This window comes from Heteronotia binoei, chromosome 15 (assembly GCF_032191835.1).
Source record: "Heteronotia binoei isolate CCM8104 ecotype False Entrance Well chromosome 15, APGP_CSIRO_Hbin_v1, whole genome shotgun sequence".
Lineage (NCBI taxonomy): Eukaryota > Metazoa > Chordata > Lepidosauria > Squamata > Gekkonidae > Heteronotia > Heteronotia binoei.
The window spans coordinates 1,998,539-2,068,158 of record NC_083237.1 but is presented as its reverse complement, the minus strand read 5'-3'; the positions used below and the strand labels follow the sequence as shown (position 1 = coordinate 2,068,158).

The 69,620-nt window shown below is 52.8% G+C and overlaps 3 protein-coding genes across 4 annotated transcripts in view; 2 read left to right on the top strand and 1 right to left on the bottom strand.

Annotated features, from left to right (window-relative positions):
- TMEM95 (transmembrane protein 95) overlaps positions 1-1,865 on the top strand; it is an 8,561-nt gene extending 6,696 nt beyond the window's left edge. For both annotated transcript variants that reach the window (XM_060255662.1, XM_060255661.1), the window contains one exon: positions 1,252-1,865. In XM_060255662.1, the coding sequence (XP_060111645.1) occupies positions 1,252-1,285 (34 nt within the window). In that variant the 3' untranslated portion in view covers positions 1,286-1,865. The remainder of the gene's footprint in view (positions 1-1,251) is intronic.
- Positions 1,866-25,448: 23,583 nt separating this feature from the next.
- Positions 25,449-47,110, top strand: TNK1 (tyrosine kinase non receptor 1). Its single transcript, XM_060256486.1, has 13 exons — positions 25,449-25,611; positions 26,042-26,140; positions 29,408-29,745; positions 31,899-32,051; positions 35,001-35,269; positions 36,606-36,732; positions 39,694-39,840; positions 40,885-40,979; positions 43,834-44,033; positions 44,886-44,981; positions 45,073-45,425; positions 46,582-46,677; positions 46,983-47,110. Exons 1-13 carry the CDS (start codon positions 25,449-25,451, stop codon positions 47,103-47,105), a joined length of 2,259 nt encoding a protein of 752 aa, XP_060112469.1. The 3' UTR covers positions 47,106-47,110.
- Positions 47,111-53,020: 5,910 nt separating this feature from the next.
- Positions 53,021-69,620, bottom strand: part of PLSCR3 (phospholipid scramblase 3) — a 16,982-nt gene continuing 382 nt past the window's right edge. Inside the window, exons 2-7 of the mRNA XM_060255520.1 lie at positions 63,213-63,487; positions 61,223-61,265; positions 59,145-59,365; positions 57,472-57,633; positions 56,768-56,929; positions 53,021-53,177 (exon numbers count right to left, since the gene is read on the bottom strand). Coding sequence (XP_060111503.1) covers positions 53,115-53,177; positions 56,768-56,929; positions 57,472-57,633; positions 59,145-59,365; positions 61,223-61,265; positions 63,213-63,487 — 926 coding nt within the window. The 3' untranslated portion in view covers positions 53,021-53,114. The remainder of the gene's footprint in view (positions 53,178-56,767; positions 56,930-57,471; positions 57,634-59,144; positions 59,366-61,222; positions 61,266-63,212; positions 63,488-69,620) is intronic.

The window sequence follows — 69,620 nt, the reverse complement described above, 5'->3', positions numbered from 1 at the left end:
GTTTTGTGGAGGGCCCCGCCTCCTGCGGCAGCCGTTTTGTGGATGGCCCTGCCTTCTGCGGCAGCCGTTTTGTGGAGGGCCCCGCCTCCTGCGGCAGCCGTTTTGTGGATGGCCCTGCCTTCTGCGGCAGCTGTGTTGTGGAGGGCCCCGCCTCCTGCGGCAGCCGTTTTGTGGATGGCCCTGCCTTCTGCGGCAGCTGTGTTATGGAGGGCCCCGCCTCCTGCGGCAGCCATTTTGTGGAGGGCCCCGCCTCCTGCAGCAGCCGTTTTGTGGAGGGCCCCGCCTCCTGCGGCAGCCATTTTGTGGATGGCCCCGCCTCCTGCAGCAGCCATTTTGTGGCTGTGCCTACCATGCTGTGCTAGAATTCCAAAGTTGCCTGCAGGCTCCTAAAAGGGTGAGGACCCCTGAGAAGATCGGAGCCACCTACTGGCTCAGACCAGGGGTCCCTCTACTCCTGCTGCCTGCTTTCCACAATGGCCCACCAGATGCTCCTGGAACGATAAAGAGGCCAAAACCTCCATCAATTTTGTTACCCACCAGCAAAAAGTAGACTGCCCCAGAACATGGAGGTTCCATTTATGAATGCCGGCCTTTGATGGACCTCTCCTCTCCATAAAGCTGTCCGAGGTGGAGGAGGGGTTGCACCTCAGGGGCTGAGAACCTGCTTGGCATGCAAAAAGTCCCAGGTTCAATCCCCAACAGCATCTCCAGTGAAAAGGTAACATGGAAGAGGGCGGGGTTGGAGGAGGGTCCTTCGCAGGGACTAAGGCAGGGCTGGCTAAACTTGCTTATCGTAAGAGCGACACAGAATAAACATCAGATGTTTGAGAACTGCAAGACAGGAAGGAAGGAAATAGATGGGGAAGGAGAGGTGGAAAGAAAGCAACTTTAACTCTAAATGCATTCTCTAAGCTGCCAGCTGGCTTGGCTTGGAGAAGTGATTCCAAGAGACAAATGCCTGCTGCAGTCCAGCTGACAGGGCAGTGGGGGCTTTGAGAGCCACACAAGATGTGTGAAAGAGCCACGTGTGGCTCCCGAGCTGCAGTTTGGCCACCTCTGGTCTAAGGCCGCAGAGTCCACCTGCCCACGGGGCGTTTTCTCCTCCTGGGGAACTGATCTGCATCGTCTGGGGATCAGCGGTCACTCCAGGAGACCTCCAGGCTGTGGCCCTGCCGATGGTGCGCAAAAATTGATTGGGATCGACCCGGGCGTGGTGATGGTGGTGGTGATGGAGGCTTTTTGTCCTTCCAGATTCCACTTCCATCCCGGGATGGCGATGGAGTGAGCTCCCAAAAGGGAGGAGGAGCATCGGGACTACCCGCCCCCAAGTGTTTCCTGCCAGGGCCGCAAGACCAGCGTTTGTGTTTGGGGGTGCAAGTGTGGAACTACAGGAGGTGCGACACAAGTGCGACAGAGGACCCTGCAATCACGTGAGCCAGAATCCAAGTGTCGAAGGGGCTGTGTGTGCATTTATGTGTGTGTGTGTGTGTGTGTGCACACGCGGCAAAGGCATTGGTCAATACAATGAGCGTGTAGAGTGTGCGCTGGGATAGCTGGAAAGCCACAGGGAGAAGACGGTGTGCATGGGCAAATCTGTGCGCAGGGGCCCTCCGAAGCCGCTCCCTGCCTGCAAGACGTCTTCCCGTTGCTGTTCTGCCGCAGGCAATGCAGAGATCTAAGCCATTGTGTTGCCCTGAAGCCCTTGGCGCGGTTGTATGGAAGCCAAACACCACAGACTCACAATGCCTCACATGTCGGCACATGAAGAAAGCCAGCCGGGGAGTGGAGCGTCCTCTGAGGTTTGCTGCGTTGCTGTTGCCCCAACCAATGAAATGCTTGGCTTGCCGATTAAAAAAGATTGATTGTGCAAAGGTCTCCAGATGCTCTTTGCTTGCTCTGGGCCTCCACACCCTTCCCTGTTTGTGCCTCCCCCCGCCCACCATGCTTTACTACCCACCCTTCTTCCTTATGAGTTCACTTAGGGTTGGCTGCCCTGGATGGGGAAATACCTGGAGATTGGGGGGGTGGAGCCAGAAGAAGAAGAAGATATTGGATTTATATCCCACCCTCCACTCAGAAGAGTCTCAGAGCGGCTCACAATCTCCTTTCCCTTCCTCCCCCACAACAGACACCCTGTGAGGTGGGTGGGGCTGAGATGGCTCTCACAGCAGCTGCCCTTTCAAGGACAACCTCTGCCAGAGCTATGGCTGACCCAAGGCCAATCTAGCAGGTGCAAGTGGAGGAGTGGGGAATCAAACCCGGTTCTCCCAGATAAGAGTCCACTCACTTAACCACTACACCAAACTGGCCAGAGGAGGGTGGGCAAACCTCATTCTCTGAAGTAACTCCAGAACCTTGTTCATTAATGATCTGGAGTTGGGAGTAAGCAGTGAAGTGGCCAAATTTGCAGATGACACTAAATTGTTCCGGGTGGTGAGAACCAGAGAGGATTGAGAGGCACGTAGGGTGGCCAGATCGTCCCGGGCTCCCGGGATTGTCCCTCCCCCGCGGCCAAAATCCCGCCTCCCGGCTTAGCTATCCCGGGACCATTAAAAGTCCCGGTTTAGCTAAAATGGATACAATGGTGAGGGCTCCAAGTTAGCTGCCAGCCTGCCCAGCCACTGGGAAGCAGTCTTGAAGTGGTCTGGGGGCGTGGCAGGCAGCTAGGGGCCCTCACCATTGGTCCGTGGGACGTGGCTGCCCACCCCCGCTGCGCTGGCCGCTCCGCCCCCTCCCGCCCCCGGCCCACTCACCTGCTCGGCGGCTGGGCCTGCAGGCCCAGTTCGCCGAGCGATCCCCGGCCGCGCGTAGCTGCGCTGGCCGCTCCGCCCCCTCCCGCCCCCGGCCCACTCACCTGCTCGGCGGCTGGGCCTGCAGGCCCAGTTCGCCGAGGGATCCCCGCCGCAGCGTAGCTGCGCTGGCCGCTCCGCCCCCTCCCGCCCCCGGCCCACTCACCTGCTCGGCGGCTGGGCCTGCAGGCCCAGTTCGCCGAGCGATTCCCCGGCCGCGCGTAGCTGCGCTGGCCGCTCCGCCCCCTCCCGCCCCCGGCCCACTCACCTGCTCGGCGGCTGGGCCTGCAGGCCCAGTTCGCCGAGGGATCCCCGGCCGCGCGTAGCTGCGCTGGCCCGCTCCGCCCCCTCCCGCCCCCGGCCCACTCACCTGCTCGGCGGCTGGGCCTGCAGGCCCAGTTCGCCGAGGGATCCCCGGCCGCGCGTAGCTGCGCTGGCCGCTCCGCCCCCTCCCGCCCCCGGCCCACTCACCTGCTCGGCGGCTGGCCCTGCAGGCCCAGTTCGCCCGAGGGATCCCCGGCCGCGCGTAGCTGCGCTGGCCGCTCCCGCCCCCTCCCGCCCCCGGCCCACTCACCTGCTCGGCGGCTGGGCCTGCAGGCCCAGTTCGCCGAGCGATCCCCGGCCGCGCGTAGCTGCGCTGGCCGCATCCGCCCCCTCCCGCCCCCGGCCCCACTCACCTGCTCGGCGGCTGGGCCTGCAGGCCCAGTTCGCCGAGCGATCCCCGGCCGCGCGTAGCTGCGCTGGCCGCTCCGCCCCCTCCCGCCCCCGGCCCACTCACCTGCTCGGCGGCTGGGCCCTGCAGGCCCCAGTTCGCCGAGCGATCCCCGGCCGCGCGTAGCTGCGCTGGCCGCTCCGCCCCCTCCCGCCCCCGGCCCACTCACCTGCTCGGCGGCTGGGCCTGCAGGCCCAGTTCGCCGAGCGATCCCCGGCCGCGCGTAGCTGCGCTGGCCGCTCCGCCCCCTCCCGCCCCCGGCCCACTCACCTGCTCGGCGGGCTGGGCCTGCAGGCCCAGTTCGCCGAGCGATCCCCGGCCGCGCGTAGCTGCGCTGGCCGCTCCGCCCCCTCCCGCCCCCCGGCCCACTCACCTTGCTCAGCGGCCTGCCGGCCCAGGCGAACGATCCTCGGCGTCGCCTGGCTGCGCTGGCCGCGCGGCCGCGCTGCCCCGCTCACCCGGCGGCTGCTGGGACCTTCATCGAGCAACACATCAAGTAGGTAAGTGTAATTATTTCATTTCCCTCTCTCCCATTTCTAGTATCCTGGCTCTAATTTTCTCTCTTCTCATTTCCTCTCTTCTTCTTCTCCCCTTCTAGTGTTCTGGCCCCATTGATAGATCTCCTGATGGCAGTGGTGCCTAGATTTTTTTTGCTTCTGTGTGGCAGAGTTTTGGACTGGATGGGCCACTGGCCTGATCCAACAGGGCTTCTCTTATGTTCTTATGTGACCAGAGAGTGGTGGACTGGAGAGGCCATTGGCCTGATCCAACAGGGCTTCTCTTATGTTCTTATGTGACCAGAGAGTGGTGGAGCTGGAGAGGCCATTGGCCTGATCCAACAGGGCTTCTCTTATGTTCTTCTGTGACACAGGAGTGTTGGACTGGAGGGGCCCTTGGCCTGATCCAACAGGGCTTCTCTTATGTTCTTATGTGACACAGAGTGCTGGACTGGAGGGGCCATTGGGCCTGATCCAACAGGGCTTCTCTTATGTTCTTATGTGACACAGAGTGTTGGACTGGAGGGGCCACTGGCCTGATCCAACAGGGCTTCTCTTATGTTCTTATGTGACCAAAGAGTGGTGGACTGGAGAGGCCATTGGCCTGATCCAACAGGGCTTCTCTTATGTTCTTATGTGACACAGAGTGTTGGACTGGATGGGCCACTGGCCTGATCCAACAGGGCTTCTCTTATGTTCTTAAGTGTGACATAGAGTGTTGGACTGGATGGGCCACTGGCCTGATCCAACAGGGCTTCTCTTATGTTCTTATGTGACGCAGAGTGTTGGACTGGATGGGCCACTGGCCTCATCCAACAGGGCTTCTCTTATGTTCTTATGTGACATAGAGTGTTGGACTGGATGGGCCACTGGCCTGATCCAACAGGGCTTCTCTTATGTTCTTATGTGACGCAGAGAGTTGGACTGGATGGGCCACTGGCCTCATCCAACAGGGCTTCTCTTATGTTCTTATGTGACATAGAGTGTTGGACTGGATGGGCCACTGGCCTGATCCAACAGGGCTTCTCTTATGTTCTTATGTGACGCAGAGTGTTGGACTGGATGGGCCACTGGCCTGATCCAACAGGGCTTCTCTTATGTGACAATACTGACTTTGGTGGACCCAAGCACTGATTCAGTGTAAGGGAGCTTTGTGTTTGTGTCTTCTAGTGCAATTTTGTTCTCAGATCCTGTATTTACTTCATCAGTATATGGGATAAGGCACTTTCTCAACTGTGCTGCATAAATCAGCCTATTTATTTTGTCCTGTTGGCTCTGTTGGCTCTATCTGCGCCACCTTCATCACTTTCGGGGTGTGGATCCCCCAGTGGAGTGGTCTCCCGACTCCCTCCGCCGGCTGTTTCTGATAGCCCTGCGCCCCCTCTTTCATTTGATATGTGTCCCGTGCGGGTGCCACCCTCCCGCCGGGAGATGCCGCAAAATGAGCCCCCTTGAGGCTTATGGCGGCAGGGCTCGGGGGAAGCGAGCTAGACTGCTGTTCTTTTGAGGGGTTATAGAGTGTTTCGAGCCCGTCCCTGTGGCATCGGTCCCATCATTGTGGGGCCCAGGGGGCCGGTGCAGCGGCACGCTGAAGCAGCCTGTCGGTCACTTCCAGGTTCCTGTCCTGCATCTCGACCTGTGTTATTAGTGACAGGCTGCTTCGGTGTGCCGCTGCGCCGGCCCCCTGGGTCCCACAACGATGGGACTGATGCCACAGGGACGGGCTCGAAACACTCTATAACCCCTCAAAAGAACAGCAGTCTAGCTCGCTTCCCCCGAGCCCTGCCGCCATAAGCCTCAAGGGGGCTCATTTTGCGGCATCTCCCGGCGGGAGGGTGGCAACCCGCACGGGACACATATCAAATGAAAGAGGGGGCGCAGGGCTATCAGAAACAGTCAGCGGAGGGAGTCGGGAGACCACCCCACTGGGGGATCCACACCCCGAAAGTGATGAAGGTGGCGCAGATAGAGCCAACAGAGCCAACAGGACAAAATAAATAGGCTGCATTATGCAGCACAGTTGAGAAAGTGCCTTATCCCATATACTGATGAAGTATATACAGGATTTGAGAACAAAATTGTTTCCGGCGGTGATATTTGGGGATTTTTGGGGACGTCACAGGAAGTGCTGTGAAGTCACTTCCTGTTTCCGGCAGGTGACGCGGGGGAAATGATGTCACAGGAAGTGATGCCACTTCCTGTTTCCGGTGGTGGCATGACATCACCGGAAGTGACGTCACCGGAAGTGACGTCACTTCCTGTTTCCGGCGGCGCGCGCTCCGCGCGCGGGCACCCCCCCCCCACCCCCCCCCACCCCCCCCCCCAGTGTCCCTGGCTGGCCTTCAGACATTATGGTCACCCTACTCCAAAGGGATCTCTTGAGGCTGGGTGAGTGGGCGTCAACGTGGCAGATGAGGTTCAATGTGGCCAAATGCAAAGTAAGGCACATTGGGGCCAAGAATCCCAGCTACAAATACAAGTTGATGGGGTGTGAACTGGCAGAGATTGACCAAGAGAGAGATCTTGGAGTCGTGGTGGAGAACTCATGAGCCTCCTGGATGCCATGACTAGTATAAACTAGGGTTGCCAACTGTGGGTTGGGAAATTCCTGGAGTTTGGGGGGTGGAGTCTGGAGAGGATGGTGTTTGAGGAGGGGAGGGGAAGGGAGGGAGCTCAGCGAGGATGTGATGTCACTCTAGGACATCCATTTCTCCTAGACTCTACGGTATCCCTTACAGTTCAGCCTTGAAAGCTGCCATTCCCTGAAGGGGAACTGATTTCTATTGTGTGGACGTTACTTGTAATTTTGGGATAGATTTTGCTTAAGCCGGTTTGGCTGTATCTTATTTTTACATCTGCAGTTTTTAATATTCTCTACCTTTTGTTCCGATACTTGGAGCAGTCCTTCCTGGGACAGGGGAGGCAAAAGCAGCAGCTTTTTTGTGGGGGGTGGGGGAATGGGGAGGCTGACTGGGGTTCTTCTTAGTTTAACTTTGCACCCATGATGGTAGGGTGTGGGGGGTTTTTTAAGGAAAAATTTGGTTTCCCAGGAAACTGAATCCTGTGCCTCTCATGGCATACTGACATGAGATTAACTTCCCTTCATGTTCAAATTACAGGGAAGATTGTGCTTAATTTGAGAAACAGAGAGATCCTGGGACTTGGGCCTTCCTTCCTTCCTTCCTTCCTTCCTTCCTTCCTCGGCAACCCTAAGAGTAGACCTTCCTAGCAGGAGACTCCTTTCTTCCCAAGTAGGTGCAGGGGGTTAAAGACTGCCAAAGAGCTGCATCCCCTGGAGGGAGGGAAGGGGGGAAGGGAAGGGAAGGGAAGGGAAGGGAAGGGAAGGGAAGGGAAGGGAAGGGAAGGGAAGGAAAGGAAAGGAAAGGAAAGGAAAGGAAAGGAAAGGAAAGGAAAGGAAAGGAAAGGAAAGGAAAGGAAAGGAAAGGAAAGGAAAGGAAAGGAAATAGATGGGGGAGGGAGGTGGAAAGAAAGCAACTTTAAATGTATTCTCCCAGCCACTGGCTGGCTTGGCTTAGAGATTTAAAGCCTTCTCCAAGTCAGGCAACATTGTGGCAGAGGCTTCAAGGGCCGCACAATATGTGTGAAAGAGCCACATGTTGCTCTCAAAGCATAGTTTGGCCGCCCCTCCGGTAGAGTTTTCCCCTGCGGCTGCCATCCCACCCACCCCTCCCCCTGGAAACTGCCTTCCTTCAGTCCCGCTATTAGACTTCTGGTTGATTTTACAACCCAAATCCTATTTTGGTGTTTTATTGACTGTCCCACCCCGTTGATCGTATTGACTCACGCTGCGTGGTCTGTCTTGAGTCCAAGTGGACTATAAAGAAAGACATGAATCCATCTGGAGATCAATTGTACTTCCGGGAGAACTCCAGACCAGACCTGGAGGCTGGCAATGCCGTCTCCTCTCCTCTGCCGTGCCCAGCCTGGTGGGCAGAAACTGTGGCAATCAGTTTGGCCAGTAATGGCTTTAATATGACTTAGCTGTGCCCTGGGAAAGGGAAGCTGCTCGGCCTGTCTGCCTTTCCTCCTACCAGGCGCGCCCAGGTGAGCTGCTGGCAGGTAGGGGAGGGAAGGCGGAGCCACACACGCCCCCACCCCCTGTGCCTGGAGCAGGATAGAGGAGGGATCCATTTCCACTTGGAGAGAAATCCAGGAAGGACCGGCACAGATTCCTCCGCACAGGTAAGTGCCAAAAGGTGTACTGGGAAAGGGCTCTTGGGCCAGAAGGAGACTGGAGGAACTCTCCTTTGGATTTCTTTCTTTCTTTCTTTCTTTCTTTCTTTCTTTCTTTCTTTCTTTCTTTCTTTCTTTCTTTCTTTCTTTCTTTCTTTCTTTCTTTCTTCCTTCCTTCCTTCCTTCCTTCCTTCCTTCCTTCCTTCCTTCCTTCCTTCCTTCCTTCCTTCCTTCCTTCCTTCCTTCCTTCCTTTCCTTCCCTTCCTTCCCTTCCTTCCTTCCTTCCTTTCTTTCCTTCCTTCCCTCCTTCCCTTCTCCCCTTCTCCCCTTCTCATGCACCGCTCTTTCTTCCTATGCCTCCCGCCACAACCTGCACACTTTCCCTTCTGCCCCTCCCCCTCCATGCTTGTGCGCCATTCTTTCATTTCCCTCCTCCTTTATTTATTCCTCTCCTTCCTGTATTTGCTTCCTGTACAATTCTGATTCTCTTGGTATTGATTTATGCAAACGCTGCTGTCTCCTTGTAGGTCAAGGTGGCTCACAGGGATAGTGAAAACATCCCAGGCTAAAACCAAAACAGTCAACCCCAGATCTCTCCTCCCTTCAACCCTCCCCCCCCCCCCCCGCCAGGCCAGGCAAACAGACAGGGCTTGCAGTGCCTCCAGGAGATTTCTCACCCCTCCAAACTTTTGTTTGTTGGTTGGTTCCTTTGTTGGGGGCTTGTGTGTGTGTGCGCGCTTCCCTTGTTCCATCATCCCCAGACGCTCATTTCCTCTACCTAGAGGAAATTCCCCCGAAGTTCCACTCGCCCCATCAGTCAGTCACTTCCCTTCCCCTGGAGGGGAAATTGCAGGTTGCTTCAGTCTGGGCACCAGCAGACTCCTCTCCTGCTCCTCCGGGCATTTCTAGCCTGGCCTCCTTTGGGGGTGACTTTGATCCCTTGGCGAGAGATTCCTTCTCAGTTGTCTTTCTGTTACTCTGCCAACTCCCCCACCCCACTCAGAGCCTTCTACAAAGCCCCCTTTAAAAATGGGGGGCCCTCGACCTTCTCGTGAGCACCCGCCGGCTTCTTCTCTTCCACGGCTTTCAGCGTTTGCTGTTTCTACGGCAGGCCTCATTCTGCTGCAGTCCTGGTCCTATCTCCATTTTGCAGGCGGTAGGAACAAGGCACTGCGCCTGACTCTCCCTTGAGACCCCATGCCAAGACCTCTTGCCAGTCTTTGCCCATGCCACCAGGGCCTGTTGGCTTCCAGGCTGGGGGGTTGGGGCCTCCCTCCTTAGAAGCCAACCCACCAGCCTCCCTGCCAGACTCCTGCCAGAGCAGGGCCTGTTTCTAGGGGAAGGGGAAGTCTGAACATGCATTCTGCCGAATCAGACCATCTGCTCACCATCTCCAGGGTCTCAGGCAGAGAAAGGTCTTTCCCCCCACCTCCTGCCTGGTCCTTCTAAGTGGAGATGCCGGGGATTGAACCTAGGACCTTCTGCATGCCAGCCAGAGGCTCTGTCACTGAGCCACAGCCCTTCTCCTTTAGTTTCCAGGGTCTCAGGCTGAGGTCTTTCCCATCACCTCCTGCCTGGTCCTTTAACTGGAAGAAGAAGATAGAAGATATTGGATTTATATCCCGCCCTCCACTCCGAATCTCAGAGTGGCTCACAATCTCCTTTATCTCCCTCCCCCACAACAGACACCCTGTGAGGTGGGTGGGGCTGAGAGGGCTCTCACAGCAGCTGCCCTTTCAAGGACAACTCCTGCCAGAGCTATGGCTGACCCAAGGCCACTCCAGCAGGTGCAAGTGGAGGAGTGGGGAATCAAACCCGGTTCTCCCAGATAAGAGTCCGCACACTTAACCACTACACCAAACTGGCTCTCAACTGGAGAACTGGAGATGGAACCTGGGACATTCTGCATGCCTGGCAGATGCTCTGCCACTGAGCCACGACCCCTCTGCTTGCAACAGAGATGTCGTGCCTGTTCTGAGGCTAAGATTTGGCATTGAGGTGGGGAAGGCAGAGGGGGCTAGATGTGAACTGATGGTGCCCCCCTCCCCCGCATGGGTCAGAGGACATGAGTGGGCTGGACAGCAGCCTTTGAAACAGAGTGACTTCTGGCTGCCTGTTATGGTCTCAGCTGCTTTACAACGGAGGCCGAGGAGGGCTGGGGCTGGCCTTGCTGATGCTGGCCTGGGAGATTCTTGAAGATTTGGGGGGCAGATCCTGGGGAGGGCAGAGTTTGGGGAGGGGAGGGGAGAGTACTCAGCAGGGATGTGATTCCATACAGCACCCCCTCTCCCCCTCCAAAGCAGCCATTTCCTCCTGGGGAACTTCTCTCTCTCATCTGGGGTCAGTTGTAATTCTAGGAGGACTCCAGGCACCACCTGGAGGATGGCAACATAGCCAGCTCAGCAGTGCCAAAGCAGAGAGCCCTTCCCCAGGGTACTGAAGAGCCTTTCCCTGGAGACGTCGAGACTCGAACCCAGGCCCTCTGGCAGGCTGGGGATGATGAGCTGATGAGTCTTCCTCCTTTGGCTGAGTCAGAGAGGATTCTCCATCTAGCTCAGTCTCGCCTCTCCCGCCTGGCAGCCGGGCTCCAGGGTCTGGGCGGAGGAAGGAGGCTGGCACGCTGGGCATGCCCCGGGCCCTCCTGCGGCCCTCCTCCAGCTGTGCCACCCAGTCAGTCGCTGGGGGCAGCCCAATGAGGAAGGCGCCTCCTAGCCAGTGGTGGATCAGGGGACGATTGGCATCTCTGCGGGGGCGCAAGCCCAGAAGGGGGCCTGCCAGGAGTCTGGAGTTAATTGGAGAAGCCAGCCAGACCTTCAGGGAACTTTCTTAAGCTCATGCAGCAGATCCAGCATTTAGTTTGGTTTCGATGAGGAATTTTGCAATGTTTGCAAATGTGTTTCCCCACCCCACCCCCCTCTCCCCAAATCTGTTTGGTGCTTCCTTGAGGCAGTCGGTGTGATGTGGCGGTTAGGCTAAGATTTGGGAGACTCAGGTTCGAATCCCTGCTCGGTCACGGAAACTTGTGAGGTGACCTAGCCAACAGGGGTGTTCTTGTGAAGATAAAAAGGCGGAGAGAATTCCGTAAGCCACCTGGGGAGAGAGAAAGGTGGAATAAATATCGAGTGAATAAATGTGGTATTGCGGGGTTATTTTTTTTTGTTTGTTCGTCGCTAAAGGAATTTGGATAGCTTGAGGCCGAAAAGCCCCCTCCCCAGAGACCCACCCACCCACTCCCAATCTTTCGCTTTAGCAGTGCCATCGCCACGAAATCCAGAGGAGGGATTAGGGAAATTTTGACTGGTGAACAAACCAAAGGCGATCTCTTTTGGAGAAAGGATGCCCCCATCTGACCCCAGACATTCCTCCAGAGGAATTTGCACATGAAGAGAGAAGGCTTTCTCATGACCAAAGGGAGGTCTGCTTATGTTTAGGCAAAGTGATCCCTTTTTTATAGGTTTTGTTGTGCTCTTTTTTTTACCCAGTCCTATTTGGAATTAGGAGCCCCTGGATGAGCCCAAAAAGACCTGATCCCCCAAAGAAAAAAGGGCCAGAGTCCACCAGCATCTGGAAGACCAACAAAATTTGTGGCAGAAGCCAGTCTGGTGTGGTGTTTAAGTGCACGGACTCTTATCTGGAAGAACCGGGTCTGATTCCCCACTCCTCCACTTGCAGCTGCTGGAATGGCCTTGGGTCAGCCAGAGCTCTCTTATCTGGGAGAACCGGGTTTGATTCCCCACTCCTCCACTTGCAGCTGCTGGAATGGCCTTGGTTCAGCCATAGCTCTCTTATCTGGGAGAACCGGGTTTGTTTCCCCACTCCCCCACTTGCACCTGCTGGAATGGCCTTGGGTCAGCCATAGCTCTCTTATCTGGGAGAACCGGGTTTGATTCCCCACTACTCCACTTGCACCTGCTGGAATGGCCTTGGGTCAGCCAGAGCTCTGTTATCTGTTAGAACAGGGTTTGATTCTCCATTCCTCCACTTGCTGCTGCTGGAATGGCCTTGGGTCAGCCAGAGCTCTCGCATGAGTTGTCCTTGAAAGGGCAGCTTCTGGGAGAGCCCTCTCAGCCCCACCCACCTCACAGGATGTCTGTTGTAGGGGAGGAAGATAAAGGAGTGGGTAGGGCTGAGAGCGCTCTCACAGCAGCTAACTTTTCAAGGACAACCTCTTCCAGAGCCATGGCTGACCCAAGGCCATTTCAGCAGGTGCAAGTGGAGGAGTGGGGAATCAAACCCGGTTCTCCCAGATAAGAGAGCTATGGCTGAACCAAGGCCATTCCAGCAGCTGCAAGTGGAGGAGTGGGGAATCAAACCCGGTTCTCCCAGATAAGAGAGCTCTGGCTGACCCAAGGCCATTCCAGCAGGTGCAAGTGGAGGAGTGGGGAATCAAACCCGGTTCTCCCAAATAAGAGTCCGTGCACTTACCCACTACACCAAACAAGCCGGGTGGCAGGTGCAAATCGAATCAGCGTAGCCCATTGCTTCACTGCCTAGCACATGTTTAGCCTGCGCTTCCTTCACGTGGTTTCCCCTTCCTCTATTTTATCCTTGCCACAACCCTGTAAGGTAGGCCAGGCTGAGAGAAAGGGGATTGGTTCACAGTCTCCCAGCGAGCATCATATCAGGGCGAGAATTTTAACGTGAACCTCCCTGATTCTCGTCTAGCACTCTTAACCATGGCACAATATGCTCTCTCTATAAAACTAACCCCAGCAGAGGATTTGGGTGCGGAACTGACACCCGTCAGGATTGTAGATTCTGGGGAGGGGTCTGTGCATGTTAGAAGAACAAAGCAATCTGGCAGGGAGGCAAGGAGGGCAGGATTCGATTCTGCCTCCACTATGACTCTTCTTGCTAGTTCCGATTGGTAGCACACTGCACCAGCCTTGGTACCCTCTAGGTCAGGGGTGTCAGGCCCTTGGAGGGCTCCTATCAGGCCCCCGAGCAACTGGCTGTCATCTGCTTCCTTCTCCCTCTCCCTTGCTTCCTTCTGCATCACAGCTTGCTTTACCAGGCTTGCTCAATCGCACAGGAGCTACAGAGCAAAGCTCCTCCCTTGGGGAGGAAGTGGGGGAAGGAGAGCTTGCTTTGCCAGGCTCTCTCAATTGCACAGCAGAGCTACTGAGCCAGGCCTCTCTTCCTTCTGTTGGCTGAGGCTCAGAAAGCTGGTGAGGTGGATTAGGCTGAGTGTGCGTGTGTTTGTGTGTGTCCTTTATAAAGTTGATATCTCCCCAACCTGCCATTACATTTTGGGCATGCATGGCCCGTCCCAAGAAGAACTCATAACAAATGAGTTCAACACTCTTGCTCTAGGTGAAGGCAGAAGCTCTCCCAGAACCAGACTTGACCCCCAGACCCCAGAGATTGGTCTCCCTGGAGAAGGCGGCTGCTCTGGAGGGAGGACTCTAGGGGGCCCCACTGTGCCCCACTGCTGGAAAAGGAAAAAAGGAAGGAAAGGTCCTCTGTGCAAGCACCAGTCTTTTCCGACTCTGGGGTGACGCTGCTTTCACGTTTTCACGGCAGACTTTTGATGGGATGGTTTGCCATTGCCTTCCCCAGTCATCTCCACTTTCCCCCCCAGCAAGCTGGGGACTCATTTGACCGACCTCGGAAGGATGGAAGGCTGAGTCAACCTTGAGCCGGCCACCTAAAAACCCAGCTTCCGCCGGGGATCGAACTCAGGTCGTGAGCAGAGCTTAGGACTGCAGCACTGCACCTTTACCACTCTGCACCACGGGGCTCTGCCCCACTGCTGAGGATCCCCCAAATCTCCAGCCGCTTCCCAACCCGGAGTTGGCAACCGTACGTTCTCTTGCCCGATTCCTTTTAAGCCTTGTAGGGCAGGCCTGTGCTGCTATCCCCATTTTGCAGAGGGGAGGAGCAGAGACTGGGAGGACTGGCTGCTGCTGTCTGAAGGCCCTCTGAGAAGCTCTCAGGGAGGAGGAGACTTCCCGGCTTGCCCTGACTCAACCCCTCTGCCCCACACATGTGAGTACACCCCCCCCCACACTCCCTCCCAAAAATGCCTGCTTTAAACACAGTGCTGTTGAGGGAGACAAATCAGCCTGTCTGACTTGGCTTCCTGACCCACAATGACCCTGAGCGGCTGCTTGTGCCGGGGCTAGTTTCCCAGCAACCTCTGCTCTCTAGCCCCTCTCCCCAGAAAGCGACTTGCCCTCTTTGGCTCCTGTTTTTCCTCTGGGGCTGCCCTCCTAACGCTGGAGAGCCCCACGGGCTAACCTTAACACTAACCCCCCTCCAGCAGCAACAATCAGAAATCTTGGGGCTCCAGAACAGCCCAGACGTTTTGATCCTTGTGTCAGTTTTCGCCGTCTCCCTCGCTCAGGTGCATTAGAAGGATTCTGTGTTCACAGACACACGCACACACACACGCACATGGAGAAAGCAGACATACACCCAGCAGGTTTGCAAGGCTATAGAATACGGTTGGTTTGGGCTGTGAGATTACGCGGCAGATGTCTGTTGCGTTTAGGACTGCTTTTGACAAACTCAGTTCTTATTTCTCGGCAATCCTGATGGCAGATTTTATTTTACGGGTTTGTATGTTTCTTCTTCTCATGGTTGTTTTATTAACCTTGCAAGCTGCCCAGAGTGCCACGCGGTACAAAGAAGACTAACAATTGTTTTTGAAATAAATTAGCAAGTCAGATGCACTAATTGGCAGTCGTGGAAAAGAAAACTGAAGGGGACCGAAAACCAGCAGTTGTGTTCGTGTTAAGACTTTGGTGTAGCCACTTTAGTGCAGTGACGAAGTGGGCGGACTCTTATCCGGAAGAACTGGGTTTGATTCCCCACACCTTCACTTGCACCTGCTGGAATGGCCTTGAGTCAGCCAGAGCTCTGGCAGAGCTGTCCTTGAAAGGGCAGCTTCTAGGAGAGCTCTCTCACCCCCACCAGAAGAGAGCCAGTTTGGTGTAGTGGTGAAGTGCGCGGACTCTTATCTGGGAGAACTGGGTTTGATTCCCCACACCTTCACTTGCACCTGCTGGAATGGCCTTGAGTCAGCCAGAGCTCTGGCAGAGCTGTCCTTGAAAGGGCAGCTTCTAGGAGAGCTCTCTCACCCCCACCAGAAGAGAGCCAGTTTGGTGTAGTGGTGAAGTGCGCGGACTCTTATCTGGGAGAACTGGGTTTGATTCCCCACTCCTCCACTTGCACCTGCTGCAATGGCCTTGGGTCAGCCATAGCTCTCCCAGAGTTGTCCTTGAAAGGGCAGCTCCTGGGAGAGCTCTCTCAGCCTCACCCACCTCACAGGGTGTCTGTTTAGATTTATAGATGACCTTTATTGGCATTAATGTAAGAATACAGTAAGGTTTAAAACCAACAGTAACACTATAAAATATAATAAAACCTTAAAAAACCAGCAAAAGTTAAATGACATAAAAATAGCTGTGGGCTATACGTAAGTAAAAGCCTCTCTGATTTGAATCGCAACCTGTAAAAAGCAAGCAACATGAGTAGTGACAAAGTTGTGTTTCCCGTGGAGTAAAAAGCGGACCTTGGCATTGTCAGAAAGGCCTTGATGGTCAGAGAGCAGTGCATCTAGGTATCTTGCTCGTGGACTGCTATAGAAAGAGCAGTCCAGAAGAACATGAGGGACCGTTTCCATGACTCCTTGGCTACAAGGGCATCGTCTAAGATTGTGGGGGATTCTGTGGTATCTTCCAAAAAGATCCAATTCTCCCCCTCCTCCTTTCCTCCCCCTCCAGTCTGGTGTAGTGCTTAAGTGTGTGGACTCTTATTTGGGAGAACTGGGTTTGATTCCCCACTCCCACACTTGCAGCTGCTGGAATGGCCACAGCTATTGCAGGAGTTGTCCTTGAAAGGGCAGCTGCTGGGAGAGCCCTCTCAGCCCCACCCACAACACAGGGTGTCTGTTGTGGCGGGGAGAAGACATAGGAGATTGTGAGCCGCTCTGAGTCTCTGTTTCAGAGAGAAGGGCGGGGTACAAATCTGCAGTCGTCTTCTTTTGAGGAAGACTAACAAAAGTAGCGCAACACAGCGCGCAATACTTTGGAGTTCTCCAGAACTTTTAACTAGTCCAATAGATTTCGGAGGGCTGCCGTGTTGTTCTGAAGCAACAGAACAAAGTTTTGAGTCCAGTGGCACCTTTAACAGCCACCAAGTTTACTTCTGGGTTGAAGCTTTTGTGTGCATCTGCAACATGGGTATCCGCTTTCAGGGGCCTGCACATAAAAGCTTCTACCCAGAATTAAACTTGGTTGGCCTTAAAGGTGCCTGTGTGTTAAGGGCAGCAGGGGTGGGGGGATCTCTGAGGCTGCTGCCTTAAAGCCACTCACCTGCCCCTCCTGGAGAGGGACTGGGCTCCTGTCTCCCTTGCTTGTGTCTGCTGTTCTTCAAGCAGAGGAACAAAAGAGTTCTCTTCTGCAGTGGTCCACCTCCAGTTGCCCTCCAGGCGTGTTGAAAGGACACCCCCCCCCCCTTCTCACGCAGCCTTCCCAGGGCCCCAGTTTCCTTGGCGTCAGAGAGACATTTGAGCCCCTCTGGGTTTCCAGTTGGGATTGCGGCTGCTGCTGCTTTCCCCTAGAAGCTCAGAGCTGCAAACTGATACAAGCCCCACAGTGCCCAATCGGATCCAAGTTTCCGGCTCGGCTTGCCAACTCGGGCAAAGGGGCTGCCAATGCTGGGTTTGGAAATACTTGGAGATGGAAGGGTGGGTTTTGGGGAGAAGAGGGACCTTGGTGGGGTCTCCTGCTCGCCAGCCCCGCTTCCCAAGCAACCGTTTTCTCCAGGAGAAGCGGTATAAATGTTTTAAATAAATAAATGATTTCTGTAAATTGGAGATCCAATTGAATTCCAGGTGATCCCCACCTGGGGCCGGCGGATGGTGTTCTGCCGCCTGGGGCAGAACCCCAACACACGCCCACCCCAAAAAACTTTCCCCATGCACGCAAAGTGCACGTGTGTGGCATAGGGTTACCTATCCCCAGGTAGGGGCAGGGGATTCCCCCAGTTTGGAGGCCCTCCCCCCTCTTCAGGGTCATCAGAAAATGGGGGGGGAGGGGAGGGAAATAGGGTTGCCAATCCCCAGGTGGGGGCAGGGGATCCCCCGGTTTGGAGGCCCTCCCCCCGCTTCAGGGTCGTCAGAAAGCGGGGGGAGGAGAGGGAAATGTCTGCTGGGAACTCTGTTATTTGGCGAGGGATGGGACCTCAGCAGGGTTTAACGCCCTGAAGTCCACTCTCCAAAGCAGCCCTTTTCTCCAGGGGAACCAAATCTCGGTTGCCTGGAGACCAGCAGGCATTCTGGGAAATTTGCAGGCCCTGCCTAGAGATTGGCAACTCCTCTGCACCAGTTTCTGCAACCCTTTGATTCCACTTGGGTCTCCACCTCCCCCTGGACTAGGGCTGCCATTTCTCTGGCTTGGGAAATTCCTGGAGAATCGGGGATGGTGCCCAAGGAGGGCACAAGAAGACTGTAGATTTAGACCCCACCCTTCTCTCTGAATCAGAGACTCAGAGCGGCTCACAATCTCCTTTATCTTCCTCCCCCACAACAGACACCTGTGAGATGGGTGGGGCTGGAGAGGGCTTTCACAACAGCTGCCCTTTCAAGGACAACCTCTGCCAGAGCTATGGCTGACCCAAGCCCATTCCAGCAGCTGCAAGTGGAGGAGTGGGGGAATCAAACCTTGTTCTCCCGGATAAGAGTCCGCGCACTTCACCCTGTGAGTTGGGTGGGGCTGAGAGGGCTCTCAGAGCAGCTGCCCTTTCAAGGACAAGAGTCTCAGAGCAGCTCACAATCTCGTCTTCCTCCCCCACAACAGACACCCTGTGAGGTAGGTGGGGCTGAGAGGGCTCTCCCAGAAGCTGCGACGATAGCTATGGCTGACGCAGAGTTTGGAGATGAGAAGGCATTTAGCAGGGATCTGATGCCGCTCTAGGATTTCCATTTATCCCAGACTCTATGATATATCACAGAGTCTACAATGTTATTTTTTGCCCAGGGGGACTGCTCTTTATAGGTTGAAGATCAGTTGGAATTGTGGAAGACTGTCAGGGCCCACCTGGAGGCGGTAACGCTCTTGGAAACTTACCTACTTTTTTGGGGTGGGGGGCAGAATTATGTCTTTTCCATCTGCCCCAAAGCATCCTGGGAGAAGCACACTCTCTTTCCCCAGGGAGAATTCCCATCTCTCTAAATTAAATCTCTAATGGGATAAAATGTAACAGTAGAAATAGAATAAAATGGAACAGTAGAGAGCCAGTTTGGTGTAGTGGTTAAGTGTGCGGACTCTTATCTGGGAGATGCTTGCACCTTTACCTTTTTTTACGTTTATTTCTATACTCCATTTGTACTCTGCCCACTTGGAGTCCGAAGTGGCTGACATAATTCTTTTCTTCTCCATTTTATCCTTACAACAACCTTGCGAGGCTCAGAGTGGTCCAAAATCATTCACAGCAAGCTTCCAGTTTGGTGTAGTGGATAAGTGCGCGGACTCTTATCTGGGAGAACCGGGTTTGATTCCCTACTCCTCCACTTGCAGCTGTTGGGATGGCCTTGGGTCAGCCATAGCTCTGGCAGAGGTTGTCCTTGAAAGGGCAACTGCTGTGAGAGTCCTCTCAGCCCCACCCACCTCACAGGGTGTCTGTTGGGGGGAAATTGAACTTTCAGGTTAGGTTGAAGCCATTTAAACCATTTTTAAAAACAGAGTTCTGGGCAGTTAAAATAAATCGGAATTCTATTACAAACACCCAAGCGGAGATCTCCCAGAATTCCAACTAATCTTCAGGGGATTGGATCAACATACGGAGCAGAGGTCTAACAGTGGCTATTAGCCACAGGGTATTGTTGGAACTCTCTTTCTTGGCCAGTGATGTTGTGTCTTTTTGGTGCTTGTGGGGGAGACAGTGGGAGGGCTTCTAGTGTCCTGGTCCCACTGATGGATCTCCTGATGGCACCAGTTTTCTTGGCCACTGTATGACACAAAATGTTGGACTGGATGGGCCACTGGCCTGATCCAACATGGCTTCTCTTAGGTTCTTATAGATGAAATTCTCTGTCTGGGGCAAGTGATGTTCTGCATTCTTGGTGCTGTGGGGGGCACAGTGGGAGGGCTTCTAGTGTCCTGGCCCCACTGGAGGACCTTCTGATGGCACTTGGGTTTGTTTTTTGGCCACTGTGTGACACAGAGTGTTGGACTGGATGGGCCATTGGCCTGATCCAACATGGCTTCTCTTATGTTCTTATATCTGGGGCAGGGATGCTCTGTATTCTTGAAGCTTGTGGGGGGCTTCTAGTGTCCTGGCCCCACTGATGGACCTCCTGATGGCACCTGGTTTTTTTGGCCACTGTGTGACACAGAGTGTTGGGCTGGATGGGCCCTTCGCCTGATCCAACATGGCTTCTCTTATGTTCTTATGTGACACAGAGTGTTGGACTGGATGGGCCTTTGGCCTGATCCAACATGGCTTCTCTTATGTTCTTATGTGACCCAGAGTGTTGGACTGGATGGGCCTTTGGCCTGATCCAACATGGCTTCCCTTATATTCTTATGTGACACAGAATGTTAGACTAGATGGGCCACTGGCCTGATCCAACAGGGCTTCTCTTATGTTCTTACGTTCAGGTGACAGAGGTCTGTTCCCCTGAAGAAAGTTGCAACTTTGGGAGTGGGGAGTGAAACTAAATGGCCTTCCCTCTCCAGACTTCACCCCTTAAATTCCAGGAACTTTCCAACCCAGAGTTGGCAACCAAGAAGAGAGTTTCCAAAAGGCTCGCTCTCTGACCTTTTCAAAACACTCAAGTGTCTTCCAGACAAAGGAGGAGCTGCTGGTTTTGAGTTCCCTCTAAGCGGCCCGTCAATATTTGCTCAGGCTCCGGACTTTGCCAGTCGAGTGCAGGGCTGGGCTGGGAGGAGGAGGGGTGTTTGGGCAACACAGGCTCTGAACAGGGAAATCCCTCTATGAAAAGGGAAGCTTTTTTTTGAGGGGGGGCCGTTGTAGAAGGGGCCCAGGAGTCTTGCTAAAGTTGCCAGCCTCCAGATGGGCCCTTAAACGCCATTAACATAACTACTCAATGTATTGCAGACCAGGTTATTAAATCTATACATGTGGACAATCAACAGAAAAACAACCTTTGATTTGTTCTTCTACGCCTACGCTTCATTCACGGATTGTTGTCTTTGTTGGATGAGTATACTGCAAACGTTGCATGTTGCATACAGAAGTAATTGTTGTTTAAACCTGGCAAACCGTGCCATGTTTTTCTTAGAAGTGTTGCTGTTAAAAAAGTGGATTGCGGTGTTTTCCCTTTAAATGCTGTGAACATAAATACTCGATATATTGCAGAGTGCGATTAAGCACGGATATAATGTTTGTGGAGAGTATGTGATTCTTGTATTAAGCAGTGTCACACGAGTTGTAATTGTTGTAATTGGAGAGCCAGTTTGGTGTAGTGGTTAAGAGTGCAGACTCTTATCTGGGAGAACTGGGTTTGATTCCCCACTCCTCCACTTGCACCTGCTGGAATGGCATTGGGTCAGCCATAGCTCTGGCAGAGTGGTCCTTGAAAGGGCAGCTGCTGTGAGAGCCCTCTCAGCCCCACCCACCTCACAGGGTGTCTGTTGTAGGGGAGGAAGGGAAAGGATATTGTGAGCCGCTCTGAGACTTTGTCCTTGAAAGGGCAGCTGCTGGGCAAGCCCTCTCCAGCCCCACCCACCTCACAGGGTGTCTGTTGTGGGGGAGGAAGGAAAGGAGATGGTGAGCCGCTCTGAGACTCTTCGGAGTGGAGGGCGGGATGCAAATCCAATATCTTCTTCTTCTTTGCCCAGTAATTTTTCACAGCCTCCTACGTTTTTCTCAACCTAGGCTGTGTTTCCCTTGTTTAGTTGCCAAGCCTCCAGGTGGGGCCTGGAGATCTCCCAGAATAGCAAATGATCTCCAACTGGCAGAGATCAGCTCCCCTGGAGAAAAGGCCGCTTTGAAGGGGGGACTCTAGGGCATGGTACTATGCCGCAGTCCTTTCCCTCCCCAAACATGACCCTCCCCAGGCTACACCCTCAAATCTCCAGGAGTTTCCTGTCCTGGAGCTGGCAACCCTATCTCACCGTCCGCCAGAGAGGACCCGGCAACCCTACATTCTGTGTAACTAGCCGCTGGAGCAAATGCAGACATTCAACTTCCCCCCGTAGGGTTGCCAGGTCCAATTCAAGAAATATCTGGGGACTTTGGGGGTGGAGCCAGGAGACTTTGGGGGTGGAGCCAGGAGACATTGGGGGCGGAGCCAGGAGCGAGGGTGTGGCACGCATAATTGAACTCCAAAGGGAGTTCTGGCCCTCACATTTAAAGGGACGGCACACCTTTTCAATGCCTTCCTTCCATACGAAATAATGAAGGATAGGGGCACCTTCTTTTGGGACTCATAGAATTGGACCCTCTGGTCCAATCGTTTTGAAACTTGGGGGATGTTTTGGGGAGAGGCACTAGATGCTGTACTGAAAATTTGGTTCTACTCATCGCATTTAAAGGGACCACACACCTTTTAAAATGCCTTCATTCCATAGGAAACAATGAAGGATCTTTTGGGCTCATAGAATTGAACCCCCTGGTCTAATCCTTTTGAAACTTGGGGGGCATTTTGGGGAGAGGCACTGAATGCGATGCTGAGAATTTGCTGCCTCTGCCTCAAAAAACAGCCCTCCCTCCAGCCCCGGATACCCGCAGATGAATTCTCCATGATATCCTATGGGAATAATAGATTTTCCAGCAGACATTTCCCTCCCCTCCCCTGCTTTCTGATGACCCTGAAGTGGGGGGAGGGCCTCCAAACCGGGGGATCCCCTGCCCCCACCTGGGGATTGGCTACCCTATCCCCCAGTTGAATTTCTGCATGCTAGGCCACTCTGGAAAACAGGAAAAGGGAAAGGATTGCAGGTTTGTTGTGTGTGTCTGCAGTGGCCTCCCCTTTTGATCTGCTGCCCCCCTCCCCCCTGTCTTGCTCGAGGCCTTTGGGCCCACCCGCCTTCTCATTCCAAGGCTTGTTTGGGGGCGTTGGCCCAGGAGAGGGACTCAGGGCCAAACTGTTTCTCCCAAACACGAGCAAAGGGGTGTGTGTGGGGAGCTCCATGCAGGTCTGGACCCGCCCCGGGAGAGCCTGGATTCCAGACCTCAGCTGTGCGCTGACTCACAGGGCACTGCCGCCCCCTTCCTGGCTGAGATCTCTGGCTCTCAGTCGCTGAGCACTGCTGCTTCCTTTCCCAGTGAGACACCCCCCCACCCGGGGGTCCGGGCTCCCGGCCAGCTGCTCCCGGCTCTCTCTTTTCCCTTCACCAACCAGAACCGGTTCTGCTGGATTTCTTCCCTGCTCGCCGCCGGCCTTGGTCCTGCCGCACACAGCTAGGGTGGCCAGCCTCCAGGTGCGGCCTGGAGATCTCGCCGAATTACAGCCGCTCTCCAAAAGAGGGAGATGGGTTCCCCTGGAGGAAATGGCTGCTCCGGAGACTGGAGCGGTACCCTTCTGACTTCCCTCCTTTCCCCAACCTCTGCCTTTCCCCCAGCTCCACCACCAGATCTCCAGGAATTTCTCAATGTGGAATTGGCAACCCCACAGCACAGGTCAGGAATAACAGCAGTGCCTCAACGTCCCCAGGCCGGAGGGCAGAGTTGCCAATCCCCAGGTGGGGGCAGGGGATCCCCCTGGTTTGGAGGCCCTCCCCCCGCTTCAGGGTCATCAGAAAGCGGAGGGGGGAGGGGAATGTCTGCTGGCCACTCCATTGTTCCCTAGGGAGGGTATAATGGAGAATTGATCCATGGGTATCTGGGGCGGGGGCTGTTTTTTGAGGTAGAGGCACCAAATTCTCAGCACAGCATCCAGTGCCTCTCCCCAAAATACCCTCCCAAGTTTCAAAAGGATTGGACCGGGGGTCCAATTCTATGAGCCCCCAAAGAAGGTGCTCCTCTCCTTCATTATTTCCAATGGTGGAAAAGCATTTAAAAGGAGAAAGTAGAGAAAGAAGTCCTTTTCTCCCTTTCTCCCAATACAAGATCTCGTGGGCATTCAATAAAATTGCTGAGCAGTCAGGTTAAAATGGATTAAAGGAAGTCCTTCTTCATCCAAAGGGTGATTCACATGTGGAATTCACTGCCACAGGAGGTGGCGGCGGCTACAAGCATAGCCAGCTTCAAGAGGGGAAAGGATAAGCATATGGAGCAGAGGTCCATCAGTGGCTATTAGCCACAGTGTGTGTGTGTGTGTGTGTATATACACACACACACATATATATGTTTGTGTGTGTGTGTATACACACACACATATATTGGCCACTGTGTGACACAGAGCGTTGGACTGCAGGGGCCTTTGGCCTGATCCAACATGGCTTCTCTTATGTTCTTATGTGACACAGAGTGTTGGACTGGATGGGCCAGTGGCCTGATCCAACATGGCTTCTCTTCTGTTCTTATGTGACACAGAGTGTTGGACTGGATGGGCCATTGCCTTGATCCAACATGGCTTCTCTTATATTCTTATGGTGTCTGGTCCCTTTAAATGTGATGGCCAGAACTCCCTTTGGAGTTCAATTATGCTTGTCCCACCTTGCTCCTGGCTCCACCCCCAAAGTCTCCTGGCCCCACCCCTAAAGTCCCCAGATATTTCTTGATTTAAACTTGGCCACCGTACCAGAGGGTCTGGCTTTCAGGGTGCTTTGAGATGCAGCCATCAGTCAGGGGGGACTTGTGGGGCAGGGGCAGCTCTGAGGGGGGTCCCAGGGAGCTGCCCTGCCCAAGAGGCCATAAACGTGGCCTTGTTCTTTCTGGCTTTTGGGGGATCCAAATCATGAACAATGAAAAGTCCCACATTGCCTTTCACTGCATCTCCATGCTGGAGAAAGTCTTACCTGTTGGATTTCTGCCTGTCAACCAGCTGTCATAGCCCTGCCAGGAAAAGGGAAATGCTCAGCCAGTGGCCAATGGCTGGGAAGGTCTGTCCCATCCACCATTCTGTTTCCCAATGTGGCATAGTGGTTCAAGTGTCAGATCTGGGGGAACCAGGTTTGAATCCTTTCTCTGCCATGGAAGAAGAAGAAGAAGATATTGGATTTATATCCTGCCCTCCACTCCAAAGAGTCTCAGAGCGGCTCACAATCTCCTTTACCTTCCTCCCCCACAACAGACACCCTGTGAGGTAGATGAAGATATTGGATTTATATCCCGCCCTCCACTCCCAAGAGTCTCAGAGCGGCTCACAATCTCCTTTACCTTCCTCCCCCACAACAGACACCCTGTGAGGTGGGTGGAGCTGAGAGGGCTCTCACAGCAGCTGCCCTTTCAAGGACAACCTCTGCCAGAACTATGGCTGACCCAAGGCCATTCCAGCAGCTGCAAGTGGAAGAGTGGGGAATCAAACCCGGTTCTCCCAGATAAGAGTCCGCGCACTTATCCACTACACCAAACTGGCAGCTTGCTGTGAATGATTTTGGACCACTCTGAGCCTCGCAAGGTTGTTGTAAGGATAAAATGGAGGGGAAAAGAATTATGTCAGCCACTTCGGACTCCAAGTGGGCAGGGTACAAATGGAGTATAGAAATAAACGTAAAAAAAGGTAAAGGTGCAAGCATCAGTTGTTTCCGACTCTGGGGTGACGCGCTTCACGACGTTTTCATGGCAGACTTTTTACGGGGTGGTTTGCCATTGCCTTCCCCAGTCATCTCCACTTTCCCCCCAGCAAGCTCATTTTACCAGCCTCAGAAGGATGGAAGGCTGAGTCGACCTGGAGCCGGCGACTTGAACCCAGCTTCCACTGGGATCGAATTCAGGTTGTGAGCAGAGAGCTTGGACTGCGGTACTGCAGCTTTACCGCTTTGCAAAATAAATGTAGCCTGCTAGAAATCCCTGAGAAGCCCACCTCAGGATGCAAAGACAACTGCCACTCCCCAGGGAGCGGTCTTCAGAGGTACGCTGCCTCTGACCCTGGCGGGGGGGGTCTGTTTCTGACATATTTGTAAGGCTGGACTGAAGACCACACAATCCAAGCCAGGCCACAAGGAGGAAGCAAGCCCACACTGGAAAAGGTGCTGGCAGATGACTTACGCAAGTGAGCCAAGCTGCGTATTTTGGGGGGAAATTTTAAATAAAATGGAATTAACATTTCCAGGACCTTGCAGGGAGGGGGTCACTAAGGCAAAGTTTGGGGCTGTCAGATCCATCTTGACATGGGCGCAAGGAACGTTTGGTCTCATCTTGTTCCCTGTTTCCCCACCGCCTCTCCTCTAGAGATGCCTCATGGCACCCGATGACGGCACTGAATGGTTGCTACAGCTGCTGACAGAGATCCAGTTGGAGCAGTTTTACAGCAAGATCCGCAATGAACTCCACGTGACGCGGCCGGGCCATTTTGATTACGTCAGACCCTCTGACCTCGACCGCATTGGCATGGGGCGCCCAGGTAGGGGTCGTGGGGGAACTGGTGGGCGGGCAGAGGGGGAGTGGCAGAGCTGAGGGTTCAGTGGACAGAGACTGAGGCACAACCAGGATTTCTACACCTCAAGAGGCCTTCATCATAGATATCCCCAGAAATTGAGCTTTTGCCTTCAAAGCCAAATTCCTAGTCCTTAGGAACCGCAGAGAGAGGAGTCTGAGAAAATGCAAACAGAGCTTGGTGTGGAATTCTAGATGCTGATTCAACAGGACTTCTTGTAGTCAAAATAGGCATTTCTTTATGTAATATTATAGTAGTTTATATCTTTTGACATGCCAATAAAGGTTGTCTGTCTGTCTATGTAATAATGATGTTTACCTCTTCTTAAAAGCTGGGGGCAAAGAATGGTGCCTTTGATGCAGCTTCACTGATGATGTGTTACCTTTTTTTCTTTTAGGACAGAGACGGTTAGAAGACGCTTTAAAGCGACGGAAACCACCCGGGCAGCGCCCCATGTCCTGGGTGTACAAGGTTGGTCTTTTATCCTCCTCCGGCTGATCCCAGGGGGCAGGCGGGTGGGGGGATATGAGAAGGCTAAGGCAGTGAGCTGGGAATGCAGGGAAAGAGTTCCCGCAGGCCGCCCACTTGCTTCCGGGTTCGGTCCCGAGTGTGGGTCCTGACTTTGAAAGCCCTTCATGCCCAAGGACCACATGTGCCAGTGGGGTGCCCCCTGCTGGAGGGTGACAGCTAAGGCCGCTTCTGCAGCCACTGCCTTTCGACAGCAGGCCCCTCTGTATGGGACTGAGTTCCTGGCAGGGGGGAGGGAAGCTTTTCAGACAGTGCCACGAGACTGTTTTTAATGCAGAATTGTAAGCTGCCTTTATGGGCATAACCATTTTGATTAAATTATAAGAACATAAGAAAAGCCATGTTGGATCAGGCCAATGGCCCATCCAGTCCAACACTCTGAGTTACATAAGAACATAAGAGAAGCCCTGTTGGATCAGGCCAATGGCCCATCCAGTCCAACACTCTGTGTCACATAAGAACAGAAGAGAAGCCCTGTTGGATCAGGCCAATGACCCATCCAGTCCAACACTCTGTGTTACCTAAGAACATAAGAGAAGCCCTGTTGGATCAGGCCAATGGCCCATCCAGTCCAACACTCTGTGTCACATAAGAACAGAAGAGAAGCCGTGTTGGATCAGGCCAATGGCCCATCCAGTCCAACACTCTGAGTTACATAAGAACATAAGAGAAGCCATGTTGGATCAGGCCAATGGCCCATCCAGTCCAACACTCTGTGCCACATAAGAACATAAGAGAAGCCCTGTTGGATCAGGCCAATGGCCCATCCAGTCCAACACTCTGTGTCACATAAGAACAGAAGAGAAGCCATGTTGGATCAGGCCAATGGCCCATCCAGTCCAACACTCTGTGTCACATAAGAACACAAGAGAAGCCCTGTTGGATCAGGCCAATGGCCCATCCAGTCCAACACTCTGTGTCACATAAGAACACAAGAGAAGCCATGTTGGATCAGGCCAATGGCCCATCCAGTCCAACACTCTGTGCCACATAAGAACATAAGAGAAACCTTGTTGGATCAGGCCAGTGGCCCCTCCAGTCCAACACTCTGTGTCACACAGTGGCCAACACACACACACACATATACATACATACATACATATACACACATATATATATATACACAGACACACACACATATGCATACACACACACACACATACTATATACTGTGGCTAATAGCCACTGATGGACCTCTGCTCCATATTTTTATTCAATCCCCTCAAAGCTGGCTATGCTTGTAGCCGCCGCCACCTCCTGTGGCAGTGAATTCCACATGTTAATCACCCTTTGGGTGAAAAAGGACTTCCTTTTAACTGTTTTAACCTGTCTGCTCAGCAATTTCATTGAATGCCCACGAGTTCTTGTATTGTGAGAAAAGGAGAAAAGGACTTCTTTCTCTACTTTCTCCATCCCACGCATTATCTTGTAAACCTCTCTCATGGCACCCCGCAGTCTACGTTTCTCCAAGCTAAAGAGCCCCAAGCGTTTCAACCTTTCTTCATAGGGAAGGTGTTCCAACCCTTTAATCATTCTAGTTGCCCTTTTCTGGACTTTTTCCAATGCTATAATATCCTTTTTGTGGTGTGGTGACCAGAATTGCACACAGTACTCCAAATGAGACCGCACCATCGATTTATACAGGGGCATTATGATACTGGCTGATTTGTTTTCAATTATTACATTTCCTCTTCCTATAATAGTATCCTGTAACACCTCCTGTCACCTCTTAAAGGGCATTTCTTGCATGAAAATCCATGAGTCTGTTTTCCCTTCCCTTCCCTTCCCCACCCTCACCAAGAAAGCTCCTTCTTTGGGTGATCTTTTGGGCTTCTGGAAGAGGAAAAATTAGAAGGGGCATTTTGCTTCATTTCCTTTGGGATTACTACAAATGGTGGCTTCCGGGAAAGATGCAGGGCCAGTTTTCCACCAAAGCCTTGGGGCAGCACAATGAGGTGGGCAGTGGTGTCCCCCAGATGTGGGGGTCCCCAATCTTTTTGAGCCTGTGGGTACCTTTGCAATTCTGGCAGAGTCTGGTGGACCCAGCCACAAAATGGCTGCCACAGCCAATGCCACAGTGAAGGTATTGTTGGAACTCTCTGTCTGGGGCAGAGAGGCTCTGTATTCTTGGTGCTAGGGGGGATAACAGTGGGAGGACTTCTAGTGTCCTGGCCCCACTGGTGGACCTCCTGATGGCATCTGGTTCTCTTTGGCCCCTGTGTGACACAGAGTGTTGGGCTGGATGGACCATTGGCCTGATCCAACATGGCTTCTCTTATGTTCTTATGTCTGGGGCAGTGATGCTCTGTATTCTTGGTGCTTGGGGGCGGGGTGCAGCAGTGGGAGGGCTTCTAGTGTCCTGGCCCCCCTGGTGGACCTCCTGATGGCACCTGGGTTTTTTGGCCACTGTGTGACACAGAGTGTTGGACTGGATGGGCCATTGGCTTGATCCAACATGCCTTCTCTTATGTTCTTATGTGACACAGAGTGTTGGGCTGGATGGGCCATTGGCCTGATCCAACATGGCTTCTCTTATGTTCTTATGCGACACAGAGTGTTGGACTGGATGGGCCATTGGCCTGATCCAACATGGCTTCTGTATTCTCTGTATTCTTGGTGCTTGGAAGGGGGGCAACCGTGAGAGGGCTTCTAGTTTCCTGGCCCCATTGGTGGACCTCCTGGTGGCACCTGAGTGTTTTTTGGCCACTGTGTGACACAGAGTATTGGACTGGATGGGACATTGGCTTGATCCAACATGGCTTCTCTCACGTTCTTATGTTCTTCAGCTGAAAGAGGGGGCAGCTGCTGCCGAAGCAAAGTTTTTAGAATATGGGCAGCCAATCAGAAGCTTGCTGGGCAAAAACTGCATCTTGCCTTGCCCATTTTCTCAAAACACTTGGTGGATGCCAGGAAAGGGGTCGGTGGGCCCCCGAGGGTCTCCTCTGGCATCATTAGGACCAGAACCAATGGGTTGAAATCAAAAGAGTTTCTGGCTCAACATTAGGAAGAACTTCCTGACCGCGAGAGCGGCTCCTCAGTGGAACAGGCTTCCTCCTTGGGAGGTGGTGGGCTCTCCTTCCTTGGAAGTTCTTAAGCAGAGGCTAGATGGCCACCTGACAGCAATGAGGATCCTGTGAATTTAGGGGGAGGGGTTTTGTGAGTTTCCTGCCTTGTGCAGGGGGTTGGACTAGATGACCCTAGATGTCCCTTCCAACTCTATGATTCTATGATTCAGTAGCAGGGAAGAGGATGGGCAGCAGTGCCATCTTGTCCCACATACACCAGGCGGGTGGGCGGAAGGGCACAGAGATGTTTGGCGAAAGTGCGTACCATAGCCAGGACTCTACCGTCATGCACTCCCCTGCCTTTTCTGTCCCTGTCAAGATGTTAACTGGAGGGAAAAATCCAGAAAACGAAGCCCCCCGCTGCCAGCCCTCCAAGCCCCCCACGGACCCTGACGTCTCCCTCAAGTGCCTGATCAGCGAGTGGGATTTAGCCCTGCAGGAGCGCCTCGGGGACGGCTGCTTTGGGGTGGTGCATCGGGCCGAATGGAACGTCCCTGGGAACGCAACGGTGAGTTTCCCCTTCGGCCTACCAGCCAACGTCTGACCCAACCTTCTTGCTGGGGGAGGGGGGCGCGCGTCTTGTCCTATTGCTTGTGTTCCTCTAGGACCGGGGGAATCTGTGGACTGACAACAGAGAGTGGGGAGCGGTGTTCCCTCTCAGCTGAGTTGGCGTGAGCTAGCTCACAGTTTTTTAGCCTCCGGCTCACACATTTTACCCTTAGGAAGGATGACCCCAGAGCAAACTAACTTATGCATAGCCAAATCACTCGCTGTGAGAGCCAGTTTGGTGTAGTGGTGAAGTGTGCGGACTCTTATCTGGGAGAACCGGGTTTGATTCCCCACTCCTCCACTTGCAGCTGCTGGAATGGCCTTGGGTCAGCCATAGCTCTGTTAGGAGTTGTCCTTGAAAAGGCAGCTTCTCTGAGAGCTCTCTCAGCCCCACCCACCTCACAGGGTGTCCGTTGTGGGGGGAGAAGACATAGGAGATTGTAAGCCTCTCTGAGACTCTGATTCAGAGAGAAGGGCAGGGTATAAATCTATGGTCTTCTTCTTCTTCTTCTTCTTCTTCTTCTTCTTCTTCTTCTTCTTCTTCTTCTTCTTCTTCTTCTTCTTCTTCTTCTTCTTCTTCTTCTTCTTCTTCTTCTTCTTCTTCTTCTTCTTCTTCTTCTTCTTCTTCTTCACAACTTTAAAGCCAGTTGCCCACAAAGTAGGATTTTTACTCACAAGACTCCAAAGGTTAGAGAGAGCATTGTGGGGAAGGATTCAGTAGACTCCTGAGCTTCTCATGTGGGTGGCACTGGCCATTGATGAATGGCTGTTACCCATGGTTGCTTAATGGAGCCTCAATGTTCAAGAGCAATATATCTCCGATTATCAGGTGCCTAGGAAACACAGGGAATACCGCCACCTCCGTGCCCTACTTCTACACTTTGTGGCTTTCAGTTTGGGTTGCCAACTCCGGGTTGGGAAATTCCTGGAGATTCGGGGTGAAGCTTGGGAAGGGTGGAGTTTGGGGGGACCTTTGCAGGGTACAGGGCTACACAGTCCCATCCACCAAAGCATCCATCTTCTCCAGGGAAACTGATTCTTGTAGTCTGGAGATCAGTTATAAGGCTGGAAAAATTCCAGGCCCCACCTGTAGTGAAGCCAAAAGGAAGTTAGGCTAAATGACTAAGAAACTTGGCTAACAAAAGGATGACTAACAGAACATGTCCAGATTACGTGAAGGGATGGCATCGCTTTACTCTGCTCTAGTTAGACCTCAGCTGGAGTCTTGTGTTCAGTTTTGGGCACCATGTTTTAAGAAGGATAGAGACAAGCTGGAACGGGTCCAGATGAGGGCGACAAAGATGGTGAGGGATCTGGGGACCAAGTCCTATGAGGAAAGGTTGAAGGAGCTGGGGATGTTTAGCCTGGAGAGGAGGCGGCTGAGAGGTGATAGGATCACCATCTTCAAGTACTTGAAGGGCTGTCCTAGAGAGGATGGTGTGGAATTGTTTTCTGTGAGCCAGAAGGTAGGACCAGAACCAATGGGCTGAAATTAAATCAAAAGAGTTTCCGGCTCAACATTAGGAAGAACTTCCTGACCGCGAGAGCAGTTCCTCAGTGGGACAGGCTTCCTCCATGGGAGGTGGTGGGCTCTCCTTCCTTGGAGGTTCTTAAGCAGAGGCTAGAGGGCCATCTGACAGCAATGATGATCCTGTGAATTTAGGGGGAGGTGTTTGTGAGTTTCCTGCATGGTGCAGGGGGTTGGACTAGATGATCCTGGAGGTCCCTTCCAACTCTAGGATTCTATGAAAAGGAAGTTAGACTAAAAGGACAGGTTTTGCCAGAGGTCAAACCTCCTTCTGTTCATAACCCTTTGTGCATCTCCTCCCTTCTCCTCACTCACAACAGAGGACCCCCCCAAAAAAGTTTGAGTGTCAGAGCGAGACATGAGAGACTCAGGTTCAAGTGCTCTCTCAGCCATGAAGCTCAGGGGGTGAGCAGGGGACAGTCTCTGCCTAGTCTACTTTGCCGGGTTGTAGTTGGGGGGTGCAAACAGAGGAAGGAGGAAAGGCACCAAGGCCATCCTGAGATCCTGGAAGGAGGGGTGGGATAAACTGTGATAAATGGCAAAATTCCCAGGATCACCTACCTGCTCCCCGGTCCCTTCTGCAGATTCCGGTGGCAGTGAAGTCTCTGCGCTCCGACGTCTCCTCCGACCCCGGTGCCCTCATCGACTTTTTGAACGAGGTCAACGCCATGTGCTTCCTGGATCACCCCAACCTCCTGCGCCTCCACGGGGTGGTGCTCACCCAACCCCTCAAGATGGTAAGGGGGACAAGGGGACAGGGAGAGGATGGCAGCTGTTGAAGACCGCTGCCTTTCCTGGTGGTCAAGACGCATCGTTCTCTTTAAGCTGTTCGAGGGCGTGCTGGTGCACAAAATATTGCTTTTTATCATTTTTATTGATTTTAACTACAAAAAGAAGAAGCATAAGCGTAGATGATGATGAAGAAGAAGATATTGGATTTATATCCCGCCCTCCACTCTGAAGAGTCTCAGAGCGGCTCACAATCTTCTTTCCCTTCCTCCCCCACAACAGACACCCTGTGAGGTAGATGAAGATATTGGATTTATATCCCACCCTCCACTCTGAAGAGTCTCAGAGTGGCCTACAATCTCCTTTCCCTTCCTCCCCCACAACAGACACCCTGTGAGGTGGGTGGGGCTCGAGAGGGCTCTCCCAGAAGCTGCCCTTTCAAGGACAACTCCTGCCAGAGCTATGGCTGACCCAAGGCCATGCTAGCAGGTGCAAGTGGAGGAGTGGGGAATCAAACCCGGTTCTCCCAGATAAGAGTCCGCACACCTCACCACTACACCAAACTGGCTCTCCATTAAAGATGGGGAAGGGTAGATACAAAGTGAGAAAACAGAAACAAAGAAAAATGCAAATATGTCAGTTACAATTCTACCTCAAAATAAAATACCCAAATCTTTCTACCTGCAAGTATGAAGTTCTCCCCTTATATTTTACCATCTTTATCTTTCATTATAGATTTTTTACTGAACTATTACTTAAAATACAAGTCTAAACAATTCTTCTTCAGCAATATAAGTATAAAAAGATCAGAGAAGTCCCAACGCAGAGCTGACTGGCTGAGCCAGTTTGGCGTAGTGGTTAAGTGTGCAGACTCTCATCTGGGAGAACCGGGTTTGATTCCCCACTCCTCCACTTGCAGCTGCTGGAATGGCCTTGGGTCAGCCATAGCTCTGGCAGAGGTTGTCCTTGAAAGGGCAGCTGCTGTGAGAGCCCTCTCAAGCCCCACCCACCTCACAGGGTGTCTGTTGTGGGGGAGGAAGGCAAAGGAGATTGTGAGCCGCTCTGAGACTCTTTGGAGTGGAGGGCGGGATATAAATCCAATATCTTCATCTACCTCACAGGGTGTCTGTTGTGGGGGAGGAAGGTAAAGGAGATTGTGAGCCGCTCTGAGACTCTTCGGAGTGGAGGGCGGGATATAAATCCAATATCTTCATCTACCTCACAGGGTGTCTGTTGTGGGGGGAGGAAGGGAAAGGAGATTGTGAGCCGCTCTGAGACTCTTCGGAGTGGAGGGCGGGATATAAATCCAATATCTTCATCTACCTCACAGGGTGTCTGTTGTGGGGGAGGAAGGGAAAGGAGATTGAGAGCCACTCTGAGACTCTTCGGAGTGGAGGGCGGGATATAAATCCAATATCATCTTCTTCTTCTTAACCATATTGAAAGCACAGACTAGCTTGTTAGTTTGACAATATCGTCATTAAAATGAGCATATGAAACAAATATCTTTATCCTTCTAACTAGCTTCATTGGTGCACAAAATATTAACGGAGCTCAGGGATTTCTGCTTCAGCCCACAAGGCATTTCCTCTCCACAGGAATCAATGGAGGATGGGAGCATCTCCTTCTGGGGCCCAAATTTGGGGAGGCTTTTGAGGAGAGGCACCATTAGCTATGATGCAGATTTGGTGCCTCTAGCTCGCAAAACAGCCCCCCAGGAGCCCCAGATATCCCCAGATCGATTCTCCATTATAGCCTATGGGACCCATTGAGTATAAGGGTCCCCATAACGTACAACGGAGCTGGGAAAAAATTGTGTGTGGGGTTTTTTTTTGCATACCCCGATTATGCTTTTCAGTATGATTTGTAAGCGGCCTTGAGTCACAAGGAAAAGTGAGCTATAAATATTTGAATAAATAAGTAGTTTGGGCAGGTTGGTAACATTTAAGCAACTTCCTGATTGTTAGGCGAGGCAGAACTCTGACAGTGGTTGTTCCTTCGACTCGACCTGTAATGCCGGTTGTCATATCTCATTTAGAAAACAAAACAGATTGCAAGAGTTTTTTCTCCCCTAAGTCCTGTTATGTTTTCTAAGGCTTAGTCTATCGATATATGGAAACGGGTGGGTGAGATTTGACTTGATTCTATTTTCTCTTATGATCTTTAAATTATTCTTACAATACAGTTTACATGTAATTTAAAAGAATTCATTCTGAGATTTTTACAAGGTTAAGGAAGCAGGGGTGGAATTCCAGCAGGAGCTCCTTTGCATATTAGGCCACACACCCCTGACGCAGCCAATCCTCCAAGAGCTTACAAAAAAGAGCCTTGTAAGCTCTTGGAGGATTGGCTACATCAGGGGTGTGTGGCCTAATATGCAAAGGAGCTCCTGCTGGAATTCCACCCCTGTATGGAAGTAATCTTCCAAAAACGAATTGCTGTGAAAGTCGAATATAGACTCGCTCACAACGCTGTGGAGCTCAGAGGGAACGCTGGTTAGGAGGGCTACAGCTAGAAGGAGACTGAGCACTTGGCCGTCTGGGTCCTTGGGAGAAGTTGCAGGAGGGTCGCAGGACCTCCGGGGAGGGCCTGAGACATTGCGCTGCCCTGGTGTCAAACCTGAAGGCAACCCTGGGTTCGAATCCCAGCTTCTACCTTGGGTCACCTTCAGCCTGTCACGAGCTCTTGCCTGGCCTGCCTCACAAGGTCGCTGTGTTGTGCAAAAGCAGAGGAGGGGAGAAGTGGGTTCTCTGAGTCCCAGCTGTGGGAAGAAAAGCGGGAGATAAATTAGCTCACACAAATGCACCCTCCCTTCCTGCTCTCAGCCGTGGGGAAGTTCTCCTGCCCAACCCTGCTGAAAGGAAGAGGAGATGCAAGCCCCCGCATTCCTTTGGAACAGGAGGGGCTCTGGGATCGGACACCCCAAAATTGGACACCTTCTCCTCCTCCCCCTGCAGGTGACAGAGCTGGCCCCCCTGGGCTCGCTGTACGACTGCGTCCGCCCTCCCTTCCCCCTCCACCGACTCTGGAGTTACGCCTTGCAGGTGGCTCAGGGCATGGCCTACTTGGAAGCCAAACTCTTCGTCCACCGGGACCTGGCCGCCCGCAACATCCTCCTGGCCTCTGAAGAGCACGCCAAGATCGGCGATTTCGGACTCATGCGGCCGCTTGCGAGCAAGAGCGACCGCTACATCATGACTGCCCATCGGCGCATCCCGTTTGCTTGGTAAGAGCTTGAAATCCCGCCCTCCCTTGCATTGTGGCAGGGGAATCCCTCACACACATCCTCCCCAGGGCGCATTGTGTTCAGTTTTGGGCACCACATTTTAAGAAGGATCTAGACAAGCTGGAAGGGGTCCAGAGGAGGGCGTCGAAGATGGTGAGGGGTCTGGAGACCAAGTCCTATGAGGAAAGGATGAAGGAGCTGGGGATGTTTAGCCTGGAGAGGAGGCGGCTGAGAGGTGATAGGATCACCATCTTCAAGGACTTGAAGGGCTGTCCTATAGAGGAAGGCGTGGAATTGTTTTCTGTGGCCCCGGAAGGTAGGACCAGAACCAAGGGGTTGAAAATGGCTTCCTTCGCATGTGCTAGCTCTCCTTCCCCCCCTCTCTTTCTTGACCCCCAAATGTGGCCTCTCAAACCTTGGCTGACCACAGAGGCATCCCCAAACCCCACACTGCTTGACGTTAAGACCAACATGGAGGCTTAGGACGGGTTTCTCTTTGGAGAGCCAGTTTGGTGCAGTGGTTAAGTGTGCGGACTCTTATCTGGGAGAACTGGGTTTGATTCCCCACTCCTCCACTTGCACCTGCTGGCATGGCCTTGGGTTAGCCATAGCTCTGGCAGAGGTTGTCCTTGAAAGGGCAGCTGCTGTGAGAGCCCTCTCCAGCCCCACCCACCTCACAGGGTGTCTGTCTTCTGAGAGCCAGTTTGGTGTAGTGGTTAAGTGCATGGACTCTTATCTGGGAGAACCGGGTTTGATTCCCTACTCCTCCACCTGCACCTGCTGGAATGGCCTTGGGTCAGCCATAGGTCTGGCAGAGGTTGTCCTTGAAAGGGCAGCTGCTGTGAGAGCCCTCTCCAGCCCCACCCACCTCACAGGGTGTCTGTTGTGTGGGAGGAAGGTAAAGGAGATTGTGAGCCACTCTGAGACTCTTCGGAGTGGAGGGCGGGATATAAATCCAATACCTTCTTCTTCTTCTTCTTCTTTTTGGCAGCTCAGACTTGCAGGTGACCTCTTGCAAAGCTTGTTTCGAGTAGCCGGCTAGCGGCGGAGCTTTCTCCGGCAGCTAGGTCTTGCGGAGGAGTTTATTTGGATCGGCAGTCTGGTGGGGGAAACTCTATGGTGCCATGGAGTTTTCACCATGAATCCTAGAGTGTCAGTGGCTGGAAGGATTTGACTTCGCAGCTGGGCTTTTGCACACCTCCTTCCGCAGAGGAGCTGAGGTCTTGCAGTGCGCTTGCGCTCCCCGCATCCCGAGCTTCCCCCCTGTAGGGTTCAGAGCAGAGCAGCCTGCGCTCAGCTTCAGACCTCCTGTTGTCACTCTGCCTCTCCCGCCCAGGTGTGCCCCGGAGAGCTTGCGCACGGGAGTCTTCACCAGCGCTTCGGACGTGTGGATGTTCGGGGTCACCCTCTGGGAGATGTTCTCCTACTGCGAAGAGCCGTGGATGGGCTTCTCCGGGCGACAGGTGAGGCGAGGTCAGGGCTCCCGGCGGTTGCCGCTTCCCGCTCGGTCCCTCCCCAGGCTTGTAGCCGGTGAGTCACGTATTTGGGTGAACCTTCCGGTTCCTCCAACGCTGCGACCTGCAAGTCGCTGATTCCAATCTCGGTTCGCCAGGAAGTCACTCGGCAGCCTCGGGCAAAACCTTCCAATTTGGAGATCGGGGGATAACAACACTGGCCGCCTTTACAGGGCTGCTGTAAGAATTCCTGAGCGTTGAGCGGCACTTAATTGAATTGACCTCAGCCCTGGGGATTAATATCCTCATTCAGGAGTGGCCAAACTGTGGCTTGGGATGCACTGGAAGCTCTTTCATACGCATTGTGTGGCTCTCAACCCCCCCACCCCCACCCCATCAGCATGCTTGGAGAAGGCAATTACATTTAAAGTTGCTTTCTTTCCACTTCTCCCTCTCCCCTCTGCCTTCCTTTCTTCCCTCCTTCCTGTTTGGTGTAGTGGTTAAGTTTGTGAACTCTTATCTGGGAGAATCGGGTTTGATTCCCTACTCCTCCACTTACAGCTGCTGGAATGGCCTTGGGTTAGCCATAGCTCTGGCAGAGGTTGTCCTTGAAAGGGCAGCTGCTGTGAGAGCCCTCTCAGCCCCACCCACCTCACAGGGTGTCTGTTGTGGGGGAGGAAGGGAAGGTGATTGTAAGAGAGCCTGTTTAGTGTAGTGGTTAAGTGTGCGGACTCTTATCTGGGAGAACCGGGTTTGATTCCCCCACTCCTCCACTTGCAGCTGCTGGAATGGACTTGGGTCAGCCATAGCTCTGGCAGAGGTTGTCCTTGAAAGGGCAGCTGCTGTGAGACCCCTCTCAGCCCCACCCACTTCACAGGGTGTCTGTTGTGGGGGGAGACGATATAGGAGATCGTAAGCTGCTCTGAGTCTCTGAATCAGAGAGAAGGGCGGGGTATAAATCTGTCTTCTTCCTCCCTCCCTCTCTCCGACTTCTGACATCCATGTCTTGTGGCTCTCAAACATCTGATGTTTATTCTATGTTGCTCTTACATTATGAAAGTTTGGCCACCCCTGCCCTAATTTGATTCAGATTGGACTCCATTCATGTGGTTTCCCAGAGTGTCTTTTTAATACAAAGCCCTTTTAGCAGTCCGTCTTTTACAGATATGAATCCTTCAGAAAACCTGGCCAGATAGACCGGCACTGTTATCCTCAGGATGCGGATTGGGGGCGGGGCAGAGAGAGCCAGACTGAGGTCTCCCCCTGAGAAGTTATGACAGAGGCCAGAGGCAAAGACCACTGCAAGAGAGGGAGGCCTTTGTGGGCTGAAGGGATGGAGAAAGATTTTCTCTGTTCCTTCGCATAACCACCACCACCCCCCCCCACAGCCAATGGAAGAGTGGGGCAGTCCACGACCTCTCTTTGCTGGTTGCTGCTTCCAGGGGGGTTTTCACATAGGGGTGCAGCAAGCAACCAGGTAAGATGTGGTTTTCCCTGAAACTCCCTGCCACAGGAAGTTCATCTTACTCCTTCTCTGCCAGCATTCTGCTTAAAAGCCAGGGGCTGCTTTTCAAGCACAACCTGTGTGGAATTTTTCTCCACCAGTCTCTGTTTCTTTTTAATCAGCCCTCCTCTTGGGATGTTGCAGGTTTTATCTGGGCTTAAGATGGGTGTTAAAAAAGGTAAAGGAAAAGGTCCCCTGTGCAAACACCAGTCGTTTCCGACCCTGGGGCGACGTTGCTTTCACAACGTTTTCACGGCAGACTTTTTACGGGGCGGTTTGCCATTGCCTTCCCCAGTCCTCTACACTTCCGCCCCAGCAAGCTGGGGACTCCTTTGATCGGCCTCAAAAGGATAGAAGGCTGAGTCAACCTTGAGCCGGCTACCTGAACCCAGCTTCCACCAGGATCAAAGTCAGGGTGTGAGCAGAGAGCTCGGACTGCAGTACTGCAGCTTTACCACTAGGAAAAGGAAAGGTCCCCCGTGCAAGCACCAGTCGTTTCCGACCCTGGGGCGACATTGCTTTCACGTTTCACGGCAGACTTTTTTACAGGGTGGTTTGCCATTGCCTTCCCCAGTCCTCTACACTTCCCCCCCAGCGAGCTGGGGACTCCTTTGACCGACCTTGGAAGGATGGAAGGCTGAGTCAACCTTTTTTTTAAAAATTTTTTTATAACTTTATTGAGAGTAAACAAACGATCTTAACAAAAGAGTTAAACATTCATCTGGGTAATTCTGAGTAATCCCTATGCATGAAACATAAAACAAAAAACAGAGAGTGAAAGTGGATTCAAACAACACGTTAATTATCACTTTTAAATAAAGTAGATTATTATCATAACATAAATTCCTCTTCAACCTAATTTCCCCCCCCTTCTTTCCCTTCTGTCTTCCTTTCAATCCATCTGTACAATTTCTTCCATTTATTACTTGCTACTGGTTTCGCCTGCCCTTTCAGAAGTGCTGAAAGTATATCTGCCTCAGCGGCAAAAAGCACTTTTCCCACCAATTCCTCCAAATTTGGGCAATTCCCTTTCTTCCAATATTTGGCTATTAAAATTCTAGCAGCAGTGATAGTATAAATCGCCAAACGTTCGTCTTCTTTTGGTATCTCCTTACCTATCATAGATAGTAACGTTGTCTCTGGTTCAAAATGAAAATTCATACCTAACGTTTCTTTTAAAAAAATATAAACTTTCACCCAAATTTTTTTAACAATATCACAAGTCCACCATGCATGATAAAATGAGTCAACCTTGAGCCAGCTACCTGAACCCAGCTTCCGCCGGGATCGAACTAAGGTCATGAGCAGAGAGTTCAGAATGCAGCTTGACCACTCTGTGCCACGGAGCTCTATAGATGGGTGTTGATTGACTGCGATTTGCTGATTTAGGGATAGTGTTTACAAAATCCAAAAGGTGGGCGATGCCGTTTACTTAGACACTGGCCAACACAGACCTTTATCTCCAGATCATGCTGAAGGTGGACCGAGAGGGGGGTCGGCTGGAGCGTCCAGAGGACTGCCCCCGGGGCATCTACGCCCTGGCGCTGAAGTGCTGGGCCCACAGCCCGGAGGAGCGACCCCGTTTCCGGGAGATTGTCAGCTTGCTGCAAGAGGTGAGAGTGGGAGCAGGCACTGCTGTTTCGGGGATAACTGCGGTGGTCTTGTGTTTTGCATCCGAAGGAGAATTCGATCATCTTTCCAGATCTGCATTCGGGTGCTAGCTATTCCAGAGTAAGTCAACAGAGGCCGTCTTTGGAGGCCTCTGCTCTGGGCGAGGGTTACCAGCTTTGGACAGAGAAAGGCCTAGTGATTTAGAGGTAGGGTTGCCAAATCCAATTCAAGATATATCTGGGGACTTTGGGGGTGGGGCCAGGAAACTTAGAGGGTGGGGCCAGGAGTGAGGTTGTGACAGGCATAATTGAACTCCCAAGGGAGTTCTGGCCATCACATTGAAAGGGATCGCACACCTTTTAAATGCCTTCCCTCCGTTGGAAATAATGAAGGATAGGGGCACCTTCTTTGGGGGCTCGCAGAATTGGACCCCCTAGTCCAATCTTTTTTAAACTTGGAGAGTGTTTTGAGGAGAGGCACTGGATGCTATGCTGCAATTTTGGTGCCTCTACCTCAAGTAACAGCTCCCCCAGAGCCCCAGATACCCATGGATCAATTTTCCATTATACCTTATGAGAATCGGTCTCCATAGGGAATAACGCAGTGTCCTGCAGACATTTCCCTCCCCTCCCCCCCCCCCCGCTTTCTGATGACCCTGAAGCGGGAGGAGGGCCTCCAAACTGGGGGATCCCCTGCCCCCACCTGGGGATTGGCAACCCTATTTAGAGGTGAAACTTTGGGCGGGGCTAGGCAGGGTTTGGGGAAGAAGAGGAGCCTCAGCAGGTTCTAATGCCAAAGCTTCCGCTTTCCAAAGCCGCCATTTTTTGCCTGGGGAGCTGATCTCTGTCACTGGGATAGCAGTTGTCTTTCCAGGAGATCCCCAGGTCTCACCTGGGGTTGGCAACCTGAAGTAGCGCTGGGATTTGGGGGGGAGGCGGAAGTCGTCTTCGCATCCCTCTTGTGTAATGAGGAAGTTTGGGGTGGCTGGCCCTCCTCAGCATCAACTCACTCCCTTGCCTGACCTGCTGCCCCCCTTCTTGCCCCAGCTGCGCCCCAAGGAAGTGAAGGCCGCCCAGGAGCTGAACGAGCCGGGATGGCTGCGCCTGGAGCCAAATGACACCATCACGGTGATTGATGCCAGGTGAGTCCGGAGCTGCAGAGGTTCTGAAGGGAGCGGGGCCTCATCCGTGTAGGCTCCCATGGTTCTCTGGCCAAGCGACCCACACGGAGGTGCGGGGATGGTGCCCAGGGACTCGGCCGGCTCCCGGACAGCACTGCGTTGCTGCAGGAGGTGATGGGCCGGCCTCCCCTACCCAGCGAATATGTGGATAGGAGACCACCAAGGAAGCCCAGGGTCGCCGTGCAGAGGCAGGCAGTGACATCTCTGGCCTGGAAGACCCTTCAGGGTCCCCGGAAGTCTGCCGCAACTTGACTTGCTGGGAGGCACCAAACACCAGAGTGGGGTTTTTTATAAATTTTTCAAGAAAAACTTTATTGAAAAGTTTTGTATGTGTGTATGTATGTGTATATGTATGTGTGTATGTATGTGCATGTGTATGTATATATGTGTATGTATATATGGACATCTGAAGCTGCCTTCTACTGAATCAGACCCTCAGTCCATCCAAGTCAGTCTTAGACTGGCAGCGGCTCTTTCTCCATGGTCTCAAGCGGAGGTTTTTCACACCAATTGCCTGGACCCTTTTTTGGAGATGCCGGGGATTGAACCTGGGACCTTCTGCTTACCAAGCAGATGCTCCACCACTGAGCCACTGTCCCTCCATAATGTGTGTGTGTGTGTGTGTATAGTGTATGTATATGTATGTGTATATATATATATATATGTGTGTGTGTGTGTGTATGTATGTGCGTATATATACACACACACTATATACACACACACACACACACACACACACACATTCTATCTATCTATCTATCTATCTATCTATCTATCTATCTATCTATCATCTATCTATCTATCTATCTATCTATCTATCATCGTGGTGGTTGGTGTGTGTGCGTGTGTGTGTGTGTGTGTGTATATATATATATATATATATATAGTATATATATATATATATATATATATATAAAGGTAAAGATAGTCCCCTGTGCAAGCACCAGTCATTTCTGACTCTGGGGTGACGTTGCTTTCACGTTTTCACAGCAGACTTTTTACGGGGTGGTTTGCCATTGCCTTCCCCAGCCCTCTACACTTTCCCCCCAGCAAGCTGGGGACTCATTTTACTGGCCTTGGAAGATGGAAGGCTGGGTCAACCTTGAGCTGGCTACCTGAACCAGCTTCCGCTGGGATCGAAGGTTGTGAGCAGAGGGCTCCGACTGCAGTGCTGCAGCTTTACCACTCTGCGCCACGGGGCTCTCTCTTTATATACATACACACACACTTATTTATTTGTATATTTTATTTATTTATTTTTTCTTGAAAAATTAAAAAAAAAAAACCCACTCTTGTGGTTGGGGCTTCCCACCAAGTCAAGTCACGACAGACTTATACATATAGATTTGATAGTATAAGATAATAAAATCACATTTAGGGATATATACCATACAAATACATAATAAAGTAACAATAAAGTGAATATAGAACATATCTATGGAGTTACAAGAGAACGATGTAATATATTATTAGTATGATATGCTTATCAATAGAAGACAAAGTCTAAGTATTTTTGAGGTAATGAGAACGATGCATTGTTATCAGATTGAACATACTCAAAAAACCAGAACCATTTCCCCATAAAATTGTTCGGTTTCGAGGATTCTACTTGCAATAACCAGCTGCAATTTTGTCTGCACATTATGTACAAATTTTGTCTTCCATATATGAGCTATTAAAAGAAGAGAGATGAGATCCCTTTTATTGCCAGAGATATCTTTTGTAGGCCAGTCATTTAAAACCACCAGAGTTTTACTTATGGGCAGGGGGCAACCAGAGACAGGATCTTTCTAAGGTGGCCCCTCATTGTTGGCCTGTCTGCCCTGCAGAGATTCAGAAAGGACCACCCGGACTACCTTTTGGTGCCCCAGCTCTAAGAACTGGGTTTTTGTTTGTTTGGTTTTGCTTTCCCTTGAGTTGGTTTCAAACAGGCCTCACTTTGAGCTATAGCTCACAGGAGCGGATCTCCAGAACCTCTAAATTTTATTGTGCTCTTTCTTTCTTACCCCCCCCCCCCCCAAATACTTGCTTCTGGGCTCCATCGTTCAACCTCCCTGTGCGAATTTTGCTGAACTCTTAAGATTTGACAAAACTTCTAACATTCCCCCCCCCCCCGAAGAATGAGGAAATAACCAAAACAATATAAAAAAGCAGACAGATGAAAATCTTCCTCGTGCCGCTGTGGCTGCAGAGGAGAAAGTAATTTTTAAAGTATGACTGGGTAAGGTTTTATTGTGACAATTAAAATTCCTGAAGTATTTTAAGGTAGATGCTGAGCTGATGTCAGGACTGTGTGGCATTTGCAAGTGAGTTGCACTGATGAGCTTCGGCGCCTCTTTTTCTACACAATGACCCCTGGCTTCACCTACTTGGTGCTGTGTTGTTTTGCTTTGAAGTGTGACTTTTGCTTTGTGTTGCTCTTGGCAGAGATTTTTGTAACGCCTTAAAAAGCAGAATACAATTTTAAAAGTTTGTTTCCGTTGCGTCACCCATGGATGGGCACTTTAACAGAATAAAATAAGCAAGTGAGAGACAGGACGGGGCCCTGCCCCAAGGAGCCTACAGTGCAAATTTGACAGGAAGAGGTTTTGTTGTGGCCTGGGGCCTCTCTCATTTATTTGTTTGCTTCTATTTTTGCATCCTGTTTGTGAGCACAAATCTGGGCTAGATTTGTACTTCGCAAACATGGCTAACACAAGCCCATCTGCTAGCAGCTGTGGGGGGGTGACTATTCATTTTGGGGAGGCTGGGGGGGAGCAAGGTTATGCTCAGGCTCTCCCTCACACATCATCCACCCCTCTGCCTTCTTTTCCAGTCCTGATTCTTCCAGCTGGCGAGGACAGAACAAGCGGACCCTCAAAGTCGGCATCTTCCCGTCGTCTGTCGTGGTGCCGGAAGAAACAGCGCCCCCTTCTGGGAGCCCTCACATTAGCCTCCCCCTTCGCAGCTCCCTTCTGCACTTGGCTCACGGGGACGTGGAGCCCGACCGGAGCTGGGGGCCCCCGACCGAATGGAGTACGTGCAGGCGGCAGTGGGGAGGTGGGGAGAGCCCAGACCCATCTTTCCATACTGGGAGCAGGGCCAGTCGTGAAGCTGGGTGCAGGGAGAAGGGAGGCTGAAGCTCTCTAGCTTGGGTTATTCCTATACCTCAGTGGGGTATAATGCCATAGGGCCAGGCCTCCAAAGCAACCTTTTTCTCTGGGAAAATTAATCTCCGTCATTTGGAGGTCACTTGTAATTCTGGGAGATCTCCAGGCCTCACCTGGAGATTGGCAACCTCATATTTTCCCCTGGCATTAGTTGGGCAGGTGCTGGGCACCACCCGCTGGCACTGTGCTGCCACAGGCTGGATCTGGGGTGAGTCCCCGAAGGATTGGTATAGGAGGTCTGTTTAGAACCATCCAATACTATTTCATTTCTCCCTTGCCTATCTCTCAACTGGGGCCCAAGGAGGCCTCCATAATTCTCCAGGCTAGGCTAAGAGCGTAAGATTAGCCCAAGGTCACCCAGGCAAACATCCATGGCAGAGGAAGGATTTGAACCTGTGTCTCCCAGATCCTAGTCCAACACTCTAGCAAGAGGGGGAAATGTCTTCAGCCAGCCACATGCACATGAAAGGCTGCCAATGGGACGTTTCCCTGGATTGTGGCTGGCTGCCACCTAAGAGTCAGTTTTGACGTTGCTGCCTCCCAGCACGATCCTTGTGTACTTCGGCAAACGTGGCTAACACAAGCCCATCTGTGAGCAGCTAATGCGATCGGGTCGTGAAGAGGCAGGATTGTGATTGGAAGGTGATGGAGGATCGCTACAGGCTAGGAGGGCTGATTAGTGGCCACGGTGCTGGTTGCAAATGATGCCGTAACAAAGGGCTGTGTTTGCTATTTAGGAAGAAACCAAAAGCCCCAGGGGGGAACGTCGGTGGTCAGAAACGAGCCGGGGCACAGCAGCTCCTGCGCTTGACACGTGAGTACCTTCTGGGCCAGCTGCCTTGCCCAGTTCTGGTCCAGTTTTCATACAGTGGCGCTCACACTTTTACTGTCTGTTCTCCCTTTAGGCCTCTCCAAAAGTTTGGAGTCCATTTCTGAGATCAGCGTCCTGCGCATCAAACCCCGGATCACCCCCTTCAAGCCAGACAACCCCTCCGCCATCTCCCGCAGACGTTTCAGTGACCTCCCGGGCCCTTTCCCGTCAGCCCAGCCCCCCGAGCCTCGAGCCCCCAAACTGGCCACCCGGCTCCCTAACCCAGCCCTCCCCTCCTGGGCTCTGCCCAAACCCGACTGCCCTCCAGGGCCCAGGGAGAAGGAGCTACGGCCTCCCCGGACAGCCCCCAAAGGAGCCGTGGGGCTCCCTGTGGCCCCCTCTGGTGGGCAACGACCCGTTACAGAAGTCGACAAGAAAATCAAGGAGGTGAGGATGTCCATTTGCCAGGGACAGATCCAGGCACAAATGCATTAAGAAAACGTGGCTTTTCTCTTGTTGGTGATGTTCTGGAGGGAGGGGGAGGCTTCCTGGTGGGGGGGGGGCTGATTTAAGTCCAGCGGCAAACTGAAACTATTTCCCCCTCCCACCATGCAAGAGCTGAATAGAAATTTAAAATAATAAGAATGTGGCATGCTACAGCAATGTCGCTTCATTCTCAGGTTTACAGGCCTTTTTGTTGTGAAGCTATAAAGGGAAATGTGCAGCTTGCTGTAGGTTGTTATACCATTGCTGTACAATCACAATTTAGCAATTTCTGATATTCTGACAAATTAAAGCGTGTTGTTGGGTGGGGTAACGGAAATGGCACAATGTGGGCAGGACCACAGAACCATATACCTTCTCATCCATGCGGCATCCAAAGGCAATGTTCTGTCAAAGATTGTATCAAACCAGGTCTGGGAAAGAGGGACCCATACCCGTGAAGCTGTGTCCTGAGCCAGACTGTCAAGGCTAGAATTGACTACTTTGGCTGGCAGCAGCTCCCCACATCTCAAGGCAGGGGTGGCCAAACTGGGGCTCGGGAGCCACACGTGGCTCTTTCACACATATTGTGTGGCTTCTGAAGCCCTCACCACCCCATTGGCCAGCTTGGAGAAGGCATTCATCTCTTTAAATCACTTCTCCGAGCCAAGCTAGTAGGTGGCTTGGGGAATGCATTTGAAATTAAAGTTGCTTTCTTTCCACCTCTCCCCCCCATCGGTTTTCTGATGTTCATGCCTTGCGGCTCTCAAACACCTGACGTTTATTGTACGTGGCTCTTATGTTAAGCAAGTTTGGCCGCCCCACTCAAGGGGAGGCCGTCCACACCCCCTACGATCTGTTCCTTCTCCCTGGAGGTGCTGCCAGGGACTGAACTGGGGCAAAGAAACCCAACCCTGTGCGGGAGACTGAGGGCCCAGGCTCTTCTAGCAAGCACCCCTCCCCACTCTCAGCCTAACCTACCTTGCAAGGCTGTTGTGTCTCCCCCAAGGCTCCCTGGCCAGAGAGCAGGGAAGGGAGCCTCCGTTGCAGAGGAGGAGGCAGCCCCAGAAAAGGTGGGTCTAGGTTGCCAGCCCCTTCTGACCCCCCTCGCCTCCCCCAGGTCCAAGAGCGGGTTCACGGGGTCACGATGGAGGAATGCCGCGAAGCCTTGCGACTGCACAACTGGGACCTCCAGAAAGCGACCCAGATGCTGAAGGTATTGGGGCCTGGTTTGCAGCTAATCTGCCTGCAATGGGGCGGGGCCAGCCCCCTTGCTCTGCCTTCTGCGCCTAGGAAGTGACACGCCAAGAGCCGGTTTGGCGTTTCACTCCCTAAGTTATATTAGGGGAGGCGATGGAATTAGTTTGGTGGTGAACTTTTCCGCAGAGAAGTGCGAGCAGGACTGAGGCTCAGCGCTTCCCCGGAATTTCTGCACCCCCCTGCCCCAGGGGTACCGCCTCCCCACCCCCAACACTCCCCCCAGCAGCAGCCTTTGACCCCGCCCCCTTTGTCTCCGCCCAGGTGGACCAGCTATTCCACATCAGCTCCCACTCCCGGGAGGAGTGCAAAAGGATCCTGGAGCGGCATCGCTGGAACCTGGCTATGGCCTCCCGCTACGTGCTCAGCAGGGGGCTGCGGGCTTGAAGGAGAATGCGATTCTTCGGCGCAGCCTCCAGCACCGTTGGGGTGGGGGGGGGAGGCCTGCTTGGCCAGAGACTCTGCTCCTCTTGCAGGGGGCCCGGGTGTCCTGACTCCCCCCCCTTTCCGAAGATGAGTCTTGCCTCCCCATCAAAGAACTCTGGTCCCACACTTAAGGGATGCTCAGAGACCTGCAGGTTCCGCTTCCACCGTCTCCTCCTCAGGTTTGCGGGACCACTTGAGATTTCCAGCAAGCACGCAAAAGCACGGGACCCTCCTTCACGGACTGGGCCCATTTCAAGGGGCCCGGGGCAGCTGTGGCGGGCGGGGGGTTGTGCCTGCTGTGTAAATGTGCAGCTGCGTGGTGGACTCTCCTTGGCTGGCCTGCAGGTAGCAGCTTTAAAGCCAGCAACGCCCAGGGTTTTTGGCTCAGCCCTGCAACGACTGCCTTTTGTCCATCTGGGCTGCACTGCTTCTGCCTGGGGGTGGGGCTGCCTGAGAGAAGGCCCCGCTCTCCCAAGCAAGGATCCTTCAGATGGAGGTGGCACGAGGTCAGGGAAGGCCCTGCCCGAGGGAGAACTAGCCCGTTGCCCACTCACAGCACGAACGAACGCAAAGGGCAGCCGCTGTCGGGGCCCATCGACGGTAACGCTGCATTAATGTTTAAGGGAGCAGGGTTTGGGGTGGGGGGAGGCAACTGCTGTAAATACATCAGAGCTGACCAAATACACTGCCTTTCTGTAGATACCTTGCAGCTGCAGGTGTGTTCATTCGTCTGGAAAGAAAAACCTCAGTGCCTTGGGCATCTATGTGTCTACGCAACAGGGCTTTTATTTTTTGCACAGGAACGCAGTTTCGGCTGACTGGGCATCAGGGAGCGTGGCCTAATATGCAATGAACTCCTGATGGGCTTTTCCTTTAGAAGTCCTGTGTGAGACAATGGTGGTGTCAGAGGGTGTGCCCTAATATGCAAATGAGTTCCTGCTGGGCCTTTTCCTACAAAAAAGGGGCCCCTGCTAAGCACCTATTCAGCAGCTGCATGTGGAAATGCTCTTCACTGTCGGAAGCTCCTAACACACTGGCTGAGGCCTCCAGCTGACAACGTGACTGTGTGTCCACAGCAAAGGACCTGTCCATATTGAAAGGCATGAAGCCTCAGAATCCCCAGAGCCAGAAGGCAACCTCAGGCGAAGGCCTCAGCCTCTGGTGCCCGGTTGTTGGCCCTGCAGAGGAACTGGGTGTCCCCTGTGTGAGAAGGCAGGAGGCTGGATTAGATGGACCCTCCCTGGTCTGATCCAGCAGGGCTCTTCCGAGGTTCTTCTCAGGGGAAGGCCTCAGCCTCTCTGCCCTATTGCTGGCCCTGCAGAGGAACTGGTTGGCCACTGTGTGAGACGGGAGGCTGGACTAGATGGACCTTCACTGGTCTGACCCAGCAGGGCTCTTCTGATGCTCTTCTCAGGGGAAGGTCTTGGGCCTCTCTGCCCTGTTGCTGGTCCTCCAGAGGAACTAGTTGGCCACTGTGTGAGGCAGGAGGCTAGACTAGATGGACCCTCACTGGTCTGACCCAGCAGGGCTCTTCTGATGCTCTTCTCAGGGGAAGGTCTTGGGCCTCTCTGCCCTGTTGTTGGCCCTCCAGAGGAACTGGTTGGCCACTGTGTGAGGCAGGAGGCTGGACTAGATGGACCCTCCCTGGTCTTTTCTGATGTTCTCAGAAGGCCTCAGCCTCTCTGCCCTGTTGTTGGCCCTCCAGAGGAACTGGTTGGCCACTGTGTGAGGCAGGAGGCTGGACTAGATGGACCTTCCCTGGTCTTTTCTGATGTTCTCAGAAGGCCTCGGCCTCTCTGCCCTGTTGTTGGCCCTCCAGAGGAACTGGTTGGCCCCTGTGTGAGGCAGGAGGCTGGACTAGATGGACCCTCACTGGTCTGACCCAGCAGGGCTCTTCTGATGCTCTTCTCAGGGGAAGGTCTTGGGCCTCTCTGCCCTGTTGCTGGCCCTCCAGAGGAACTGGTTGGCCCCTGTGTGAGGCAGGAGACTGGGCCAGGCGGACTCTTGTTCTGATCCAGCAGGCTTTTCTTGTGTTTATAAAGCAATACACAAGCCAAAGAGGTGGGAGTCCCTTTGGTGGCAGGGCCTATTCTGATCAAGCAGTGGCGCGCACACACACACTCCCTCCTGCTGTTCTTGTTTCCTTTCATTGTCTTCTGTTTTGGGTTTTCCTGTTCTACAAAGCAGCCGCTACAGGCTCTGCTTCACCAAGGCCCATCCCCAAATGGGTCTCGTTTTGGGAAATTCCCTCCAGGGAGGGAACCGAGAGAGTGAGCAAAGCCGTGACAAATCAGGAAAGGGAGTGCCAAGACAAAATTTTAGCTACATTTATTCTTTGGTATGCCTCAGAGGAACAGAGCTCTTGTTCTTCTCCCGCACCCCCATCATCCCTTTGTCCTGACCCACCCCTGGCTTGCCGGATGACAGGTCCTGTCTGCTCCAAAAGGCCAATTCTGGTTGACCAACGTGGCTCCTCTTCTGGCCGTCTGGATCAGCCCCTTCCACGCCAACTGCCCATCGCGGAGCTGGCCATGCTGTGGCATTCCCAAGCCGCTTCCGTTGCACCGGAGGGGTGTGTGTGTGTTTCTGTTCCACTTGCCATCCTCCATCACATCCTGCCCCATTCAGCTGAGGCCAGCTTTTGTCCAGATAGTCCTAAGGGCCAGTTTGGTGTAGTGGTGAAGTATGCGGATTCTTATCTGGGAGAACTGGGTTTGATTCCCTTCTCCTCCACTTGCAGCTGCTGGAATGGCCTTGGGTCAGCCACAGCTATGGCAAAGGTTGTCCTTGTAAGGGCAGCAGCTGTGAGAGCCCTCTCAGCCCCACCCACCTCACAGGGTGTCTCTTGTAGGGGAGGAAGGGAAAGTAGATTGTAAGCCACTCTAAGACTGTCCTTGAAAGGGCAGCTGCTGGGAGAGCTCTCTCAGCCCCACCCACCTCACAGGGTGTCTGTTGTGGGAGGAGGAAGGGAAAGGAGATTGTAGGCCGCTCTGAGACTCTGTCCTTGAAAGGGCAGCTGCTGGGAGAGCTCTCTCAGCCCCACCCACCTCACAGGGTGTCTGTTGTGGGGGAGGAAGGGAAAGGAGATTGTAGGCCGCTGAGACTCTGTCCTTGAAAGGGCAGCTGCTGGGAGAGCTCTCTCATCCCCACCCACCTCACAGGGTGTCTGTTGTGGGAGGAGGAAGGGAAAGGAGATTGTGAGCCACTCTGAGACTTCGGAGTGGAGGGCAGGATATAAATCCAGTATCTTCATCTACCTCACAGGGTGTCTGTTGTGGGGGAGGAAGGCAGAGGAGATTGTAGGCCGCTCCGAAACTCTTCGGAGTGGAAGGCGGGATATAAATCCAATATCTTCATCTACCTCACAGGGTGTCTGTTGTGGGGGAGGAAGGGAAAGGAGATTGTGAGCTACTCTGAGACTCTTCGGAGTGGAGGGCGGGATATAAATCCAATATCTTCATCTACCTCACAGGGTGTCTGTTGTGGGGGGGGGGAGGAAGGGAAAGGAGATTGCGAGCCGCTCTGAGACTTTGGAGTGGAGGGCAGGCTATAAATCCAATTTCTTCTTCTTCTAAAATCTTCCTGTCACGTTCCAACTTCTCCCTGGCTGGGGAGACTCTAAAAGACCCCCTTCTCCAGCTCTGGCTCCTCCCTTTGAGGACAGGCGTAAGACTTAAATATATAAAACATACAGAACGTAATAATTATGCAAGCATCGAGTTGCCTTGGTGGTTGGGGGGGGGGCAGCCTGCCCTGCTGCAAAACACGCCCTCCCCTGCACCAGACCTGGTACGAGAAACCCCCCTCCCCCCCAGCTCCCTCAAGGATACAGAACATGCCCAGGTTCAGTGGTTAAGGCAATGCGGCACGGAGAAGCCCTACCGAGACGCACAAGACATAAGACAGGCTGAGCCCCAAGTTCAGAGGGCGCCACCACACACACACACACACCCACTCACACATTAATCCCACAAAGCATCTGTGGATTCAGAAAACTGAAGCAGCAGAGAGGAGATGGAGATCTGGAGCCAGGGGGATGGACTGCTTGTCCCAGGCCACAGGAGGAAGAGGGTCACATGCTGGAATAGCACCCCTGATTAAAAAATACTCCCTGCAAGCAGGAAACCAGTGCAGAGTGACAGCGGACCCTCTCCACCTGTGAGGCTAGTTTTCCTGTTGCGGGGAGCTCAGCACGCAAAGGGCTTTTTAAAGCCAGGATCTGACTCCGGAGTCTCCAGCAGTGCCATCTGCTCCGCTTCCACCACTCACAGCCAAATCACCTCCTTGCTTGGGCGAGCCGCCACAGGTCAACGGAATGCTCTCCCCTTTGGCTTGACGTTCGGTCAGCCTCCAACGCGCTCAGCTCTCCCGCCGTTAGGTGCCAAGAAATCTTTATGGGGCGCTTTGAGATCCTGGCTGCGTCTCTGCCCTGGGAGCTAATGATGCTCGAGGTCCAAGCCCAGCCCCACGGCGCTCATGGCTGTGTTCCCGGAAAAACCCCTGGCCCTTTCCTCTGAGGCCTCAGCGCAACCAACAGCCCACAGGACTTCTTCTCTGGCTAAGTCACCGTAGCGGCTGCTTCGGGTGAGACAGAGAGGTGGGCACAGAGGAACCTGAAGGTCTCCCCAATTTCCTGGCCACGGATGGTGCATGGGGCAGCCATCCCCTCTGGAACCCTCACTGTGGCCAAGCTGAGCTCAGCACTGCTGCCACAGGGGCTGGGCCTGGAGCCACCCAGGGGTGGCAAGGGGAACACCAAAGGCCATGTGTCCCCTGCCCATCCAGCCAGAAGCTGCTTGAAGGAAGAGCCCCATGCGCCTGGGAATTTCGCTGCCTCTCTTGGACGGCTGTGACCTCCACATGCAGTGACTTCCCATGCCGTCCCAGTTTAGGCATGAAGCCCGAGAGAACCCCATAGCCACCCCCCCACATCACTGAAGGCTGGAGGGCTCTCTCCATGGGCTCCAACAAGTGCACCCCTCAGGCTCTGCCTGCCCACTTCCCCCGCAGTGCACACCAGGGAAAGGACAGCGCAATGAGAGGCTGGTCAGCATTCATCAGACGCCATGCGCAGATGTGGGCAAGGCCACGCTTTGCCTGCCAGATCCACTCCCTCCCAGGACACAGAAGGCGGCAGGTTCCCCGCACCCACGGCCCCGCTCTGCATTACTGAGTAACCCGGGTTCGAATCCCCGCTCTGCCGTGGCAGCTGGATAGGTGACCCTGGGCCAGTCACACAAACTCTGCTTTGCCTACTTCACAAGGTTGTTGTGAGGATAAAACCAAGACGAGGAGAAAGGCTTTCAACTGCTCTGGGTCCCTATCCAGAACTGACAGAGATTCAGGAGGAACGGTGGCTCAGTGGTAGAGCATCTGCTTGGGAAGCAGAAGGTCCCAGGTTCAATCCCTGGCATCTCCAAAAAAAGGGTCCAGGCAAATAGGTGTGAAAATCCTCAGCTTGAGACCTTGGAGAGCCACTGCCAGTCTGAGAAGACAATACTGACTTTGATGGACCAGGCGTGTGATTCAGTATAAGGCAGCTTCATATGTTCATATATATGTTCAGGTGGGGGGGAAACTGCAGAACTTTCTGGTGGATCGGGGCCTGCAATAATTAGTGTTGGTTGGCTGGCACCAGCCTGGGCATCTTTCCTTGCTTGTTCCCTGGCTTCCTCCAATGTGGCAACGATTCAAAGCCAAGCAGCTCTTGAATGGCCCCGTGGCAGGTTTTCAAGTAGACCTCTCGCTCTCCGAGTTATGCTCCTTTGAATTCGTACACAGAAAGCCCAGTGGGAGACACGCACACAGAGAGACACGCTCACACGCAGACCCAGAATTATGTACACAAACATACAAGGTGTCACTCGCGCGCGAATAAAGGCCACCGTGCTCACACCACCCCCTCTTTTAAGAACTGGAATGCGGTTCGTCAGGGTGGGGGGTGGGGAGAGAGCTGGATCCGGCCCCCTTCTAGCTTGTGATCACTGAGCTCCGCTGCCCGACTTCACCGGTCTTTTCGAAGAACATGAAATCCTACAGGGGGAGAGAGAAAAAAACAGATGTCCCAGAAGTCACAGCCTCCAGTCTCCAGTCTCGGAGAACCAGTTTGGTGTAGTGGTTAAGTGTGCGGATTCTTATCTGGGAGAACCGGGTTTGATTCCCCCACTCCTCCACTTGCACCTGCTAGCATGGCCTTGGGTCAGCCATAGCTCTGGCAGAGGTTGTCCTTGAAAGGGCAGCTGCTGTGAGAGCCCTCTCAGCCCCACCCACCTCACAGGGTGTCTGTTGTGGGGGAGGAAGGGAAAGGAGATTGTGAGCCGCTCTGAGACTCTTCGGAGTGGAGGGCGGGATATAAATCCAATATCTTCATCTACCTCACAAGATGTCTGTTGGGGGGGGGGGGAGTTAAAGGAGATTGCGAGCCGCTCTGAAACTCTTCGGAATGGAGGGCGGGATATAAATCCAATATCTTCATCTACCTCACAGGGTGTCTGTTGTGGGGGAGGAAGGGAAAGGAGATTGTGAGCTGCTCTGAGACTCTCCGGAGTGGAGGGCGGGATATAAATCCAATATCTTTATCTACCTCACAGGGTGTCTGTTGTGGGGGGGGGGGGGAGGTAAAGGAGATTGTGAGCCGCTCTGAGACTCTTCGGAGTGGAGGGCGGGATATAAATCCAATGTCTTCATCTACCTCACAGGGTGTCTGTTGGGGGGGAGGAAGGGAAAGGAGATTGTGAGCCGCTCTGAGACTCTTCGGAATGGAGGGCGGGATATAAATCCAATATCTTCATCTACCTCACAGGGTGTCTGTTGTGGGGGAGGAAGGGAAAGGAGATTGTGAGCCGCTCTGAGACTCTTTGGAGTGGAGGGCGGGATATAAATCCAATATCTTCATCTACCTCACAGGGTGTCTGTGGTGGGGGAGGAAGGGAAAGGAGATTGTGAGCCGCTCTGAGACTCTTCGGAGTGGAGGGCGGGATATAAATCCAATATCTTCATCTACCTCACAGGGTGTCTGTTGTGGGAGAGGAAGGGAAAGGAGATTGTGAGCCGCTCTGAGACTCTTCGGAGTGGAGGGCGGGATATAAATCCAATATCTTCATCTACCTCACAGGGTGTCTATTGTAGGGGGGGGGGAAGGTAAAGGAGATTGTGAGCCGCTCTGAGACTCTTCGGAGTGGAGGGCGGGATATAAATCCAATATCTTCATCTACCTCACAGGGTGTCTGTTGTGGGGGGGGGGGAGGGAAAGGAGATTGTGAGCCGCTCTGAGACTCTTCGGAGTGGAGGGCGGGATATAAATACAATATCTTCATCTACCTCACGGGATGTCTGTTGTGGGGGAGGAAGGGAAAGGAGATTGTGAGCCGCTCTGAGACTCTTCGGAGTGGAGGGCGGGATATAAATACAATATCTTCATCTACCTCACAGGGTGTCTGTTGTGGGGGGGGGAAGGGAAAGGAGATTGTGAGCCGCTCTGAGACTCTTCGGAGTGGAGGGCGGGATATAAATACAATATCTTCATCTACCTCACGGGATGTCTGTTGTGGGGGAGGAAGGGAAAGGAGACTGTGAGCCGCTCTGAGACTCTTTGGAGTGGAGGGCGGGATATATATCCAATATCATCTTCTTCTTCCCTCGTGTGAGAGGGGCTCGAGAGCTAGTGTGGTTCTGTGGCTCAAGGGTCAGACTTGGAACCGGGAAACCTGGGTTCGAATCCCCACTCTGCCGTGGCAGCTGGCTAGGTGACCCTGGCCAGTCACACGTGCTCTGCCTTGCCTACCTTGCAGGGTTGTTGTGAGGATAAAACCAAGATGAGGAGAAGGCTTTCAACTGCTTTGGGTCCCTATCCGGAAAAAGGGGAGGGGTGGAAATGAATTAAATAATTCTAGGCAGGACTGTCCAATGACAGGAGAAAGGGCCTGAAAAGCAATACAGCGTTGGACAGGTGGGGGGAGAGGTGAGCTGGGGGTTGGGTGCCCTATGGATGCTTCCTCAGTGGGCCTTGGAGGGTCACTCAGCACTCCAGGTTCAATTCTCAGCATCTCCGGAGGAAGGCTACCTGGCAGAAGATAACACTTTCCGGCTGCCCAAAGAAGAATACAGTCCGAAGCTAAAGGGACGAAGGCTATGACTTGGCATAAGGCACTTTCCCACTGGAAAGGGGAAAAAAGGAAAGGTCCCCTGTGCAAGCACCAGTCGTTTCCGACTCTGGGGTGACGCTGCTTTCACGTTTTCACGGCAGACTTTTTACGGGGTGGTTTGCCCTTGCCTTCCCCAGTCATCTCCACTTCCCCCTGCAGCAAGCTGGGGACTCATTTGACCGACCTCGGAAGGATGGAAGGCTGAGTCAACCTCGAGCCGGCTGCCTGAAAACCCATCTTCCGCTGGGGATCGAACTCAGGTTGTGAGCAGAGTTTAGGACTGCAGCTTTAACCCTCTGCGCCACAGGGCTCACATGGGAATCCAGACCCTTTGCCATGGGACAGGCTGGGCTGTTTCCTGGAACCAGTGGATGGGACCACCTCTACAGGAAGGGCTGCCAACCTCCTGGAAGAGCCTGGAGATCTTGCACAATTTACAACGGATCTCCGGATTACAGAGATCTGTTCCCCTGGAGGAAATGGCTGCTGCGGAGGGCAGACACTACAGCATTCAGCCTCGCTGAGGCCGCTTCCCTCTCCAAACCCTTCCCTCCCAAGGCTCCAACTCAAAGTCTCCAGGGATTTCCCAACCTGGAGTTGACAACCCGACCTGGAAGAAGATGAAGATACTGGATTTATATCCCGGCCTCTACTCTGAATCTCAGAGTGGTCACAATCTCCTTTTACCTCCCATGCCGCCACAACAGACACCCTGTGAGGTGGGTGGGGCTGAGAGAGCTCTGCCAAAAGGTGCCCTTTCAAGGACAACTCCTAGGAGAGCTCTGGCTGACCCAAGGCCATTCCAGCAGCTGCAAGTGGAGGAGTGGGGAATCAAACCCGGTTCTCCCAGATAAGAGTCCGCGCACTTAACCACTACACTGAACAGGCACTCTTACAATCACCTTCCCTTTCTCCCCCACAACAGACACCCTGTGAGGTGGGTGGGGCTGAAAGGGCTCTCACAGCAGCTGCCCTTTCAAGGACAACTCCTAGGAGAGCTATGGCTGAACCAAGGCCATTCCAGCAGCTGCAAGTGGAGGAGTGGGGAATCAAACCCGATTCTCCCAGATAAGAGTCCGCGCACTTAACCACTACACTAAACAGGCTCTCTTACAATCACCTTCCCTTCCTCCCCAACAACAGACACCCTGTGAGGTGGGTGAACTGAGAGAGCTCTGCCAAAAGGTGCCCTTTCAAGGACAACTCTGCCAGAGCTACGGCTGACCCAAGGCCATTCCAGCAGGTGCAAGTGGAGGAGTGGGGAATCAAACCCGGTTCTCCCAGATAAGAGTCCCCGCACTTAACCACGACACCAAACTGGCTCTCTAGCGCTATTATGCAGGGAGAAGGGAACGACGGCCGCTTGGCAAGCCCAAGGCAAATTCTGCCCACCCAAATCTCCTTGCAAAAAGTGACGTTCTTTGAATTCGTCTTGACTCTCCCAGTTGCAGAAGCTGCTCCAGGCAGGACCCAACTCACAATGAGGAAGCACGCCCCCAGCAGCACCGCCTTGATCTTCACATCCAAGTCCATGGGGAACTGGATCCCAAAGTTGTCCGTGTCAGTGAAGACTTCCTTGAGGAGGCCGCTCCACTGCTTGCTGATTCGCCCCACGCCACGAGACTCATCCCGTGTTTTCACCTGCACGCCGAAAAAGGGATCGTGCCGTCAGTTACCACCCTGGGGTGCAGGAAGGAATCTCAGAGGCCAGTCCCCCACTTCAAGAGATGGCACTCCAGTGGCCTGTAGTTCCACCGATGAACTGAGAGAAGCAAGCTTCATATCAACCAGTCGCAGGAAGTGACTCTTCCAGCTCCAACCAACACAGGAAGTCAAATCACCAAAACTGGTTTGCTAAAGGCCCTTTGAAAAGTGCAGTTCTCCAAAGAAAAACCCAGGACTTTTTTTGTAGCAGGAACTCCTTTGCATCTTAGACTAAACCCCTCCTGATGTAGCCAATCCTCCAAGAGCTTACAGTAGGCCCTGCAATAAGAGCCCTGTAAACTCTTAGAGGATTGGCTACATCAGGGGTGTGTGGCCTAATATGCAAAAGAGTTTCCTGCTGCAAAAAAAAGCCCTGGAAAAACCTCCCTGCATTCTATAATTTGTGAATTTCCTGCATTGTGCAGGGGGTTGGACTAGATGACCCTGGAGGTCCCTTCCAACTCTATGACTCCAAGCACCTCAAAGTTGACATCACCACCACAGCTGAAGGCAAAGCAAGGGCCCAACACCCGCAAGACCGTCTCCTTCTCGGCGTTCTGGATGGAGAACTTGGGCGTGAAGGGATGCCACGTTTGGATCACGTACCCGATCGTGATCCCAGGAGGACACTGTACTTCCATCTGCATGGAGAAGAAAATCATTTTGCTCGTACAAAAGAACAGGCCCCACCCCCAAGTCAGGCTGAATTTCTCCACCCCACCCCCACCCCCACCCCCAGAAGCTGTTCCTCCTCATCCCAAATCCACAGCAAAACCTGAAGCGGGCATCACAGAGTCAGACCAAACCCCCTAGGGCTGTGGCACAGGCCACACCACGTGGGCCTTTCAGCAGCCTCCGTAGGATGGAGGGCAGACCTGAAGTGAAGTAGGGTCATGGAGGAACCAAGGAAAAGCCCAGCGTTTCAGGAGGGAGGCAAAGGGCAACCCTGGAAGTTGAGCAAAAGCTTCTACATAGGCAGGATCAAGACCAGGGATGTCTAACACACGGCCCACAGGCTATATCCGGCCCCTACAGGGCTCCGATCAGGCCCATGAGCAATTGCCTCTCTGCTGTTTCCTACTTTTGTGATGTTTCCAGCATCAGAGCTGGCTTTTGGCACTCTCTCCTATTTCCTGCTTCGCAGAGGAGAGAAAGAAAGCCACGCCTCCCTTCCCTCAATTTTTTGGGGGGTGTTGATGTGTTGGTATGTTTGTGGAAGAGCACCTCATTTCGTTGCTCTCATTTTCTTTTTTTGAGAACAATGACAATAAATTTATCTATCTATCTATCTATCTGAGGGCTCCTCCCCCTCCCTCCCCAGAGAAAGAGCCGGGGGTGGGGTCCTGTAGCACTTTTAAGAAAACCGACCATGTTTTATTCCAGGTATAAGCTTTTGTGTACCTGCATACTTCTGCAGCAAGAAAGGGAGGGGAGGGGGAGAGAGAGATGGAGTCCCATGGCACTTGGGAGGGGGGGAAGGAAATTTAAGAGCACAGCTTTCATTCTTTCTTAGTGGAAGACAGCAAGAGTCCAGTATTCCGTTAATGACTACAAAAAAATAATTATGGCAGGGTAGGTGCTTTCAAGAGCCGCTGCTCACTACTTCAGATAGAGCTAGAATGCGAGCCCATCTGTCCTTATATCTCGGAGACTGATTTCAGATGCCACATGATGCAGGCATTGGTAATGAGGGAAGAAACCTAGGTCTCAATTCAGTCCAGGAGGATGCCTTGTCTCGAGCTTCCTTATCAGTTGCAATTCAGCAGTCTCTCTAATTCCCCTTTGAAATTTCTTCGTAAGAGCACGGCTACTCTTAGGTCAGCAACTGAATGTCCTGAAAAGTTAAAATGTTCCTCCACTGGTTTTTGAATGCTGTGGTTTCTAACAGGCATAGAAAGAGTCAGTAGCATCTTAAGACGAACAAAATTTGTGGTAGGCTATGTGCTTTTGTGAGTCACTGCTCACTTATTCCGGCTTATTTCCATTTATTCTTTGCATCCTCCTGAACTGAATCCTCCTGGACCAAATTGAGACGTAGGTTTCCTGTCTCTTTACCAACATTGGTATCTCCATGCCTACTACCCCATGACAGGAGCCTTGCTGGTGCACCGGGTTGGGGGGGGCCGAGCTGGAGAAGCCCCCACAGACTCACCTCTTGAAGGCAGCATGGGAACCAGCAACTGACGCACTTCAGCGGGCGCACGATGCGCAAGACCTCGCGGCCCGAGGGATCCTCCACCCTGATGGAGAAACGGCGCAGGGAGCCACAGCAGTTGCGCGTGCAGCAGTCGTTCTGCTCCTCTGCGTGAAAGATCTGCTGTCCCAGGCTGTTGAGGATCTCGTACTTGTTGTTGCCCTCAAAGCTGAGGAACGCTGCCAAAGGAAGGGGGCAAAGCCGTCACCGAGGGTTCAAGCAGGCCTCCTCCTTCTCCACACGCAGGGGCAGCCCTCAGCCCCACTGGCCTGCCACAGCGCTGCCTTGGTGACCGTAAAGATCCCTCTCTGCCATCAAGGCCTACGCAGCTACATCAGCTGCATCTGCCAACAGTTACAGCAGGTCCAGGAACAACAAAAAGACAAAACCATCACGGCTGTCCCTTCGTAGCTGAGTTAGCTATCTGCTGCTGAGGTAGCTATCGGGCCAAAATCTCCTCAAGACACCTCTTTCAAGGGTGACGACTTCTGAGGATCCTCTCACAGACTCATCACATGGCTGCCGTTCATGCGTGTTCCTATTAGCACAGCCCCGGTCACCTCTACAGGTCTCACATCTATCTCAGTGGCTGATATCAGTTGTCAGAACCACGACAATTTGCTCCCCTCAGTTACACCTCTAATAGATGTTGGAAATGCCAGAAAACAATTGGTTCGTTTCATCATATGTTGTGGCAATGTGAAAGGCGAGAAGTTATTGAACTCAAATACACACCTGGCTACAAAAAATACTTAAAATAAATATAAACCACCTACCCAAATTTTATCTTTTGAGTATATGTCAAAACCTTATTTCTAAGACACAAGCTAGATTTTTGGTTCATGCAACTACGGCAGCAAGAATTATAAATGCTAGGTACTGGAAGACACCACAAATACCTAAGAAAGAAGAATTTGTGCAAAAAAGTGTTGGAAACAGCTGAAATGGACTTTCTCTCAACCAAATTGTTTGCAACAAAGTTAAATCAATGTAAAGAGGTTTGGCAGTCATGTATGATTGGTTGGACATACAGTAATAGTAGTAATAAAGGAGAGGGGTGATGGAAAAGAGGTTTTAATGGAACTGATAGATGAACTTAGAAGAACTAAATTAAAGTTCTCTTCCCCCAAAATGTGCGTTTATGTGTATTTTTCATTTATTGTTTTTGTATTGTTACATATTTATGTTATTGAACGTATGAAGCTGCCTTATACTGAATCAAACCTTTGGTCCATCAAAGTCAGTCTTGTCTTCTCAGACTGGCACCAGCTCTCCAGGGTCTCAAGCTGAGGTTTTTCACACCTATTTGCCTGGACCCTTTTTTGGAGATGCCGGGGATTGAACCTGGAACCTTCTGTTTCCCAAGCAGATGTTCTACCACTGAGCCACAGTCCCTCCCCCTTGGGGATTATTGTTATTGTGTTGTTGTTTTTATGTTGTATATTATGTAAAAAGTAAAAATATTATGAACTGACAATTTGCTCCCCTCAGTTCCTGAGGCTGCAGCCGTTTCTATAGTTACTATCATGGGCTTCCTTGAAGCTGCCATCGTTAATTGTCCTGGCACAGCTTCCTTGGGTTCAACCACTGTAATTGCCCAATTCAACACTCAGGAGAGGGGAAAGCAAAGAGGGAATTTGAGTCCTGGTAAAAATTCCCTGGAATAAGCGCTCTTCAAAAAAGGGTCCATGTGAAACCACACTGAAGGCCTGGGCCAAAGAGCACAGGAAAGAAGAAGACTGCAGATTTATACCCTGCCCTTCTCTCTGAATCAGACTCAGAGCGGCTCACAATCTCCTATGTCTTCTCCCCCCACAACAAACACCCTGTGAAGTGGGTGGGGCTGAGAAGGCTCTCACAGCAGCTGCCCTTTCAAGGACAACTCCTGCAATAGCTCTGGCTGACCCAAGGCCATTCCAGCAGCTGCAGGTGGAGGAGTGGGGAATCAAACCCAGTTCTCCCAGATAAGAGTCCGCACATTTAACCACTACACCAAACTGGCTCTCCAGTGTAAACACACACTCTCTCTCTCTCACCTTCCACAAGCTCCACCTTCTGATGTATCAAAAGCTGGTCGATCTGAGAAGAAACACAAGAACAACACCACAGTTAGAAAGAAGCCGCATTGCAAAAACACCTGAAAAATCTAAGCATCAGTAGGTTCCAAAGCAGAGGAAGCCCCAAACAGGCAAGGGCCCACAACCCCCCCCCCCAAATGGGCTGAGGAGATATGCGCCAAATCGCAGGTTCGCCCTCATGGGGGTGGGAAAGCCCCCACAACAGCGTTGACAAGTGGAATGAATCCAGGCCGTGCGCCCAAACAAACAGTTTGCACAGCCCAGATTATCCAGAAAGGCTTCAAGGCCAAAGGGAGACCTTTCCAAGACTGGCCTAAATTGCTCACCCTCCTCCTGAGAGCCCGCCCACTGAATTTGGGGGTCACCACAGGGCCCCACTGCACCTCCATCCATCCAGGCCGGTATGATCTTTGCAGCTGACCGGGATGCTTATTATTATTCTGTTTCTGCAGGAACACACCACAGGGGCAGACGCTGCTACAGAAGTCTTCGCTTTGCTGTCCTGACCAGGGTTGCCTCTAAGCTGAGTTAGTGTGAGCTGGCTCACAGTTTTTTTGCCTCCGGCTCACACCTTTTTGTCTTAGCTCAGGAAAAATGACCCCAGAGCAAACTAATTTTTGCAGGAGCTCACAACTTCAATACCAGTAGCTCATGAAGCAGAATTTCTGCTCACAAGACTCCACAGCTTGGAGGCAGCATTGCTCCTCCCCACTGATTTGTGAGTGCCTCAAGCCAGGAGGGAGAAGGGGGAGTCTGTGGCCCACCCCAAGGGTCAATGCGGGGTGGGGGGCAATTGCAGGGGCTTCTAAGATGGACCAGAACCCCTTTGCCCGGCACAGAGACGAAGCCACTTTCCAAGCCGCTGTTCTCTTTGGGTTCCGTTTGAGCCCTGGACTCACCTCTGATACTTTGCTTCCCTTCACAGAGCCATTCCAGGAAATGAACTATAGAACAACTTAGGGGGGAGCTCTCCTTCACCCCATAACCCCTCCCCACACCAGCCTCCCCCCCACCAATTCCATGACATGAACTGAAAAAGAACCTGGCTGGAGCTGACCCAAGATCATAAGAACACCAGAAGAGCCCTGTTGGATCACACCAGCGAGGGCCCATCCAGTCCAGCCTCCTGTCTCACACAGTGGCCAACCGTTGCTCTGGAGGGACAACAGGGCAGAAAGGCCGAGGCCTTCCCCTGAGAAGAACATCAGAAGAGCCCTGCTGTGTCAGACCAGTGAGGGTCCATCCAGTCCAGCCTCCTGTCTCACACAGTGGCCAGCCAGTTCCTCTGCAGGGCCAACAACAGGGCAGAGAGGCCGAGGCCTTCCCCTGAGAAGAACATCAGAAGAGCCCTGCTGGATCAGACCAGGGAGGGTCCATCTAGTCCAGCATCTCGTCTCACACAGTGGCCAACTAGTTCCTCTGGAGGGACAACAACAGGGCAGAGAGGCCGAGGCCTTCTCCTGAGGTTGCTTCCTGGCTCTGGGATTCAGAGGCCTACTGCCTTGGAATGTAGAGGTTCCCCTCAGCCACAATGGCTAGTAGCCACCGACAGAATCTCCATGAATCTGTCTAACGCCCCTTGGAAAGCTGGGGCCAGATCCCACAGGGCCGGCATCCTGCTGCCCCGAGGAGCCAACCAAAGGCAGGCCTGCAAGCGAAGCCCAGAATCCCAGAGGCCTCTCCTGCTCTGGACCTTTGGTTACTAACGTGAAGGTTCCATTTAGCCTTAATGGCTAAGAGAAGGTATACCGAGTTCAGGGAACTAAAGCGGTGCATAATATACAAATAACACATAAACGGTCCACTCAGTCCCACGCCACCCATGCAGCTCTCCTCCCCGCCCGCAAACAAACACACCCCTGCTTTCCTTTTAGCCGGACAGGCTGGGGATCGGGACCATCCGCATGCAAAGCACCCCCTCCTCCACCAGGCAGCTCTCGGCCCTCACCTGTGTGAAATACTCCAAGCCGGGAGGGATGCCTGTGCCGACGGGCATGTAAGGGGTGATGGTGGCATGGGGGTCCGGCGCTTGGTGGTGGTGCGGAGGCGCAGGGGCCTGCTCTCGATACCCCCGCGGGGGAGGCTGCGGAGGGACCCCATGCCCTGCCACAGGGGCCGGGTAGACGTTGAAGCCGGGACTGGGAGCAGGAGGGGCAGGATGCGGCTGAGCCACCGGGTAAGGGGGAGACGCAGCAGGATAACTGGGCTGAGGAACAGGGTACCCTGCATTGGCACAGAGGAGAGAGAGAGAAAGAGAGATTAGTTTCAGACTCCCCAGGGCCCTTCAGCAGGGTTGGTCCTGGTCTGTACTTGGATCCGAGGCCACCAAGGAAGTCATAAGAACAGAAGAGAGGCCATGTTGAGTCAGGCCAGTGGCCCATCCAGTCCAACACTCTGTGTCACATAAGAACATAAGAGAAGCCATGTTGGATCAGGCCAATGGCCCATCCAGTCCAACACTCTGTGTCACATAAGAACATAAGAGAAGCCAGGTTGGATCAGGCCAATGGCCCCTCCAGCCCAACACTCTGTGTCACATAAGAACATAAGAGAAGCCCTGTTTGATCAGGCCAATGGCCCCTCCAGTCCAACACTCTGTGTCACATAAGGACATAAGAGAAGCCATGTTGGATCAGGCCAATGGCCCATATAGTCCAACACTCTGTGTCACATAAGAACATAAGAGGAGCCATGTTGGATCAGGCCAAGGGCCCATCCAGTCCAACACTCTGTGTCACATAAGAACATAAGAGAAGCCCTGTTGGATCAGGCCAGTGGCCCCTCCAGTCCAACACTCTGTGTCACATAAGAACATAAGAGAAGCCCTGTTGGATAAGGCCAGTGGCCCCTCCAGTCCAACACTCTATGTCACATAAGAGAAGCCCTGTTGGATCAGGCCAATGGCCCCTCCAGTACAACACTCTGTGTCACATAAGAACAGAAGAGAAGCCATGTTGGATCAGGCCAATGGCCCCTGCAGTCCAACACTCTGTGTCACATAAGAACATAAGAGGAGCCCTGTTGGATCAGGCCAGTGGCCCCTCCAGTCCAACACTCTGTGTCACATAAGAACATAAGAGGAGCCCTGTTGGATCAGGCCAGTGGCCCCTCCAGTCCAACACTCTGTGTCACATAAGAACATAAGAGAAGCCAGCTTGGATCAGGCCAAAGGCCCATCCAGTCCAACACTCTGTGCCACAGAAGAACAGAAGAGAAGCCATGTTGGATCAGGCCAATGGCCCATCCAGTCCAACACTCTGTGTCACATAAGAACATAAGAGAAGCCAGGTTGGATCAGGCCAAAGGCCCATCCAGTCCAACACTCTGTGTCACATAAGAACATAAGAGAAGCCATGTTGGATCAGGCCAATGGCCCATCCAGTCCAACACTCTGTGTCACATAAGAACATAAGAGAAGCCCTGTTGGATAAGGCCAGTGGCCCCTCCAGTCCAACACTCTGTGTCACATAAGAGAAGCCCTGTTGGATCAGGCCAATGGCCCCTCCAGTACAACACTCTGTGTCACGTAAGAACATAAGAGGAGCCCTGTTGGATCAGGCCAGTGGCCCCGCCAGTCCAACACTCTGTGTCACATAAGGACATAAGAGAAGCCATGTTAGATCAGGTCAATGGCCCATCCAGTCCAACACTCTGTGTCACATAAGGACATAAGAGAAGCCCTGTTGGATCAGGCCAATGGCCCCTCCAGTCCAACACTCTGTGTCACATAAGAACATAAGAGGAGCCCTGTTGGATCAGGCCAGTGGCCCCTCCAGTCCAACACTCTGTGTCACATAAGGACATAAGAGAAGCCCTGTTGGATAAGGCCAGTGGCCCCTCCAGTCCAACACTCTATGTCACATAAGAGAAGCCCTGTTGGATCAGGCCAATGGCTCCTCCAGTACAACACTCTGTGTCACATAAGAACAGAAGAGAAGCCATGTTGGATCAGGCCAATGGCCCCTGCAGTCCAACACTCTGTGTCACATAAGAACATAAGAGGAGCCCTGTTGGATCAGGCCAGTGGCCCCTCCAGTCCAACACTCTGTGTCACATAAGAACACAAGAGAAGCCATGTTGGATCAGGCCAATGGCCCCACCAGTCCGACACTCTGTGTCACATAAGAACATAAGAGGAGCCATGTTGGATCAGGCCAATGGCCCATCCAGTCCAACACTCTGTGTCACATAAGAACATACGAGAAGCCATGCTGGATCAGGCCAGTGGCCCCTCCAGTCCAACACTCTGTGTCACATAAGAACATAAGAGGAGCCCTGTTGGATCAGGCCAGTGGCCCCTCCAGTCCAACACTCTGTGTCACATAAGAACATAAGAGGAGCCCTGTTGGATCAGGCCAGTGGCCCCTCCAGTCCAACACTCTGTGTCACATAAGGACATAAGATAAGCCATGTTGGATCAGGTCAATGGCCCATCCAGTCCAACACTCTGTGTCACATAAGAACATAAGAGGAGCCCTGTTGGATCAGGCCAGTGGCCCCTCCAGTCCAACACTCTGTGTCACATAAGAACATAAGAGGAGCCCTGTTGGATCAGGCCAGTGGCCCCTCCAGTCCAACACTCTGTGTCACATAAGGACATAAGATAAGCCATGTTGGATCAGGTCAATGGCCCATCCAGTCCAACACTCTGTGTCACGTAAGAACATAAGAGGAGCCCTGTTGGATCAGGCCAGTGGCCCATCCAGTCCAACACTCTGTGTCACATAAGAACATAAGAGAAGCCATGTTGGATCAGGCCAATGGCCCATCCAGTCCAACACTCTGTATCACATAAGAACATAAGAGAAGCCCTGTTGGATCAGGCCAATGGCCCCTCCAGTCCAACACTCTGTGTCACATAAGAACATAAGAGAAGCCATGTTGGATCAGGCCAATGGCCCATCCAGTCCAACACTCTGTGTCACATAAGAACATAAGAGAATCCATGTTGGATCAGGCCAATGGCCCATCCAGTCCAACACTCTGTGTCACATAAGAACATAAGAGAAGCCCTGTTGGATCAGGCCAATGGCCCCTCCAGTCCAACACTCTGTGTCACATAAGAACATAAGAGAAGCCCTGTTGGATCAGGCCAATGGCCCCTCCAGTCCAACACTCTGTGTCACATAAGAACATAAGAGAAGCCATGTTGGATCAGGCCAGTGGCCCCTCCAGTCCAACACTCTGTGTCACATAAGAATATAAGAGAAGCCCTGTTGGATCAGGCCAATGGCCCCTCCAGCCCAACACTCTGTGTCACATAAGAACATAAGAGAAGCCATGTTGGATCAGGCCAATGGCCCATCCAGTCCAACACTCTGTGTCACATAAGAACATAAGAGAATCCATGTTGGATCAGGCCAATGGCCCATCCAGTCCAACACTCTGTGTCACATAAGAACATAAGAGAAGCCTTGTTGGATCAGGCCAATGGCCCCTCCAGTCCAACACTCTGTGTCACATAAGAACATAAGAGAAGCCATGTTGGATCAGGCCAATGGCCCATCCAGTCCAACACTCTGTGTCACATAAGAACATAAGAGAAGCCATGTTGGATCAGGCCAGTGGCCCCTCCAGTCCAACACTCTGTGTCACATAAGAACATAAGAGAAGCCATGTTGGATCAGGCCAATGGCCCCTCCAGTCCAACACTCTGTGTCACATAAGAACATAAGAGAAGCCATGTTGGATCAGGCCAGTGGCCCCTCCAGTCCAACACTCTGTGTCACATAAGAATATAAGAGAAGCCCTGTTGGATCAGGCCAATGGCCCCTCCAGCCCAACACTCTGTGTCACATAAGAACATAAGAGAAGCCATGTTGGATCAGGCCAATGGCCCATCCAGTCCAACACTCTGTGTCACATAAGAACATAAGAGAATCCATGTTGGATCAGGCCAATGGCCCATCCAGTCCAACACTCTGTGTCACATAAGAACATAAGAGAAGCCTTGTTGGATCAGGCCAATGGCCCCTCCAGTCCAACACTCTGTGTCACATAAGAACATAAGAGAAGCCATGTTGGATCAGGCCAATGGCCCATCCAGTCCAACACTCTGTGTCACATAAGAGTGGCCATGTTGGAACAGGCCAATGGTCCATTCAGATCTGGTCCAACATTCTGCGTCACATAGTGGCCAAAACGCAGGTGCCCTCACAAGATCCACCAGTGGAGCCAGAACTCCAGGAGCTCTCCCACCCATGCTCCCCAAAGCACCAAGAAAATAGAGCATCACTGCCCCAGATATAAGAATGCAAGTGAAGCCATGTTGGATTAGGCCAATGGCCCATCCAGTCCTGCATTCTGTGTCACACAGTGGCCAAAACCCAGGTGCCATCAGGAAGTCCACCAGCAGGGCCAGAATTCCAGAAGCCCTCCCAGTGTGGTCCCTCAAGCACCAAGAAGACAAAGCGTCACTGACCTAGACATAAGAACATAAGAGAAGCCACGTTTGATCCCGTCAATGGCCCATCCAGTCCAACACTCTGTGTCACACAGTGGCCAAAACCCAGGTGCCATCAGGAGGTCCAACAGTGGGGCCAGATTCCAGAAGCCCTCCCACTGTGGTCCCCCAGGCACCAACAATACAGAGCATCATTGCCTCAGACAGAGAGTTCCAGCTATACTCTGTGGCTCATAGCCACTGATGGACCTCCGCTCCAGACGTTTCTCCAATCCGCTCTTGAAGCTGCCTATATGCTTATAGCCTCCACCACTTCCTGCAACATTGAATTCCACACATTATTGACTCTTTCGGTCCAGGGTTGCTACTCAGGGGCAAGCAATGACAAACCACCTCTGTCCGTCTCAATGACCCAGGCTGGCCCAATCAGAGCTCAGAAGCTAAGGGGGGGGGGGAAGGGAAGCAGAGGATATTCGCACCTATCACAGCCTGTCCAAAAACTTAGATGGGGGAGGGCAGACAGGTGCCCAGCCCCCCTCCCCGCCTGTGCCTCAGCAGGCTGGTCTGCATTCCAGCCCTTGTCAGTCATTGCAGACTCTGCCCCGCCTTGCCCTGGGGGGAGTTTAAGGGATGGGCACCCAAGTTGGAGAGGCCAAAACCACCAGTGGCTTGCCCATCACCACCGGGCTGGGCGGGCCTCCCCTTGCAGTGACGCTCCCTCCCTCAACTCTACACGCTGCCCTTTGTTTTCACCCAGCAGCAGCAAGGAGGCAGACCTCCGGGTGGGGCGGGGGAAGAGCAGCGGGGGCGGAAAGAAAGGAAGCTGTGAATAAGCACCCTGGCGGGGCCCTCTGCTCTGTTCTGCACAGCGCCTGGTGCAGGAAGTGGCAAAAGCACCCGTGCAATGCAGACCTGAACACGCAGAAAAGAGGGAGCACAGCGGTGTAGTGGTTAGAGCATCAGGCGAGGCTGTGGGAGGCCCCAGGTAGAAATCTTCCCTCTGCTTGCTGGGGGGGGGGGGGGGTCTTGGGCCAGTCACCCACTCTCAGACTGGCCTACCTCACAGGGTTCTCGTGAGCAGGGCTTTTTTTGTAGCAGGAACTCCTTTGCCTATTAGGCCACACACACACCCCGATGTAGCCAATCCTCCTGGAGCTTACAGGAGGCCCTGTACGAAGAGCCCTGTAAGCTCTCAGAGAAATGGCTACATCAGAGGGGCGTGGCCTAATAGGCAAAGGAGTTCCCGCTACAAGAAAAGCGCTGTTTCGGAGGGTCAAATGGAGGAGGAAAATGATGTGAGCCCTACGGGTCCCCAATGGGGACAAAAGTGGGGTGTAAATAAGTTCAGTTAGCAACTTCTTTGCATAGCTTCCAAGAGCCACACCTCTGGGATGCTACTTCTATGCAGGTTCCATTAAGCATTTTGGACTGAGAGCCAGAGACAGATCTATCCTCTGCACATTTGCAATTTTAATGAAATAGGTCTTGGAGTTACGAGCACCTCAAGGTGGTTACACACTGCACGAGGTTTGTTTTCTTCCACCGCCAAATGACAAACTTCATTGGGTCAGAAGGGGAGAGAACTTTCTGATTCCCTCATTTTATTTTATTTTTAATTTTATTTAATATATTACAATCCAAAGTAATATACACACGTATACAGAACGATTTCTAAAATGACAGAAAGAGAAGGCATTTCCAAACATTCGTTAACGACTAAGAAGGAGGAATTAATTTTAAATTAACAATTCCGTGGGAGAAAATATCTTCTACTCTATATTTACCATAACGGGAGTGTTGTTACTATATTAGGGATCTCACCATACATAAGTCACATAAGAGAAGCCATGCTGGGTCAGGCCAGTGGCCCATCCAGTCCAACCCGCTGTGTCACACAGTGGCCAAAGAAACCAGGTGCCATCAGGAGGTCCATCAGTGGGGCCAGGACACTAG

Coding starts and splice junctions, on each gene's coding strand:
- TNK1 (XM_060256486.1), top strand. CDS start 25,449: ATGGCACCCGATGACGGCACTGAATGGTTGCTACAGCTGCTGACAGAG. Junction 35,270..36,605: donor CGGCGCATCCCGTTTGCTTG/GTAAGAGCTTGA, acceptor TCTCCCGCCCAG/GTGTGCCCCGGAGAGCTTGC. Junction 44,982..45,072: donor GCAGCTCCTGCGCTTGACAC/GTGAGTACCTTC, acceptor TTCTCCCTTTAG/GCCTCTCCAAAAGTTTGGAG.